Source organism: Gossypium raimondii, chromosome 10 (genome assembly GCF_025698545.1).
Source record: "Gossypium raimondii isolate GPD5lz chromosome 10, ASM2569854v1, whole genome shotgun sequence".
NCBI lineage: Eukaryota > Viridiplantae > Streptophyta > Magnoliopsida > Malvales > Malvaceae > Gossypium > Gossypium raimondii.
This window is the reverse complement of record NC_068574.1, coordinates 10,894,382-10,966,470: the sequence shown is the minus strand read 5'-3', so window position 1 is coordinate 10,966,470 and position 72,089 is coordinate 10,894,382. Positions and strand designations below refer to the sequence as shown.

The following is a 72,089-nucleotide window of genomic DNA, read 5'->3' as shown; positions in this document are numbered from 1 at the left end:
ATTAGCATAATAATACACACAACCCATAATTTTTTAAAAAAAATTAAAGAATTCAAGAACTTTAAAAATTAATATTTTTAAAAAAGTCATTCATGTTAGTAATAAAGTATGCGTAAACTGCACATATGCCGCCATATCAATGTCATTGAAATTTAAATTGTTCAATCAATTTTTCAGTCCAAAACAAAAGCAATTTGATTAAAATTTAAAAATTAAGGACCAAAGTGACAAAATGGATAAATATTAGAGCCTAAATTTATCTTTATGCCTTTTGAGTTATTTACATTTTCCTTTTAATTTTTATTAATAAATAATTTTTATATAAAATTACTAGATAAAACTAACACCATGTTTGGTTAGGTGTAATGGATTAGCCATTACACCCCGATTCGGTGGCCCCACTCAATACACCGTTTGGTTCGCTGTATTGCCCTAATATGGGCCTATTACGTTGCGGACGGATTCGGCATTTTCTCTGCTTCAGCACCGATTTCTAATCCCTTGCAAAAGCAAAGATTAGGTAATCGGTGTCTGTTTTACCCTTCCCTTGGCGAAATCGAGCTCCACCTGACCCTCTCCCTCCCAACATCAACAGAAGGTGCCTACGAACCAAACCTCCAGCCGCTCCCGATTTCATCTTTGCATCTTTCTCCGAATCGACGGTCTCAGATCTCCGGACGCTTTGAACCGGCAAGTGAGTAATCTCCGCCTGTGAGTAACCTCTATTTCTTTCCTCTCTGTATGCAATTTTAATGGGTGTTATTGCAATTTTTTTTATAAATATGAGTTTTTGGTGCGATTGTTTCAGTTCTTGGTAAATCGTCATTTCGTTTCTTGCTGGTTATGATTTTTTTTCATTATTTGTTTGGTTGTTGATCATTACAGGTTCTTTGTTCCAGCACTTCTTCATTGCTCTCTTCCCCGATTTGCTCATTATAGGTTAGTTTCCCCCGATTGCATATTTGTATTGCTGTAGCAGCTTTTGTTAGTGCAGTAGGGTTGCAATCTCCTCATTTAAAAATAGTTTTCCATAGGTATTTTCAATCTCCACCTATAATGTTTGCTCATTACAGCTTTTGCTAAAATCAAGTTTAGCATACACTGTTAGGATTCATTACCCTCCTGATTTAAAAATGGCAACTAGTTAGCATCAATTCATTTACACAAAATAGTTTCAACATGTGATTACTAGATCTATTTGAAGCTTGAGATCATTTGCTTGAGATATATTTGAAGTTGCTCTATTTCATGAAGATTATGATAAAATAAGGCTGTAGTATTTCCAATTTGGCCTTTGAACTTTTTTGTCCACATTAGTCTTGAAACTTAGCAATTTTTCCTAATTTGATCCTTGAACTTGGAATTTGTTAAGGTGAGATGACATGGCACCATGAGATTGTTGTTGGGTCTAATGCCCTTAATGTAGTTATTTTGTCACATATTGTAATACATACACGGATTGGGTGAAATTTATTAAAGTCAATTCAACCAAGCTGTCGATTTTCAAGTTTGGAAGATCAGTCGATTTGTGACAAATTTTTGGATGGGATCTAGACATTTTTGGGTTGTGTTGTCTGTATAGCGTTCAAAGAGCTATCTCTTAGCTTTGAATCACTTGATTTCGAGTCCAGTAACTCAAGTTATGACCATTTTACTGAAGACTAGGCAAATAGAATTTTTAGACAAGATTGTTATAGGAAATTAAGAGTTTCAAGGTTTAATTTGAGTTTAAATCATATTGGATTCGATTTTAATGCCTAATTTTGATTATATATGAGCCAAATATTGTATCTATTAGATTTTATTATTTATTTATTTTAAATTTTAAGATATTTTTAAGTATTTAAAGTTGTTTAGACTTTCTTACACTCATAGAAGAAAAATAATCAAACGATACAAGAATATCATGCTAATGTCAAGTTTATTTGTAAGACTCTAAATGCTTCTGGAAATATTGTGTTTGAGCAAGAGCAAATAAGTGTTATCCTAGTTTTATGAATTTGAGTCTGTTTTGGTTGTTGTTTTTACTAGCCGAGAGTCGTCGTCATTAGGATTGATTACCGAGATGTTGATAGAATGTGAGTCAAGACAAATGAATTTTGTTTCTGAATTTTTAGCTCATGTGAATTTGGTAAAAGGACAAGAATCAAGTGTTGTTGTTCAACATGATAAATTTCATTCAAGTCAGAGCCAAACTCACTATGACAATTATAAGTCAATAAGAGGTAGAGGAAGTTTTCAAAGTAGAGCTTGGAGGGATTTAATGCTTTTAATCATCCTTAATGTCAACTATATAGGAAAGTTGGACATCTTGTTCAAAAATGCTTTGATGGATTTGATTATTCTTTTTTAGGTTTTTCAGGTGAATTAAATCAAAGTTTTGAGGTTTCTATTATGATGCTTCTCAAGGAAACTTTAATCTTCATAGAGGTAATAGAGGTATGTTTGGTTACTCACGGTGTAGAGGTCATCCCATTATGAGTGCTAACCATGTCTATATGGGAGATACACGAGATTCATCAGAAACTACTTAACCAGGATATCATATTATGAGGGTTTCTAAATATTAGTTCAAGGGTCCTACTAGCTCTTACTTCCTAAATCCTCATTCATGTGATTCTCTAATGGCCCCTCTTAACGAGCTAAATTATTTTCAACAGGCTGCTGTAATGTCTATAGGTCATGTGGTTCAAATAACACCACATTTAATATTTGTCTTCCACCTCTAGCATCATTGATGGTTTAAAAGCCTTCATCGTTAGTACAACCATTGTCTAATATAGTCACAAATTTAACAAACATAACCGATACAACAGGGTATCTTGATTTTGAAAGTTTTCAAGAGAGCATTTAATAGAATTGTTCTGTCTTTTATTAACTAAACAACTGAATTTAAATAGAGAAAAGAATCATAACCTAATTGAGAAAATAATTCCCTTATTTTAATAAACTACTAAAAGATAAGGAAAATAATTCCCTTATTCTAATAAACTACTAAAAGATAAAATAAAATATTTCTAGAATATCTCAAATGATTTATTCTAAGATTTATATACCTAAATAAGATTTATCTACCTAAATAACTTTAAAATATATCCCAAAATATATGGGTTTCACCCTCCCTCAAGTTGGTGCATATATATCAATCATGCCAAACTTGCTTACAAGAAAATCAAAGGTTGTCTTAGAGAGCCCTTTGATGAGTATGTCAGCAATCTGTTGTTTTGAAGAAATAAGCGGCATGCACACTTGGCCTTCTTCAATCTTCTCATTGATAAAGTGTCTATCAATTTCAACATGTTTAGTTCTGTCATTCTGGACTGGGTTGTGAGCAATACTAATGGCAGTTTTGCTATCACAGTACAACTTCATTGGTGAAGTTATTGGTTTCCTCAGCTCTTCCATAATTCTTTTTAACCACATCATTTCACAAATTCCTTGAGCCATTGATCTAAACTCAGTCTCTGCACTACTGCTTGCTACAACATTTTGTTTTTTGCTTCGCCAAGTCACAAGGTTTCCCCATACAAATGTACAGTATCCTGATGTAGATTTTCTATCTATTATTGAGCCTGCCCAGTCTGCATCTGTATAAGCTTCAATTCCTCTTTGTTCGGATTTCTTGAAGAATAAGCCATTTCCAGATGAACTCTTCAAGTATCTTAGAATCCAAAACACTGCTTCTTCATGTTCCTCTATTGGGGAGTGCATAAATTGACTTACTAAGCTAACTGCAAAAGCTATGTCTGGCATTGTATGTGATAAGTAAATTAACTTACCGACTAATCTTTAGTACTGCTCTTTATCAACTAATCGACCTTCTTTATTTTCGAATTTGACAATTGGATTAATTGATGTGTCAGCTGGGCAGCAACCACTCTTCCCAGCCTCTTTTAAAAGATCAATCACATATTTTTCCTGAGAGACCACAAGACCCTTTGATCGAACAACTTTCATTTCAAGAAAATATTTCAAGGGACCCAAGTCTTTGACCTCAAACTCCAATGCTAGATGCTCCTTGAGACACCTTATTTCATCCACATCATCTCTTGTAAAAATGATATCATCGACATAAACTATAATAATTGCTATTCTACCTCTTTGTGAGTGTCGATAGAATATTGTGTGATCAGCTTGCCCTTGTGAGTAACCTTGTTTTTTAACAACTTGAGTGAACCGTTCAAACTAAGCTCGAGGAGAATACTTTAGACTATACAAAGATTTCCTGAGCTTACATACTCGAGTTCTAAATTTTTCTTCAAAACTTGAAGAATGATCCATGTAAACTTCTTCTTCAAGTTTCCTATTTAGGAAATCATTCTTCACATCTAGCTACTGTAAGGACCAATCAATATTAATAGCAATTGATAAAAGAACTCTAACAAAATTTAATTTGGCTACTAGAGCAAATGTTTCAAAATAATCTATCTCGTATGTTTGAGTGTACCCTTTAGCCACCAGCTAGGCTTTGTATCTATCTAAAGATCCATCTGGTTTGAATTTTGTTGTGAACACCCATTTACAACCCACAGTTTTTTTCCTACAGGTAATTCCACTGTTTTCCATGTACCTGTTTTTTCAAGAGCGCGCATTTCCTCTAAAATAGCCTCCTTTTACTCAGGAACTTGTAGAGCATCTTTCATATTTTTGGGTATTTTCACAGTATCGAGACATGAAAAAAGGTTGAGAATGTCGAAGACAAGGCTTTATAGGACACAAAGTTAGACATGGGATATTTGACAACATTTCTAACACATTTTCTCTTAGCAATTGGAATATCTAAATCAGAAAATTCGTTGGTTGGATTATGAGCTTTCTTGATCAGATTCTTAGTGATGAATCTGGTGAATTCCACTTTCTTGATTTTGATTTTTTCTTGAGTAAACAATTAACTCATTGTTTGTTCTTTATTTTCATGATCAGACTTTACACCTCCATACACCTTTTCATTAACAACATTAACATCATTAATTTCTGTGTTAATCATAAATTCAACTTCCCCATTATTAGAATCCCTATGTTGTATATTCCTAGTGTTTTCTTGATCAATTATAAAATTTTCCTTACTATAATTCCCTTATTGAAGATTAGAATCAAAGTAAGATTGTGTTTCAACAAATGTGACATCCATAGTAACAATAATCTTCCTATCAATTGGATCGTAACATTTGTAACCATTTTTATTAGAAGCATAGCCAACAAAGACGTATTTTTTCCTTTAGAATCTAGTTTACCTTGGTTGTGAAGATGAAAAAAAACACTACACCCAAAAACTCAGAGGGATAAATCTGTGATCAATTTGGAGTTAGGAAAGTTATCTTTAAATAGACTGAAATGAGTTTTATAGTTTAGAGTTTTACTAGGCATTCTATTAATAAGATATGTAGTTGTTAACAAGGCTTCGCCCCAAAGATAATGTGGTACCTGACTAGTAAACATCAAGCTCTAGTTACTTCCAAAAGATGTTGGTTTTTTCTTTCTGCAACCTCATTTTGTTGTGGTGTATTTGTACAAGAGCTTTGGTGGACTATACCATGTTTGGTTAAGAAAATACCTAATTGGTCACTAAAAATTTCCCCACCATTGTCACTCCGAAGTACTTTTATTCTCACACCAAATTGTGTTTTCACCATAGCATAAAAAGACTGAAACACATTTTTAACTTTAGACTTATCTTTTAATAAAAACACCCAACAAATATGAGTATGATCATCAATAAATGTGACAAACCAATGTTTTTCAGAAAAAGTTGAGACTCTCAAAGGTCCCCAAACATCACTATGAATTATTGAAAAAAGTTTAGAAGCTTTATATTTTTGAGGTGAGAAGAATGACCAATAATGTTTAGCCAATTCACAAAATTCACAGTGATATGAAAAAGGACTTTTATTTTTAAACAAATTAGGTAACAGAAAAAGTTGAGACTCTCGAAGGTCCCCAAACATCACTATGAATTAATGAAAAAAAGTTTAGAAGCTTTATATTTTTGAGGTGAGAAGAATGACCGATGATGTTTAGCCAATTCACAAAATTCACAGTGATATGAAGAAGGACTTTTATTTTTAAATAGATCGGGTAACAAATATCTTAAATAGTAAAAATTAGGATGTCCAAGCCTATAATGCCAAATCATAACCTTATCAAAATTAGAAGTAGAATTTAAACATAAAATAGTTGTTGGTTGACTTAGATGGTCGTCGTCAAGAAAGTAAATTCCACCAGATTCTTTAGCATTGCCAATCATCCTCTCAGAGACTATGTCCTGAAATTTACACATAGAGGAGTCAAATATAACATGACAATTCGAGGACTGGGATAATTTATTGACCGATATGAGATTATAAGCTAGATTTGACACATGTAAAACATCATGTAAAACCAAGGAAGGCGAAATTTTAACAGTGTCTTTCCCGGCTATTACCGAGAACAACCCATCTACTACTTTGATTTTTTGTTTCTTGCACAAGGTGAGTAAGTTGAAAAAAATAACTACTAGTTATGTGATAACTAGCTCCAAAATCAACGATCCACGTATTTGTTTTACAAGGCTTGGCATTGAAAAAATAGAAAAATCAGTACCTGATTGGGCAAAGGAGGAAAAAGGATTATTGGATGAGTTAGGAAGATAAAAATTCATCCGAAATTGTGGTGATTGAAAAAGCTTGTGTAGATACTCTAGTTGTTCCTTAGTGAATAGAGACCCTTTTAGAGAACTTTGGCCTTCATAATTTTCATTAGTTGTTTCAACGGTAAAACTTTTTTCCTCTATTTGATTGCTGGATCTCTTATCTCCAATGAAGGCTATTTTAACCATGATGCTACTAGAGATAACCTAGCTCAAATGCCATGAAAGTTTTCAAGAGAGCATTTAATAAAATTGTTATGTATTTTATTAACTAAACAACTTAATTTAAATAGAGAAAAGAGTCATAATCTAATTGGGAAAATAATTCCCTCATTCTAATAAACTACTAAAAGATAAGGAAAATAATTCCCTTATTCTAATAAACTACTAAAAGATAAAATAAAATATTCCTAGAATATCTCAAATGATTTCTTCTAAGATTTATCTACCTAAATAAGATTCATCTACCTAAATAACTTTAAAATATATCCCAAAATATATGGGTTTCACATATTTCAACAGATTTTGGGGCAATAAATCACATTACAAATGAATCGAATAGCATGGTGTCTAGTTTAGAATATACAATTATGGGCACTCTTCGAATGGGAAGTGGTTTCAATGCTAATATTGCTCATGTTAGACAAGCTAGCTTATTATCTAAGATACTGAAATTGAAAAATATGTTGCATGTACCTTTTATACGAAAAATACTACTCGTATCTCACTTTGTAAATTTATTCTTTGAGTTTCATCCTTTTCATCGTCTTGTTAAGGATATTTTGACTCAGAAGGTGTTGCTGGAAGGGGACACTTGTGATGGTCTATATCAACTTGATCTAGCTTCAGTTGTTTGTTGTAGAATTTACACTAGTGATTGTGGTATAGATTAGTATGTAGTTGTTCAAATAATGTCGAAGTCAACCTAGATAATATGGAGTCTAATTCTAGTTCTTTAATAGTTTGGCATAAACATTTGGGGCATTTATACTTACATTTAAAGTTGCTTTACACTATTGTAATATTCCTTTTGAAAATAATAAAACGATGTCTTTTTGTTCTGCTTGCTAAAGTGGGAAAGGTCATAAGCTTTATTTTCCTCAATAAACTATTGTTTATACCTTGTGAAAAATAGAACGTCGATAATGACAATGTATCTCAAAGAAAAGAGAAAGAAAAATAAAGAACACACAGATTTTTACGTGGAAAACTTTTTGGGAAAAAACCACGAGTAGAGGAGAAGATAATTCACTATGTCGAATTCGAATTAATACAATAGGAGTAGACTATGTCTATTTATAGGCTTGTAAAACCATATTATAATAGAATGAGTGTAGTAATATTGAAACCCCTTATTCTAATCAATGTCAAATAGATGAAGTTTAATAAAGTTTAAAAACCTTATTCTAAAATAAAATAAAAGAAGTGTAGTTCTATATGAATTTTACTTTTATTTTATTTTATCACTGTATTTTATTTTAATAAGGATTCGAGTCACTCAATTCTAACAATCTCCACCTTGACACGAATTCTCAAAGAACAAGTTCTTCAGCGCAAACTCTCAACAAACAAGTTCTCCACATCTTCTATAAAACCCTTTAAGGGTTTAACTTCAACAATGAACACCAACCAAGTCTAAGTAATGCTCAAACTTGGTTATAGGAAGTGATTTAGTCATCATATCTGCAGGATTTTCATGAGTACTAATTTTGCTCACAATAATATCACCATGAGAAATAATATCACGAAGAAAATGATACCGAACATCAATGTGCTTTGTTCTCTCATAAAATATTTGATCTTTTGTAAGGAAGATGACACTTTGACTGTTACAAAATACTGCACTGATTTGAAGGTCTTCATTAAGTTCATTTAAAAGTCCCTTCAACCAAATGACTTCTTTACAAGCCTCAGTAATCTTCATATCACCATGTACTTAGCTTCAGTGGTAGACAAAGTGACTGTAGTTTGCAAAGTGGCTTTTAAACTGATTGCACAAACTTCAACAATCAAGAAGTCCTCTTTTTCTCAATTCTGCCATGTCATTCTCACTCAGATGCCCTAGGCGCATATGCCAAAATTCTAGTAACATCATCACCTGACAAGGAAGAGGAAGCAACAACTGCATCACCGATAACAGTAGAACCCTGCAAAACATATAACTTGGCAGTCTTTCTCTGTCTTTTCATCACAACGAGGGAACCTTTAGAAATATTCAAAATCCCACTTTCAGCTGTGTATTTGTACCCTTTTGAATCAAGAGTACTCAACGGAATTAAATTTCTCTTCAATTCTAGAACATGTCGCACGTCACTATGTGTTTTGACAACTCCGTCAAACATCTTAACTTTAATTGTTCCAACACTCGCGATTTTACACGAAGCATTATTTCCCATCAAACCAACACTTTCAGACATTGTTCGTAAGTTGTAAACCAATCCTGATTGGGACTCATATGGAAGGTGCAGTCCAAATCAAGGATTCACTCATCCCTCACTTTAAAATTTTTGACAGAAGTGACTAGAAGTTTACCATCGCTGTAGTCTTCTACAACATCAGCTTTACTAGATTTTTCTGGTTGTTTTTCCTTTTGACTCGCAGCCTCCCTTTTGATATTGTTTTGCAGCTTATAGCACTCAGATTTAATGTGCCATTTTTTCTTGCAAAAGTTACAAGTTTTACCTCTATTTGAAGACCTCAATCTACCTTTAGTTTTATCGCGAGGATTCCATTCCTATGTCCTTCCATGATCATCATTAGCATTCCGATATTGTCTCCCATGAACAATGAGACCCTTTCTTTGAGAGTCGGGTTTAACCATAAGATGATTCATCTTATCATACGAGGTCAAAAAATCATAAACCTTATCAACTTTGAGAGACTCGCGACTATATAAAATCGTGTCTCTAAAGGTTAAATAAGACGGGGGCAACGAACAAAGTAGAACCAACCCTAGATATTCCTTATCATACTGAACCTCCATGGCCTCCAAGTTTGAGAGAATTTCTTTAAATACTGTTAAGTGTTCGTGCATAGACACACCTTCCTCCAAACGATGAGCATAAAGTCGCTGCTTCATATGCAACTTGCTGGTTAGATTTTTCGACATACATATTTGTTCTAGCCTCTTCTATAATGCAGCGGCGGTCTTTTCTTTCATCACATCCTGTAAAATTTTGTTAGGCAAATGCAAATGTAACTGTGTTAACGCCTTTCGATCCTTACACTTTTTCTCTTTCTACGTCAATTTCGAAGGCACCTTATCTATCCCTAGGAGGGCGTCCTCTAAGTCCATCTGCGCAAGAACTGCCTGCATCTTTATCTGCCACAACACGAATCTGGTACTGCGATCCAATAGTGGAATTTCATACTTCAAAGACGGCATTACCGTGATTGAAATGAACAACCCAAAAGCTCTGATACCGATTTGTGAAAAATAGAACATCGATAATGACAATGTATCGCAAAGAAAAAAAAGAACACATATTTTTACGTTGAAACCCTTTCGGGAAAAAACCACAGGTAGAGGAGAAGATAATTCACTATGTCAAATTCGAATTAATACAAAAGGAGTAGATTATGTCTATTTATAAGCTTGTAAAACCATATTATAATAGAATGAGTATAGTAAGATTGAAACACCTTATTCTAATCAATATCAAATAGATGAAGTTTAATAAGGTTTAAAAACCTTATTCTAAAATAAAATAAAAGACGTGTAGTTCTATATGGATTTTACTTTTATTTTATTTTATTACTGTATTTTATTTTAATAAGAATTCGGGTCACTCAATTCTAACATACCTCTCATTTCTAATTGGTTATGTCAGATATGTGGGGTCTAACACCTATTGCTTTAGAAGGTTATCGGTATGATGTATGCTTTGTTGACATGTTTAGTTGAAACACATAAGTCTATTTGTTGAAGAAAATGTCAAAGTTCGTGAGTTATTTTATCATCTTTATGAAAAATAATTGAGGTTTCGTTTAATTGTAAAATTAAAGAGTTTCAATTTGACTGGGGTGGTGAGTTTAGGCATTTCACCAAGTTTCTTTAAGAACATGGCATTAAGTAACGAGTTACATATTTGCATATCTCTGAGTAAAACGATGTTGCGAAAAGAAAGCATCGACATATATAACTGTATCCAACACACATATGTGATTTTTCTATTCAAAATATTGTTATTTTGTCTCCTATTGTCCAAGTAGAACTCTTATGATTTTTCCTATATATATAGGCTTTGGGCTAGGTCAAAACACATCATCATTAAGCATAGTTATTCTACTGAAATATAGAGAGATTAATTTCCTAAATAAATTCAATTTTGTGAGGACTTGAGTTAGGTTTATAACTTAGAGAATTAATTTTTCTCATTGAAAAACTAAAAAGTTTTCATTATTTGATTGGTTCATGTAATTAGAGTTCATTCTCTAAGCAAACAAGGGTTTGAGAATAGAGAAGAAAATTGTGTTGGTTAAAAGTCAGGAAATGACTAGACCACTCAGTTGAAAACACAAGTACTAAGTTTGGTAAAGTTTATTTTATAAATAACACAAAAGCTTGATTTTATAAAATTTTTAAACTTCCCTTGCGCAACAAACTCGTTTTCTAAACCAAAATTTTCCAACAATTGTGTAATGTCATCGCTTAAAAATACAAAAAAAAAGGCAAAAACAATAAAAAAGTTTTAAAAAAAATTTAGTCATGACATGTTACAATTTCAAAGTGCTCTATCATCTCACTTTAATTAAATCTAAATTTAGGAATCAAATTGAGAAAAAAAAACTATTAAATTTGAGATTAACATATCAAAGTTACCAAATTTAATACGGAAAAAAGTAGGATTTAGATGCTTTTAGTTTTTAGGGCAAATTACCAAAAAAACTCTATTTTTTTAAAATTTATCGAAATGAGCCTGATATTTTATTATTTACCGAAATGTGCCATTTTCTCCTAAATCGCATCTACGTCAGCGCGATGTCAGGGGACGTGTCAGAACATCGCGTCCACGTCAGTGCGCTTTGCTTACGTGGACACAAATCGCGTCTACGAGGACGCGATTTGCTGACGTGGATGAACAGTTTATGTTTTTTAGCTTGGAAAACTTTGAAAGGCTATAACTTTTGGCTCGGTTGTCCGATTGAGACGATTTTTTTTTGATTTCGAATAACTTTTCGAGATCTACGCGCTAACAAACCGCCTAAGGTGGTTTGCCAAATTTTTCATCGAAAAAGATCCTTTTTTGCCCCTAAATTTTGATTTTTTCGGTTTAAAATTGAATTTTGAAACATTCAAATCATTATTTTCCTTATTTATTTGAAGAAAACACCGGATTATTTTTACAGAATTGTTGTATTATTTTTTTGATTTGACACGTGTATGGAATAGGTCCGATAAATCGTTAGAACGTAAGTAATATAATTAAGATAATAATAGTATTTCTATAATATGTCAATTAATTAGTTTAGCTTAGTTGGTTAAGATGTTTGCTCTTTTCTCTTAGTACCTTGGTTCAAATCTTGTTGGTAACGGTTTTGAATTTTTTTTGTACTTGTTGCTATTGATGTAATATTGAAGAGTTAATTGATTAAAAAAATAAATACAAGTACAAAAATATTCAAAATTTATTTTTTCAAAATACCGAAAAAGCCCTATATTTTTAAAATTTATCGAAATGGGCCAGGTATTTTATTTTTTTGACCGTTGGGTACTGTTCACGCGCAGGCCGAAATTGCGTCCACATCAGCGCGAGATGCTGACGTGGACGGAAATCGCGCTCTCAAGGACGCGATTTCCTGACGCGTACCTTGACATCGCGCTGACGTGGACGCGATTTCCCAGAAAAAGGACCATTCCGGTAAATAATCAAAAAATGAGTCCATTTCGGTAATTTTTAAAAAAAAGGCTTTTAAAGGGCTTTTATTGATAAATTACCCTAGTTTTTACATTTGAAAATGAGATTATCAAAATATCTTTATTTATATCAATGGAGTCTCCTTGAATTTTTTACACCCAATTAAACCTTTAAATTAACAAAATTTATGTTAATTATTAGTATTTACCGATGAAGCTGATGTGATGCAGCCACATGAGCATGCCATGTCAGAAAAAAAAAAACTTCTTTTCTTTCTTTCTTTCTTTCTCGCTCTCCTATTATTATTATTATTATTATTATTTCTTTCTCCTCCTTCCTTTTTTTCTTCTTTTCCTTCCACAAACCTTATGCGCAACCATCCAGGTTCTCCATCGCCGGTCACATCCTCTCTAGCTACTAGCTCTCTAACCGTTCCTCGCCAATCAATGTGCACCACTAAACCCCTCACTGCAAAAGAAACAACTATCGTGAAAAATTAAATTTTTTGCCTCTTTAATTTTCAAATCGTTCTCTTTAATTTAATCTTGGAACGGATCTTGATTGGTTTATTAATTGCATTTTATTTTAATCAAAATTTTAGGCAATATTTTATCTCAGATGATTATCGTTACTAAATTTCAAAAAAGTTTGCTGAAAGCTTGCAGCTGATGAGAATAAATTGATTATTATTTTTTGGAGTGTTTACTGATTTTATCTTGTTGTCTGTGTTTTTGTTTACTTGAGAAGTTGAAATTACGATTATAAGATTGCTTTTTTTTTCATTTTTGTACTGTTTATTTCAGGGATGCCGATATGTGAAGCATTTGCTCAAATAGAGCAACAGCTTAACATTTGCGATGTTGTTATGTGAAGTATTATGATGAGGTTTGGCCTGTACTATTAAATGTACTGTTTCCTTAGTTTTTCGCGATTCAGTAGTTTGTTGAACTTTTCAGTACAAGGTGAATCTCTTTCACGTGGAATTCAGATATACAAAATTCTGCAGTCGGAGATGTTCGCAATGTATTACATGTATATATGTATTGGCTGGTAAAGTTGGCGTTTGGCGTTTGGCGTCTGCTTCTCTGCTTTTTTTACTATGTGGTCAGGATAAGTTTATATTCATACCAACCTTCAACATTATGTTTTTGTTGCGCAGGAGCCTCTTAAGCTTGATATTCTTATAAGCTTCCGGATCATGGTTTTCATCTGGGTTTGGACTCTTCGTCTCATGTCTTTTTTTTTTCAGTTCACATACATGTTTCGTTTTAATACTTTCTTATAGTTTCCTCCACATCATCTGTTTATGGTATTTTTTAAATTTATTTATTTTCTATATTTTAGATTCTCTATTAGAGACTATGCATTATCGAAATTTTCAGTGTCAAACGTCTTCATTAAGCCCTAAGTTTTATTTTCCTACGATATTTCATACATGCTTAGGTGATCAACCTTGTTCCTGCATTCAGGGGACCATCCACTCCAGCTATTTTTGTAGCTGTCTACTCTCTTTTGGCCCAACCTGTCCCGAAACTTATGATAAAGATATAGGTGTTAGTACCCTATTCTACCTGGTATGTACCTTGATTATATTTACATACTGCTGTGCTTTCTATTTCAGTGGTTCTAACTTTGTCTCCAATTGTGCAGTTTTTTTTTTTTTTGTGTTATTTTGCAGGGTCTTTCATTTGCTTTTCCTATTCCGATTTCCAAGTCAGCATACAGATTTCTGCCATGATGGAGAACGTTTTTTAGTTTTTTTAATTTTTTCTCCTTACATGGTCACTACTCATGCCTACTCTTAACTCTCAATAAGTTGATTTTTGCTCGTTTACTTGACAGCAGAATTGTCTTTGGAGTTTCCAGATGGTACCATTCCTGTTTCTTGCGTGTATCAATATATGATGGTTCTGCAGGTGCAAAGGTTGGTGTTGGGTCCTAAATGGACAAGGCTTCTGCTCCTCCGTTACCTGCTGGCAGCCTGTACATGGAATAAGTGCATGCCATGGTTTTGACTTCTATCTTCCTTGGTTCTGTTGTTAATACGAGTCAGTTGGTCATCTCATTTCTGCAGCTGAATGCTTCTTTACTTTTCTTCCTGTCTTTTTCGATTGTCTATTGAAATCCAGTGGTCTTTTTAGAAAAGGGATGAGTCATTTTGCTCTAGGTATATTCATTGGCCTGTTTGCTTCAGTGGGTTTTAGAGTACCACTGGTCTCTTGTTATAGAGGCAAATATTTGAATCTAACAAATTCCTATGTCCATGTTGCCAGCTTGGGGAAGAATTGTTCTTCACTGTTGGAGGCCAGCACATTCCTTTTGGTGCATCGCCTCAGGTAAATCTCAAATTGATTTGAAGAGATTTAACTTTATATTCTTTTCTCTTCTCTGCCGTTAACTGTTCTCTCTAGTCTCGTGGGGGGATATTACTAAGTTCTTGCTATTCCCTTTCATGCAGGATGTCTGGAGTGAATTAGGGCGTCCTTGTGGAATCCACCACATGCAGGTAGCAATGTTGCAAGGGGTTTTTATGCTCGTTATACACATTAGCTTTTACCTATGGTGTTTGTTGCATAGGATGATAAACCAAGTAGTTTGGCATGATACTTTATTTTTTTATTTGCAGTTGTTATGGGGTGAAAAGGATTTCTCTAGCAGCTTATGCCTTAATTTTTTGCATATTTCCCTCCCTCATGGCAAATTGATTTTGTCTACACATAGACCAAATGGTTATTCATTCTGCTTATGATCCTTGTCCTCGGACCACTCTTTGTGCTGATTATTTCTGCTATTATTGTACTCGTGGTTTTGGCATCTTATTTGATGGCCAGGTATTGAAAATAAATACTAATCCCAACACCCAAAATTAAAGACAAGGCAGCGTTATAACATATATGGTTAAGAAGGCATTTAGATATATCTTTGTACCTATTATTTCTGTTTTTTTCTAAAGTCATTTTACTATTAGAATTAGGATCTGTGGCCATAAATTCTTAGTCTGCTTTTGTAGTTCGCAGACTCATAAAGTCAAAAAGTTTGTTCTACACACGAACTATCCTTGTCATGTTGATTTCAGTTTGCAGATAAGTGCAATTACATCCTAGCTCCTTACACGATGTGAATTAACAATTAAAACAGAGTTACGCCAAGAACTAAATGCTTTTATGTGTTCAATATTTAGTTATTTTGCTAATATATTATAATTCAGGTATGATAGCGAGAGAGGATTGCTACTGAAGATATTTGCTATTAACAGGTTTTGAAGAATGGCTATATCGCAGCAGTAACACTTTTCCTCTCTTGGTGAACCATCGCTGGATATGCACAAGTTGTTGGTGCCAGGTATTGTTCGTAGATGATTGTACAGTATGTATTGATCTGTATAATTAATTTATTATATTCTTTATTTCACTTTCGCTCAATTTCCTTTTCATTTAGCCATCAAGGGACTGACGGGTCAGGAATCACGAAATGCAAAATGCTATGTTTCAATGAACGAAGGTGATGTTTTCTAGTAGTAACATGTTTCGGACATGTATGGTCGCTAAAATTGACCAATGGGCCTACTGAAAACAAGAGATAACAAGATTGAATAGTAAAACACAGAGGTGCTGAAAGCAGCTGATGAAGAATAATAAATTTTTTTTCCTGACCAAAAAAGTATTGTTTTTTTTTTCAACTAAAGTCTTAAGCAAAATGTTTCCACAACCTTTGTCATCTCAATAGTGGCACCTAACAGTTTTTCCTTCCTTTTGCGAAACACAGCAAGCAGCAATTAAAAGAGGTAAACAGCAAAAATATTTCGTTGCTGGGACTTCAACCCAGGCAAAAGTCAAATTGACAGAAAGTTATAAGTTAGGTTGAGTAGGGGTGAGCATTCGATCGAATCGAATCGAAAATTTTTGAGTTAATCGAGTTTTCGAATATCATTTTATCATCCTAACTTTATTTGAAGTTTTCTTGAATCGAATCGAGTCAAGTGAGATGGAATTCAAATCGAATCGAATCGAATATATTTGTTCGAGTTAAATTTTAAAAAATAATTTTGGGTCCTTGTAACCACTGTCACTCATCATAATAAAATTTGTCCACCTTAATCAAATTTTTTATTAACTTTCTTCACCTCATAATTTATTTATTAATTTTTATATATTGGTTAGCTTCTTTGCTTGCTTAGTTGTTTCAATTATCTTGATTCTTGTCACTATGTATTTTGGAATTAAAAATATATTAAATGTAAAATGTGATTTTTTAATAAAAGTTATTTTAAAAATAAAATGTGAAATTGATACCAATATAAAATTTTAACACGAATATTTTATGGCATAATTAATAATTCAATTTTAATATAAATATTCAATATGACTAAACAATTCAATAATATAAACAATATAAATAATATAAAATGTGAAATTTAATTTAATAATATAAATAGTAGATATAAATAAAATTATTACTATTTATGTTTAGTGATTTTTTTTTGGATAATTTTTGATTTTTTATTTGAGGGTAAAGGGTGAGAAGTAAAAGTTTAGGGGGGAAATAAAAAGTTTTGGAGAATAAAAGTTTGAGGGAAAGTAAATATGGGGAGTAAAATTTTGGAGGAAAAATATTAAAAAAAAATTGGAGGGGGGAGGGTTTAGGGTAGATTGGAGGTGGGATGGGAAGGGAATAAAAGTTTTAGGGGAAAAGTGGGAGAGAGTAAAAATTTTGGGAGAAAATAAAAGGTTTTGAGGGTTTTTGGGAGTAAAATTTTGAGAAAAAATAAATGGGAGAGTAAAATTTTGGTGGGAAATGGATTTTGGGTAGATTGGGGGGTTGGGAGGGGAGGGGAGGGGAGTAAAAGTTTTGGGGGGAAAGTGGGAAGGAGTAAAAGTTTTGAGGGAAAAGTAAAAGGTTTAGGAGTTTGGGGTAAAAATGTAAAATATTATAGTTTGATATTCGAATTATTCGAGTTATTCGAATTTGAAAACTCAACTCGATTCGAACTCGAAATTTGAAAAAAATTCGAGTTGATTCGAATAACTCGATTAACTCGATTCGTTTAACTTGAAATTCGAATTTTTTTTTGATTTTTTCGAATCGAATCGAGTTTTGCTCACCCCTAATGTTGAGGGTTTAAAAAGTTATTTACCTTTGACAATGTTGATTTTAGCATCAAAATTAAATAGAGAGATCAAAATTTTAAATAAAAAAGGTACAAGGCTTACGAAATTAAAATAAATTTTAAATTTCAAATGATAAAAAAAAAAACTCAAAAACAGCAAAAAAGTATTCCGTTGCCGGGACTTGAACCCGGGTCTCTCGGGTGAGAGCCGAGTATCCTAACCACCTAGACTACAACGGACAGTTGACTAGTTGGTGCAGTAAATATATTTGTAATTTTATTAAGAGCCACTGTCTGCTTCCCTGAAATTTATCTTTTCATGTATGACATTGACTTCAAATGCTCCCTGGATAACACTAATTTATGTTGCAAAGTTAGTTGCTTTCTAACTGTGGTTAATTGGTGAAGAATAGATAAAATTGCAGTATTTATTGGGATTTTAGCTAAAGTGCTGCTGCTGATGGGTTATTCTTCTAATTGGCGTTTTGATTGTACATTCTTAAAGTTGTTTTCTGAAGCTTCCCTGCTCATTGGGTGACGAGAAAAGGCAATGGAATGTTCTTTTTAGATGGTTTAATGGGGGTATGAATGAAAGAATTCATTTTAGGTTCAAGGCTGATGGGCTTCACAGTTTACTTTAACAGGGAATGTCGTGGCAAATAATGGGTAGTTGATTTTACCACCTCCAATTCACCGACATAAGTAGAATTCAAAATTTTCAGGAACAAACCTAATGAAAGAATTGTCTTACTCCATTCCGCAAGGTAGTATTACAGTAGCATTTGGCGTACAGTGTAAACTAACACAATTTTGGTACACTGATGATTGAAAGTAAAGGATCTTGGTGAACATTAACCATATGGACTTGTTTTACTGCCGTTGCAGGATCAGCCATCTTTCTTAGAATTAATATTCGGGATCCATACGAACAACAAGAGTGTCCATTTTGGCATCATAAACAAAACACATTAATGGCTTCCAGTGGGTAGATTATAAGATTTTTGAGGCTTCACCAATGAGGCTTCATATTCAAATCTATCATTTCAGATCCCATATTATGATGGCCATCAGCTTTAGCATCCTTCTCTTCAACAGGAAAATCCTTGTGATTTTGTTGCTTCTCTCCTGCTGTTGTTTTAGCTATCTGATTTTGGCCTCTTTTGGTGTCATTGGGACCCACCTGTTGTGAAGCTGGGTCCTCTACATTACCAGATTTTCCCCCTGGAAACTGCATAAAGGAAAAAAAAAGAAAAAAAAAAGCAATAAAATTCCAAGAGCAACATTTTAACTCAAATTATCTTCAAAAGATATTAAAAGTGACAAACCTCAACTCTCTGCCTTAATAAAAGATATCTTCCATGGGTTCTTTTACCTCCAACATGTATAGCCATATCACATTGCAAACAAAGGGAGCTTCCATCTATCTCACAGTAAAAGAAGCCTACATACACATTCCAATAAAACAATAGCTCTGTAATGAAAGAAGAAATAAAACACAAAAAGACACCTGAAATGCATACCAGGTGCGTTTTCACATATGTCACAGCCAGGACCATCACTTGAATTTTCCAGACCCACCCGGACATGTCGGCTGGCAAGCTTGTTGCACATGTGGACCTGCCATATCCATCAATAGTTCAAAGCAAGGTTTCAATTTTTCAGGACAATCTAGACCAATGAAACAATTCTAATTCTAAAAAAGGAAAAACAAGCCATTTGAAAAGCAAGCAACTACGGGGAAAATCGTGTCTCCTACAATGAACTACATGGGATCCAGTTAACAACTAAAGCACACCCCCAAAGTGCATAGTTTCATGAAGAAAAAGAAAAGGACCAACTTTTACATCACAGGCAGAGCAAAGAGCAGCCTCATCAGCCGCACAGAAGACAACAGCAGCAGCACTTTCACAACCATCACAAAGGGTTCGGATAATACAATAATATATACGTCCTAGAAACGAATGAAAAACAAGCTGTTTCTATAATCAAATGAAACTATAAGCAGACGTGATATTGATGATGACAAGGACTATGAGACTGGACTGGAGTAGAGTGGGGGAAAATGTGGGCACTTGAATAATCAGACAACAAAGACATGACAACTTTTGGTTTGGTTCATTTGGTATTTGCTCACTTGATGGAATGGACGTTACAAGCTTTTCACAGTACTGGGTTTTTTGAGTTGTGCGGTTGAGAACCTTTCTTGCTTTAACCTTTGTTCACCAGTCACATATCTGCCATGGGAGTTGGGACCCAGAGTTTTTAAATTTTTTTTTATAACTATTATTGTTATTTTGGGTCTGGTTTTCTTAATTCCTTTTTGCTGCTTTTGGAAATCTAGCTAGCATCCACATAAACATCTTCTCACCTTCATTGGTTCTGTAATCTCCTCCCTTAGTGACACAACTGGCTGAAAATATCTGACACAGGTTATATATATTTCTTTAGAATTTGTTAGCAACTTCAACTTTTTATTTGATTCAAACTATTCACTTACTGCAAGAACTAAATTTGGATTTAATAAAATATCATCTCTTTGATAGTAAACTTTTTCACATATGATTCTTTTGAGTATATGCCACCCACAACCTAATGAAACATTTAAGAGAAAATATATTGAAACTCCATATAAGAGGTAACAATATGTAAATGTATATAAACCAAATTATTGAAAATCCATATAAGAGGCAGACATCTTCACATAATGAAAATTGTTTTATAAAAAAATTTGACATTTCACAAATAACACTGGCAGGCAACTCTCTTAGTCTTTTACAGATCATTTCTTTTATCCTTTTGGTCTATAACAGAGGCCATATTTCAACTTTAACACAATCAGAAACCTTATCTATTCTTAAAAAGTATAGATATATATAATTATAAATAAATTCAGATTATAACTTCTTCATGAAATCATGGCACCAGACCATTACAAGACCTCTTAAACAAATGCAGCAAACAATGGCATCAAAAGGAAGTGAAAGTTGTTCACTCTTTTGGAAAATTTAAAATGAGATGTTCAATATATCCATGCTCAAGCTCTCCATCATCATATTTTCCATGAATCCACATTTAGTTGGTGCAGCCCTGTTGAAGCTGCTTAGCCTTGGTTTGAATGAACAAGAAGAGAGTGGAAGGATTGGGATGTTCTCACAGTTGCAGAGCTCAATCATGTATCCATCTGGGTCATGGAAGAACACCTGGTCAACCCTATTCCCTTCATCTTCAACCACTGCTGTTACATACTTCATCCCCATGTCTTCAAGCCTCCTCTTCACAAGCCCCACATCCCTACACTGTCATTACCAGCCAACAGTTTCAACACCAAACATTTTTCATAGTCAGTGATGTAAAAAAATTGAAGTTGCAGGCTTGCAGCCTGAGCTTTCTGAAAATTATACCTGGAATGATATGTGATTATCCTTGGGATTGATTGGCCGTGGTTCGACAATGGTGTCGAAATCATCAATGGATGGGTTCTCGATTAAGTGTATCCCAATGCCATAGTTATACAACCTGCATGAGATTCACGGCAGATGATGATGGAGTCATTTATTGTTGCTTCATTGAAAACTAAACATGGTAAGTAAGCTTACCAAGCTCCATTGAATTTGAAAGAAGAGGGGCGTTTGATGAGAACAAAGCCCAAGATTTCTTCATAGAACCTCATAGAATCCAAAACTGATCTACACAACAATGATACATGATTCAATGAGAGCAATGGCAATGCCTCATAATTGCTTACTTCCTCAATTTCCATCATCTTTCTTCTTCTTCTTCTTCCTTTCTCACTTGTTTGCACACATAGGTTACTGCCTTGTGGTCCTTTTTATAAAGTAAATTCAAGTAATTATCAGGAACTTTCCTAGCAAATGGTCTATACATTAGAGAAATTGCCTTGAAGAAACATTGAACAGTTGTTACATTTACTATTATTGAATATTACATTTTTTTTGGCCCCAAATTTAGGTTTAGATATATCAAAACAGCCAGAAAATGTCCAATATTAACTTGAAGATATCAAACAAGGTACAAACTTCTTAGCAAAAGTTGTATTTAAATAAAAAAGGGTTGTAGAGGATTCTGACTTTTATCAGCTATATATTCCAGTCTATTCAATTATAAATTCTCATTGGATATGTTACTCAAACTCTAGTGTCCGTGTCGGACATCCAATACAAATATTTAATATATATTTTGCTTTCTTTACCAAAAATTAAAAATTTACATTATAGTTTGGAGGAAGAAGATATTTCATAATTCACATAAATTTGTGGATTTCAATTCAAGCTAGTGACTGCTTCAGCACGCGTTTTCAGTACAGATCATCTCTACGAACTTGACTACGAATTTTTTCTTTCCATCAAGTTGCAAGAAATAAACAAAGGTGTGTGGTTTTTTAGCTTGTCGGCTAATGTTGATTATGGTTGATTTGTTTCCAAAAATGGTGATTTTGAAAGTTATAACCAAACAAACATGAGGAAAGAGCAAAGCCGTCTCCTAAACACTGACATGTACAAGGTTCCAAAAAGAGTGAGAAATTTCTTTGATGTTTCCCTATTACAATATCACATTTATCAAGTTTCGTTTCTATTGACCTTTGGCTGCATTTTGGTTAGGTAATAATTTCACCATGTCTCATAAATCACTGCTGAAAGTTGCTTTAGTATCTGTTCCCCATTCCAACCGGATTTCACTGTGGATTCAACATTACATCATTTGTGTGGCAGGCAGGCATGCCTGTTCCCGGACCATGATTGTTGGGTAATACAACTGCTGGCTGCCACTAGATGCAATCCCTGTTTCAACTACCAAATCAAAGAGGCCGATATCGAGTATAGTAACAAAAGATTGTTGGAACATTTTTAAATATTTATCGTGTTCTAATAATTATAAATGAAATTGTGTAAATAATCTTTTGATTATTGATAAAGAGTTATGATTATGTCTCTTAAATATAAAAAGTTATATCACTTGATTTTTAATAAAGAATTATAACTATTCAAGGAATATTACTTGAATAGTTATGTTTATTTAAGAGACGTTACTTGAATAGTTGTGTCTCTTACTTTAATAGTTATATTTATTTAAGAGATATTAGCTGAATAATTATGTTTATTTAAAGATATGATATTAAAAGTTGTGTTTTATGAAGAGATAATGATTCTTATAAATAGGAGTAGAATATACTTTACTCAGCTTAGTGAACTATTTTTATCAATACAATACCCAAATAATCACTGAGCTTCATTATATTCTCAAAATTCATTTGCATATCTAACATAAATACAGAGGAATAAAACTTTAAAAATAATGGTTTGATATAAGCCTTAAAACCATCTTCTACGTCGAATTTAACGTTGGTGAATGGCGAAACTCATCACATTAACCTGTCTCGTTTCTCAATGCCAAACACATTTTTCTCTTTAACCTTTATAAGGGGAAACTAATTACGGTATTTCCGTTTATAATTAACTATGATATTTATTATGAATGCTGGTTCTTAATTTATTCAGACGAAAAAGGAAATTTTAGCCTTCAAATATTTTTTATTGTTTTAATGGAGTAAACATGGTAGCTGGGGATACTCTTTTTAAAATTATTAATGATGGATAAAATATGCGGATTTTTAAAAAATAGAAAAATAATTAAATTTTAAAACCATCCATGAAAATAAAATATAACTAAAACGTAATTAAATTCTAAAAATCATCCAAGGCCATAATGTATGGTGCAAATTATTTTTTAAATTTTATTCCTTTAATAGCATAAAACATTATTTTGAGATGAAAAAATTTAGTATTTTCATATCTTTTTAAACGATAATAGATAAAGCAAGGGAAAGTGTTAATATTATCAAGGCCTTTGAGGATTTCAATTGAGCAGTTCTTTTTGGTAACAAAATAGGAACTTTATAAATAACTAAGCATACATGGTGCATGTTATAGACAGTTCATTGGCCACCACCAACAAAATAGAATTAAATAACATTAGCTTGAAAATTAACTAATCCATGTAGCAGCTCTCTCATTTGATGAAATGCAAAAGCAAAGGTATAGTTAGTGGGCTGGCAGGGGCCCTGGCCCCCCTAAAATAAAAAAAAAAATTATTTAGGCCATTTAAAAATTTCTAAAATTTTAAATTAGTAAAGGTGAAATTGTACTTTGGTCCCCCTAAAATTATAAAAATTCGATTTAATCCCTTAAAAATGATAAAGATAAGACTATAGAAAGTTAAAATTTCATTCGCCCCCCTAAAAAATTGTTCTGGCTTCGCCCCTGTGCAAAAAGGCAAGCCAACAAGTGTATGCCAAAAGTAAAACTCAAAAAGTGTAAGTCAAAAGTACAAGCTAAAAGTTCGAGCTAACAAATATGCAAGCTATCCAAGTGGATGTCAAAATGGTGGACAGTGTAAGCCATTTGGTTGATAGTCTAACAATGAGCTGTCCCGCTAAGTAGAACTGCAAGCTGCAAGCCGCGGATAACATGAGAATGTTTTTTTTATGCATGCTACAAGTAACAGCTGTGTGTTTGCTTTTTAGTGTGTTTAGAATAAAACCAAACCTTAGTTATTAAGATTGGTGACACATTTAGGTGTTGAATAACATGTTTAGTTAATTTATTTTGTGTACAAGCAATGCTTTTCAAGTTTCAAGATTGTTTTAGTGGGATTAGTTGAGTTTTTTTTGTGAGAAAAACTCTTATATATTGTATAATATGTATTTGAAAAAAAATGATGAAATATAGCAAGTTAAATTGGATTGCTATTTTGTCTCTGTTTTGCTCTCTTCCTTTGCTAAAAAACCCAACAATTGGTATCGAGAGCCATTGATATTTGAGTATCTACAAAAATGCCTTCAGCAAGTTTTTTACCTCCTCCACCGCCTATGTTCAATGGTGAAAACTATCATATTTGGGTAGTAAAGATGAAGACCTGCCTTCAAGCTTTTAACTTATGGGAGGTAGTGAATGCCGATATTGACCCACCAATGTTGAGGGAGAATCCAACCATAGTACAGATCAGACAACTTAGTAATGATCATGCTAAGAAGTACAAGGCAATGTTGTGCCTACAAAGTGGTGTTTTAGATGGCCTATGAGACTCCCAAAGAAGCTTGTGATAAGCTAAATGAGGAGTTTCAATGTTTGAATAATACCAGGTAGCAACAACTCATTAATATTAGAAGATATTTTGAGAATTTGAAGATAAAGGAGGCTGAGATAGTAAAGAAATATGCAAACAAGATAATGGTAGTGGTCAATAGCATCAGATTGCTAGGAGACTAATTCAGTGACAGCAGAATAGTTGAGAAGGTTATAACTACACTTCTTGAGAAGTATGAGTCAAAGGTTTCCTCTCTTGAAGACTCGAGGGACCTGTAAACAATCTCACTACAAGAGTTGATCAATGTGTTATATGCTCAAGAACAAAGGAGAGCATCAAGAGAAGAGAGGCACGTTGATGGAGCTTTTTAAGCGAGAAACAAGGAAGGCTCAAGCTCTTCAAACAACAAAGGAAAGAAAGCCTGGACAAACAAAACATAGTAGAGTTGGAAAGATGTTGGCAAGGGGAAATATCCACCATGCTGTCATTGCAAGAAGACAAATCACCTGGAAAGGTATTACTGGTTTAGGTCAGATATTCAGTGTAGAAGCTGAATATTAGAAGATATTTTGAGAATTTGAAGATAAAAGAGGCTGAGATAGTAAAGAAATATGCAAACAAGATAATGGTAGTGGTCAATAGCATCAGATTGCTAGGAGACTAATTCAGTGACAGCAGAATAGTTGAGAAGGTTATAACTACACTTCTTGAGAAGTATGAGTCAAAGGTTTCCTCTCTTGAAGACTCGAGGGACCTGTAAACAATCTCACTACAAGAGTTGATCAATGTGTTATATGCTCAAGAACAAAGGAGAGCATCAAGAGAAGAGAGGCACGTTGATGGAGCTTTTTAAGCGAGAAACAAGGAAGGCTCAAGCTCTTCAAACAACAAAGGAAAGAAAGCCTGGACAAACAAAACATAGTAGAGTTGGAAAGATGTTGGCAAGGGGAAATATCCACCATGCTGTCATTGCAAGAAGACAAATCACCTGGAAAGGTATTACTGGTTTAGGTCAGATATTCAGTGTAGAAGCTGTAAACAATTTGATCATATGGAAAAGTGTGCAAAAACCAAGGGTAGAAGCAACAACAACAACAGCAGCAACAAAACCATATTCAAGCTCAGGTTGCTGAAGAAAACCAAGCTTGGGAGGAGCATCTGTTTACTTCCTCTTGTTTTATTTCAAGCAGCAAAGGCAATAAGAGTTGGTTGATTGACACTGGCTGTACAAATCACATGACTTTAGATGAAAACATCTTCAAGCGAATTGACAGAAGCTGTATTTCAAATGTCAGAATTGGAAATGGTCAGGTTATTGAGGCTAAAGGAAAATGAGATGTGTTAATTAACACTCTAATAGGTACTAAAGTAATTAAATATGTGCTTTTAGTTCTTGAGTTAGACCATAATCTCCTAGGCATTGGTCTATTGATTGAGAATAAATACACTGTTGTTTTTAAAGATAAATGTCGCACTATATTTGATTCATTGGAACAAGAAGTTGTAACAATTTTAATGAATGATAGAAGCTTGTGTTGAATTGAAACTTTGTGGCCTTGAGAGCCTATACTAGTTCAGTGGACATGTAACACCCCATCTCCCAAAAACGGGCTGAGGCGTTACACTAAAAGTAGACTTATACTCAGTTGAATTCTTATTTAGCTTTCGATGTATATTAAATGAGCTAGGGCTTTAACCCAAAACTTTCAAATGATAAAACAATCAAAACATGCATATGCCATATAATATAAACATAACTGGTAAAGATCTTTTGGCAAAAACCTTAAATAAAACTAATAGATTTTGTAACAGCCCGTTTTTAGTAAAATTAGAAAAGTGGTTCCGGGACCACAAATACGAGTCTAAAAAAATTATTTTAATATTATTTTATGCTCTACATTATGATATAAATGTCGAATAAAAATTTCATAAAGAAATTTTACGGTTACATGTTTAATTTGATAAAGGACCAAGTTGCATAAAATGCAATAGTTGAATTCTAGTAGCTAAAAGGATCAAATAGTTATGGAATTCAAAATTAGAGGTCCTTATATGGCAAATAGACCAATTAGTTGAGTTAGTAGATAAGTATGATTAGTCATCATGGGAAAAATTAATAAAGAAAAGGACTAAATTGGAAAGAGAAATAATAAAAGATGATAAATTAATTAAATAAGAAAATATCATCATTTTATATCATCTTTCCCAAAAATAAGACATGGAAACCCTAGCCATGGTTATGGAGTTCAAGCAAGCTTATTTTTCTTAATTAGATGAGTATCATTGTCCTATTTTTAATGATTTTTATGTTTTCGAGATCGTAATAGCTTAATCTAGCTATCTCGGGGATTAATTTGTAAAACTATTAAAGTGTTAGGGTTTTTTCATGGATGAGTATAGTTGAATTATGAAATTTTATGGTAGAAAATGAAAGGTTGTTGATAGAAAACAATTTTTGTGAAGGGAATTTTGATGAAATTATAATTTACGGACTAAATTGAAAAGATGTAAAATTTATGGAAAATTTTGAATTTTGTGAAATACATGGGATGCTATTGTTACATGTAAAAATTGGCTAGGCTTGGAATAAGGATTAAGTTGCATGAATTTCATTTTCCGAGCCTAGGAACAAAATCGTAATTAAACAAAAGTATAGGGGTAAAATAGTAATTTTGAAAAAGATATGTATTGGATTGAATTGAGTATGAATTGTATTAAATTGGTCTTAAATTCATTCGTATATTTCTTGATAGATCAAATATGAATTTAAATCGAGGAAAAGAGAAAGTAACAAATTAGTAGCTCTTGTGTACATGAACACTTGTCGAGGTAAGTTCGTGTAACTAAATTGTATATTTATATGTTAAATTGAATGAATTGTATGCATGTGATTGTATTATTGCCATGTATATGAAATTAATCACATATCCGATGAAGACCGATAAGTATTAAGTCCCATTATTAGCTCTTATGAGCATCCTGATATTGGCTCATTGAGCTTCCTGATATTTGGCTATCCGGAGCTTCCCGATACATAGCTCTTATAAGCATCTTCATTGGATGTGATCTTGCATGTGTTGAGAATACACTACAACTCTTATGAGCATCCCAATATATGGCTCTCCAGAGCTTCCCGATATACGGCTCACACGAGCTTCTTGATTAACGACTCTTTGGAGCTTCTCGAATAGGGATCTTATGAGCTTTCCGTTACATGGCTCGAAAGAGCTTTCCGTTTATGTGCTCGATTGAGCATTCTCGAAAATGGATTGACGGATATTATAAGAATTGATGAATTACATTTTGTACACTTCGTGTGTACTACCTGTGTATCCATCGATATTTTAAATGGTCCAAGGGACAAAGTTCTGAGATGAGATAATTTGAATTTAAAATGAATTATACCAGTATATATCTGAAATACATGGAAGTGATGTTACTTGGTTTATTGGGGCGTGAACTAGAGATTATACGAATGTGGAATTTACTTGATGATTCTGTTCATCCATGATTATAGATTATACATGTGATTACTTGGCTAATGTGATATGGATATGTGTTTAGGCTATAGCCAAATTGATTGGAAATTTCTTGTATACTTACCTTATGTATGAAATAATGGTAAGTTAATTTGCTGTTATACGAACTTACTAAGCTTGAAAGCTCACTCTGCTTTATTTTCCCCTATCTTGTAGTACTCGAAAGCTCGTAAAGGTTGAAAGCTGGTCGGAGCTACATCACACTATCCATCAGCTCATTTCGGTATAAATAGTAAATTAATTTTGGTTATAATGACATGTATAGGTTAATTAGCCAATGTTGACATATAAATGTTTTGGTTGTAACTAGCCATTGGAATGACTTATGATGGATATGTTTTAATGTATATATAAGTAGATTTATCATGTTTGAAGTATGAGTTTAATTATGCATATATGCATTTGGTACTTAGGTAAGTATGAATATTAGATTGACATGATAATAAATTGTCATTTGAGGTGCCTAAGGGCACATTAGTTATATATAGTAATATGTCATGTTTAAGACATGATTTTGGCTTGTTTTGAATGCTTTGATATGGTTTGTGAATGTGCAAATTGTTGTGTTAGGTTGATGCCAAATTTGGGTGAGAAAAGTGGCTTGGAAATGACCTATTTTTGTCTACATGGACAGAGACACGGGCATGTATCTCAGCCGTGTGTGACACATGGCCTAGCACATGGGTGTGTAGTTTGGCCGTGTGTCCCCTACATCTTTAAAATTTCAAAATAGAATGCTAAAAATATCCATATGGCCTGGCACACGGGCTTATGGCTTGGCCGTATGACCCTTGCATCTTATTAATGCCCGTGTGCTAGACCGTGTGACCTAAGTCAGTAAGCTCACAAGTTTGGACACGGGCTGAGACATGACCGTGTGTCCCTATTTCGAATGCCCACACGGCCTGAGACACGGGTGTGTCTCTCGACTGTGTGAGACACACGGCCTGGCCACACGGGCGTGTGTCCCTTGGACCTTTGAAAAATTTGAATATTTTTAAAAAAATTTTTTGAGTACCCGATTTAGTCTTGACTTATTTCTAACATGTATTTTGGGCTTCGAAGGCTCATATAGGGGACATTATGATTGAATTCTGATATAAATGCTATATGGTATGATTTGTCTATTATATGTTCAGTAAATTTCGGTAATATTTTGTAACCCTATTCTAAAGATAGATATAGGTTAGGGGTGTTACATTTATTGGTATCAGAGCCAAGATTAGTCTATTCTTAGACTAACGTGGTATACACGAGTCTAGCTATACATGCCATTATATAACCATGGTTATATAATAACCTGTGATAGTGTGATATCTCCTAACCATTTTAAAGCATGTTTTTCATATAGTAATGTCATCCAACCGAGCTAATTCTGAAGAATCTGAGAGTAATGCTTAAGCCTCTGTGTAAAGAGTAGCCTCAAGTAGTAAATGGCCTGTATCTGAGGGTCGAGGAGGAGAGGCTAAAGAAGCCTTCTTCCAAATGATGAACGAATAGTTTACTCAATTTGTAAGAACAAATTCGACTATACAACAATCTCCAACCCTCCTGTTTCTTAATCGGTTCCCGAAATGCCTCAAGGTACATAACTTATTAGAACTAGTAAGCCTTCTGTTGATAAAATCTGTAAATATGGGGCAGAAGAATTCAGAACAACAGCCGAAGATGATCCCGAAAGAGCTGAATTCTAGTTGGAAAACACTATCAGAGTTTTGGATGAACTATCTTGTACATCGGCTGAATGTCTTAAATGTCTGGTGTCTTTGTTAAAAGATTTGGCTTACCAATGGTGGAACACATTAATTTCAGTTGTACCGAAGGAAAGGGTCACTTGGGAATTTTTCCAAACTGAGTTTAAAAAGAAATATATCAGCCAGACATTTCTTGGTTAGAAACGTAAAGAATTCTTAGAGCTTAAACAGAGGCATATGACAGTTTCTGAGTATGAATGAGAATTTGTCTAACTGAGTAAATATGCCAGATAATGTATCCCGACTGAAATCGCAATGTGTAAGCGGTTTGAAGAGGGTTTAAATGAAGACATAAAATTTTTAGTTAGGATTCTTGAATTAAAAGAATTTTTTGTACTGGTTGATTGAGCTCATAAAGTTGAAGAGTTGAGTAAAGAAAAGAGACAAGCTGAGATGGAAGCCAGAATTTCAAGTAAAAGATTTACTGAAAAGTCATATCAGTCGGTATCAAAGAAATCAAAGAAATATGATGACCATTTCACTACCTCTACGGGATATTCAGGTAGAGATAGAGGTATTCAACGCTCTAGTCTAAGATCTCAGGCTACATCTGTAGCAAGTACGGGTAGTGTTAGAAATACTAAACCTAGATACAACAACTGTAATACACTACATTTTGGAGAGTGCCGCATGAAAAGCGGAGCTTGTTTTAGATATGGTTCATTTGACCACTATTTCAAAGACTGCTCGAAAAAGCCTGAAAAAGATACCGTTCAAACTTCAAGGTCGAGCAACCCCGCTACAAGATGTAGACCACCTCGTAATCCTAGCAATGTGAGTGGTAACCAGGGTATGACAAAAGATTCAAATGTCAGATCTGAAGCACGAGCACCGACTAGAACTTATGCTATTCGTGCATTAGATGTTATTACTGGTACTTTTTCATTTATTGATACTGATGTAACTACTTTAATTGATCTTGGTTCAATACATTCATACATTTTCACAAAATTAGTTTCTTGTAAAAATTTGCCTGTCGAGTCCACTAAATTTGTGGTTAAAATATCAAACCCCCTAGGCTAGTATGTGATGGTGGATAAAATTTGCAAGAATTGTCCATTAACAGTATGGGGTTATTGTTTCCCGACTGATTTGATGTTATTACCATTTGATGAATTTGGTGTGATTCTGGGTATGGTTTTGTTAACTCAGCATGATGCCGTGATGAATTGTAAACAAAAGCATATTGTATTAAATGTCCGAATGGTGAAATGCTCTAGATGGGTTGTCGAATGTGAGATCAGCCATGTCAGCACAGAAATATGTTAGAAAAGGTTATGATGCTTATCTTGCTTATGTGTTGGACACTAAAGTATCTGAGTCGAAGATTAAATCAGTGTTAGTAGTCTGTGAGTATCCTGATGTGTTTCCAGAAGAGTTACCCGGATTACCGTCGGTTAGAGAAGTTGAATTTTCTATAGATCTTGTTCTTGGGATAGCACCAATATCTATAGCACCATACCGAATGAGCCCTACAGAATTAAAAGAGTTAAATGCACAGTTGCAAGAACTGACTGAAAGGTTTTTGCTCGACCTAGTTTTTCACCTTGGGGTGCATTGGTTCAGTTTGTTAAGAAAAAGGATGGATCCTTGAACTGTTGAAAGATTATGATTTGGTAATCGATTATCATCAGAGAAAAGTAAATGTGGTTGTAGATGCTTTGAGTAGAAAGTCTTTGTTTGCTTTACGAGCATTGAATACTCGATTGTCATTGTCTGATGATGGCTCAATCTTAGTTGAGTTAAAAGCTAAACCAATGTTTCTACAACAGATCTGTGAAGCTCAGAAAAATGATATTAAGTTGCAAGCTAAACGGGTACAATATGAAACGACTTTTGATTCAGAATTTCAAATAGGACCCGATGATTGTCTGTTATTCAGAGGTAGAATTTGTGTACAAAAGAATTTAGAGCTTGTACAGAAAATTTTGCTTGAAGCTCATAATGGTAATATGTCTGTACATCCAAGGAGTAATAAAATGTAAAATGATTTGAAACAGATGTACTGGTGGCCGAGAATGAAACGTGATATTTTTTAATTTTTATCTAGATGTTTGATATGTCAGCAAGTTAAAGCTGAACATCAGGTACCTTCAAGATTGTTACAGCTAGTTACGATACTGGAATGGAAATGGGATAGAGTTATAATGGATTTTGTATCAGGCTTACCTCTATCTCTGAAAAAGAAAGATACCGTTTGGGTAATAGTCGACTGGTTGACAAAGTCTATGCATTTCATTCCGATACATATGGATTTCTCCTTGGACAGATTAGCGAAATTATATATTTTAAAAATTGTTAGACTATAAGGAGTACCAGTCTCTATTATTTCAGACAGAGATCCACGGTTCACAACCCGATTCTGGAACAAGTTGTAAGAGGCTCTAGGTACGCAATTACATTTCAGTACCGCATTTCATCCTCAAACCGTTGGTCAGTTAGAACATATGATTTAGATTCTTGAAGATATGCTTCGGTGCTGTGTATTAGAATTTAAAAACAATTGGGAAAAATATTTACCGTTAGTTGAATTCGCATATAATATTAGTTATCAGACAAGCATAAAAATGGCACCGTATGAAGCTTTATATGGTCGTAAATGTTGAACTCCGTTGTATTGGACCGAGCTCAGTGAGAAAAAGATATATGGAGTTGATTTGATCCGTGAAACTAAAAAAAAGTGAAAGTGATCCGAGATATTTTGAAAGTAGCTTCTGATCGTCAGAAATCATACTGGAATCTAAAACGTAAAGAAATAGAATTCCAAATTGGTGATAAAATATTTTTGAAAGTTTTACCTTGTAAGAAAGTTCTTCGGTTTGATCGTAAAGGCAAATTGAGTCCATGATTTATCGGGCTGTATGAGATTACTGAGAGAATCGGACATGTTGTGTACCGATTAGCTTTGCCGTTAGAATTAGAAAGGATTCACAATGTCTTTTAAGTGTCTATGTTATGATGGTATCGGTCAGATCCTTCACATGTTATTTCTCCAACGGATGTTGAGATTCAGCCTGACATGACTTATAGTGAAGAAGAAATCAAAAGTCTGGCACGAGAGATGGAAGAATTAAAAAATAAAAAGGTAGCTTTAGTAAATGTTCTCTGGCAACGACACGATATAGAAAAAGATACCTGGGAACCTGAGGCAACAATGAGAAAGCAATATCTAAACCTCTTTACTGGTAAGATTTTTGAGGACGAAAATTCTTTAAGGGGGGAGAGTTGTAACAACCTGTTTTCAATGAAATCGGAACAGTGGTTTTGGGACCACAAATTTGAGTATGGAAGAAAAATTATTTTAATATTATTTTATGGTCCGCATTCTGATAGAAATGTCGTATAAAAATTTCGTAAAAAAATTTTACTGATTACTTGTTTAATTTGATAAAAAAGATCCAAGTTGCATAAAATGCAATAGTTGAATTCTAGTAGCTAAAGGGATCATAGCTACGAATTTAAAATTGGGAGTCCTTATATGGAAAATAGACCAATTAGTGGAGTTAGTAGATAAGTATGATTAGTCATCATTGAAAAATTTAATAAAGAAAAGGACTAAATTGGAAAGAGAAATAATAAAAGATGATAAATTAATTTAATAAGAAAATATCATCATTTTATATCATCTTTCCCAAAAATAAGACATGAAATCTCTAAACATGGTTATGGAGTTGAAGCAAGCTTATTTTGCTTAATTAGGTGAGTATCTTTCTCCGCTTTTAATGATTTTTATGTTTACGAGATCGTAATAGCTTAATCTAGCTATCTCGGGATTAATTTGTAAAAATATTAAAGTATTAGGGTTTTTCATGGATGAGTATAGTTGAATTATGAAATTTTATGGTAGAAAATGAAAGGTTGTTGATAGATAAACAACTTTTGTAAAAGGAATTTTGATGAAAGTATGATTTAGGGACTAAATTGAAAAGATGTAAAATTTATGGAAAATTTTTGAATTTTGTGAAATACATGGGCTGCTATTGTTACATGTAAAAATAGGATAGGCTTGGAATAAGGATTAAATTGCATGAATTTTATTTTCCAAGCCTAGGGACGAAATTGTAATTAAACAAAAGTATTGAGGCAAAATAGTAATTTGACCAAAGATGTGTATTGGATTGAATTGAGTATGAATTGTATTAAATTGGTGTTAAATTCATTCGTATAGATCCGGATAGATCAAATACGGAGTTAAATCAAGGAAAAGAGAAAGTAACAGATTAATAGCTGTTGTGAACATAAACACTTGTCGAGGTAAGTTCATGTAACTAAATTGTATATTTATATGTTAAGTTGAATGAATTGTATGTATGTGATTGTATTATTTTCATGTATAGTAAATTAATCAAATATCCGATGAAGATCGATAAGTATTAAATCCCATTATTAGCTCTCTTGAGCATGTCGATATTGACTCTCTTGAGCTTCCTGATATTTGGCTATTCGGAGCTTCCTGATACATAGCTCTTATGATCATCCCGATTGGTTGTGATTTTGCATGTGCTGCAGATACATTACAACTCTTATGAGCGTCCCAATATATGGCTCTCCGAAGTTTCCCGATATATGGCTCGTACGAGCTTCCTGATTAATGGCTCTTCGGAGCTTCCCGATATTAGCTTGCATGAGCTTCCCGTATAGGGCTCTTATGAGCTTCCCGTTACATGGCTCACATGAGCTTCCCGTTATATGGCTCGGAAGAGCTTCCCGTTTCGATTGAGCATTCTGAAAAATGAATTGATGGATATTATAAGAATTGGCGAATTACAGTTTTGTACACTTCGTGTGTACTACTTGTGTATCCATCGATATTTTAAATGGTTCAAAGGAAAAAGTTCTAACATGAGATAACGTGAATTTAAAATGAATTATACCAATATATATCTGAAATACATGGAAGTGATGTTACTTGATTTATTGAGGCGTGAACTAGAGATTATACGAATGTGGAATTTACTTGATGACTCTGTTCATCCATGATTATTTATTATACATGTGATTACTTGGCTAATGTGATATGGATATGTGTTTAGGCTATAGCCAAATTGATTGGAAATTTCTTGTATACTTACCTTATGTATGAAATAATGCTAAGTTAATTTGCTGTTATACGAACTTACTAAGCTTTAAAGTTTACCCTGTTTTATTTTCCCTTGTCTTATAGCACTCGGAAGCTCGTAGAGGTTGGAAGCTGGTCAGAGCTACATCACCCTATCCATCAGCTCATTTCGGTATAAATAGTAAATTAATTTTGGTTATAATGACGTGTATAGGTTAATTAGCCAATGTTGGCATATAAATGTTTTGGTTGTAACTAGCCATTGGAATGACTTATGATGGATATGTTTTGATGTATATATAAGTAGATTTATCATGTTTGAAGTATGATTTTGATTATGCATATATGCATTAGGTACTTAGGTAAGTATGAATATTAGGTTGACATGATAGTAAATTGTCATTTGAGGTGCCTAAGGGCACATTGGTTGTATGTAGTAGTATGTCATGTTTAAGACATGATTTTGGCTTGTTTTGAATGCTTTGAGATGGTTTGTGAACTTGCAAATTGTTGTGTTAGGTTAATGCCAAATTTGGGTGAGAAATGTGGCTTGGAAATGACCTATTTTCTTCCACACGGGAAAAGTCTCGAGCATGTGTCTCAGCCGTGTGTGACACATGATCTAGCACATAGGCATGTAGTTTGGCCGTATGTTCTCTGCATCTTTATATTTTCAAAATAGAATGCTAAAAATATCCACATGGCCTGGCAAATGGGCGTGTGGCTTGACCGTGTGACCCTTGCACCTTATTAATGCAGGTCAGTATGCTCACACGGCCTTGCACATGGGTGTGTGGCTTGGCCGTGTGACCCAAGTCAGTAAGCTTAGAAGTTTGGACACGGGCTGGGATACGGCCGTGTGTCCCTATTTCGAATGTCTACATAGCCTGAGACACATGTGTGTCTCTTGACCGTGTGAGACACACGGCCTGACCACACGGGCGTGTGTCCCCTGCACATTTAAAAATTTTGAATGTGGTCCAAAAAATTTTCTGAGTACCTGGTTTAGTCTCAACTTATTTCTAACATGTATTTTGGGCCTCGAAGGCTCATATAAGAGACATTATGATTGAATTCTGATATAGATGCTAGATGATATGATTTGTCTATTATATGTTCTGTAAATGCCGATAATGCTCCGTAACCCTATTCTAACGACATATACTGGTTAGGGGTGTTACATGTTTTCATAAATATAAGGTGAGTTAGCTTCTTTCACAAAATCCCAAAGACAACATTGGCAGTAAATATCGTTTAAATCAGTTTGGTGTATATGATTAAATGATAACTTCATAAAAACTTAACTAATCCTTAAGGATAACATTATTTTAAAGCAGTGATTTAGTAAATAACTAATTTATTACAAATCTTAGTTACAAGGAAAAACTACACGCTAGCCCCAAAATATATAAATGTTATAAAATAAATGAAATCGAAGCTCACAACAAAGGCCGTTCTTTTTGGCAGAGTCGCTTTTACAAGCCTTATGTTGAAGTACCACCTGAAAAAGGAAAAGAACGGGAGTAAGTTCAAAAGAACTTAGTGAGCTCCAGAATTAGAAATGTTTGACCCTTTCCAAAGAAAAATACAGGAACAAAGACAATATAACATAAATATATATACATACACATAATTTACTAAGTTGACACTCTATACGCAGATACATTTGGGCGTATACCTTCAACATAGATCAATGGCGGATATCTATCCTTGGCGGATAGTATCCCTAGGTGGACTCTAATACCGGACAAATACCTTTCTTCTTTACTTTCTTAGAGAACACTTTTCCTATTAGAAGGGATACGTTCCTTCGGAAACACGATCTATACCAACACTTACCTTCACATCTCAGACATATAGTTAGACTAATTCTTACACGCCAACTGAACTCATTTTCACTAGGGCAGATGCTATACGCCAAGCACAACCATTTAACGAATAAAATATGTATACAACACAACCACAGGATGAAGATTTACCACTTAACATGTAATATTATCGAACATTCCTATTCAACGTCTCTCTCCTATCTGCAGATATACTTAACATGCAACATATCTAGAATTCACATTACCCTTTTTATTGACCTTCCTTGTGCTAACCTTGGATTCCATGTTCACATATTGAAATAGGCATCACAATCATTATTGTTTTGAACACATACGTGTTTCCATGAGTTCAAGGTTCTTTTCCATTGTTAACAACTAACATGTCCTGCCGAAGGTAACACCATATTTCCAGACTGGTTAGCAACTAACATGTTCTTCCAGAAACCCAACACTCACGCCAATTTGGTTAGCATTTAACATGCCCTACCAATGGCCCATCTTAACTGGATATCGAGTTTATGCACCAAGGAAATCATGTCTGTTTCCTATCACTTACATGCACAAGTAGATGATTACATGCAACCGCTTACTATATTTCATGAAGACGGTTTCACCTGAATTCTTAACTATGGAAACTAGAATTTAGTAATATACCAAAGCAATGAGGAAACTCAGAGAATATTAATACAGATTGGATACTTACAGAAAAACTTCAACGAAATTGGTTATACCAAGACTTTCACTACACTTCACAACCTTTTCCAATGAAGAACTCCTTATTAGACGAGGTACCAGAGTAAAGTAAGGTAAAAGAAAAGAAAAGAAGAACGCTTACTATAATAGCCTCATTGATATTTATAGTTCACATAGCTCTCACAATAACTTACACGTAGCTATCCATTCAAAGCTGACTCATCACTCTATTGTGGCCAACATACTAATTTCTAGGCAAATCCCACCTTAAATATCCATTGCACTCTAGTCAATTTCTAACTAGATCTTGACAAGAAACTAACTAAAATAGTACAATATACCTACGCTCATATAGAAACCTATACTTTGCCAAAGGACAAATCCTTCATCCGAGTCATTACAGACTTACCTGATTAGCTAAAAAGTTTGCAACTCTTTCACTTGATGAGATGCAAAAGAGAAAGCCAACAAGTGTAAGCCAAAAAGTGCAAGCCAAAAGTACAAGCAAATAAGTGCAAGCGGAAAAATAAGCAAGCTATCCAAGTGGAAGCCAAAATGGCGGGCAATGCAAGCCATCTGGCAGATACTCCAACTCTGGCGAACAGTCTAACAACGAGCTGTCCCGCAATAAGTAAAATCGCAAGCTGTAAGCCGCAGATAACATGAGAATGTTTTTTATGCACGCTACTAGTAAAGAGCACATTTTTGTTTTTTAGTGTATTTTGGATAAAACCAAATATTAGTTGTTAAAACTGGTGATATATTTAGGTGCTGAATGACATGTTTAGTTAATTTATTCTGTGTACAAGCAATGTTTTTTAAGTTTCAAGACTATTTTAGTGGGATTTGTTGAGTTTTTTGGTGAGAAAAACTCGTATATATTGTATAATCTGTATTTGAAAGAGATGATGAAATATAACAAGTCAAATTTGATTTCTAATTTTTCTCTATTTTGCTCTCTTCCTTTGCTAAAAAACCCAACAAGAACACTAGTTGCCTTCCTTGAAGGTATGCTTAATCTCAACAGTCTGGATAGTAATCAAGAACATCCTACAATAATCTATTAAAATTGAAAGCAAAACATTAGAATTTGAAGCATTGGCAATCAAACTAATAACATCTATAGCATTCATCTCAATCTCAAAGTTAATAACACAAGAAGTTGAAGGCCATAACCTGAAAGCTTATTGCGAAGGGAATGTGGCTATAACTGTAACACCCCTAACCCTTATCCGTTGCCGGAACAGGTTTACAAAGTATTACCGGGATTTTTAGATCAAATCTAAACATTTCATAACATTTAATATACATTTCAAAAACCAATCATAAATCACTCATATTTTCCTGTGTATGAGCCCTCGAGACCCAAAATACGCATTAGAAATAAATTGGGACTAAGTAGAAATCTCAGAGAATTTTTCCCAAAATTTTAAAGTTTTTCTTAGGTGCAGGGGACACACGCCCGTGTCTCAGCCCATGTCTATGCCCGTGTAACTCTCTAACTTGGGTCGGTCACATGGCCAAGCCACATTCCCGTGTGCTAGGCCGTGTGTTATGAAATTAAGGTGTAGGGGTCACACGGCCAAGCCACACGCCCGTGTGCTAGGCCGTGTGCAAAAACATGAGCATTCAGTTTCTCAATTTTAAGGATGCAGGGGACACACAGCCAGACCATAGGCCTACGGTTGAGACACACGCCTGTGTCTCTACCCGTGTGGACAAAATTAAGCCATTTTAAGGCCATATTTCTCACCCATCCTTGATTTCATCCTAAACACTTCAAATTTCATACTTTTTAGGCCATAACAAGACCTTTAATTCAACCAAATCTAAGTTCTAAAAATGTCATATTATCACATCTATCCTAACATTCTAATCTACCACATTAATAAATTTACATATTTGAATTACTTATATCAACCATATTTTACCAACACATTCACCAACATACCTATAACTTATTCATCAATTATTCACACCCAAACCTATATCAAGCAAGATAAGACTACACATACATATATAAGTTGATTAGAAATATAAAAAAATATAATTCATAATATTTACACAACCAACTTTACTCAAAACTATTTCAACCCTATACATGCCATATAAACCATAGTATATGTTGCAAAATCTACTGGTTTAAGTTGGATAGTGTGACTTGATGTGTTGATCTGCAAGAACATTAAACAACACAAGTAAGCTTAATGAAGCTTAGTAAGTTCGGTAACACATCAATGAATATGTAAATTCATTCAATGTAAATTCCCTGTCAACCAAAACTTCAATCGATGAATATGCTTGTTTCAGACTAATACTAATAATAAAAATAAATATTCCAATTTTAATTACATAAGTCACTTACCAAATCTTAACAAATCGAAGAACGACTTACGGATATGAGTACATCATTTTCAGAAGTCCGTAGGCTGAATAGAAGTACGTAAGTGCTAAACAGAAACCCTTATGGGTTGAACGGAAGCTCATAAGAGCTGAACGAAAACTCATAAGAGTTAAACAGAAGCTCAAAAGAGCTGAATGGAAACCCATTAGGGCTGAACGAAAACTCATATGAGTTAAACAGAAGCTCGTGAGAGCTAAGCGGAAAGTAAACACGAAAGTTCACAACAAATGCTGAACCTTGGTTTACTTGGGTAATTTGCCATAAATTCTTCCTTTGCTGTCTTTTGTCACACAACTATTGTACTCAATCCTGCGTTCTATTTAAACTGGATATTCACTACAAATGTATAATAATTTAACAATATTCCACTTTTCAACAATATACTAAATGCATAATGTCGAAACCATTTTTTGTAAAAGGGGTCGACTTTTTATTTAAGAACGAAAATGGAGTCGCCACCAATCTTTTTTTATTTAGGTGTGATTGGATCACCTCATAATTTAATCATTTTAATAAAAGTTTAAATTTACTAAAATAATAATTTTTGGTCTGCAAAATCTGGAAAACAGGTTCGAGAGTCGGTTACGCACGAGGAAGGATTAGCATACTTGATACGCCCAAAATTGGTACCTAGTTGATTACTTGATGTTTTAATGTCAAAAGTTTTGAAAAGATTTTAAAGTACGATCCCTTTTTTATTAATATTAATTTTAAAAAACACTTGAATTAAATTGAAATGAGTAACAAAGGCCCACTCGTCCCGCAGTAACATTATGCCACATCCCGTAAGTTAGGATGCGACATTTGAACCCTCGAGAATAAGCTCGCATTTAATTTTTATTTAAACTTAGGTGTCTTAAATTTAGAAGGATGTTTGGCTTTTAGATTTAATGAGAAAATCGAAACCCCGTAAGTTAGGGTACGACTTCTCAAATTTCCAAAAAAAACGAAGCATTGCCTTATTTTTAAATTTTTTTTGAATAATAGCGATTACAAGACCTAAACGATGCGTGCTATTTAGTTGAAATATAATAAAATGGCCCATTATGGATAAAGGAACAAATTAAACGCGACCTTTGAAGTGATTTTCATGAAATGTGATGGAATAATAATATACAACATGGAGTCATAATTTACGAATAAAATGTTACACTAATGAATCACAATAACATGAAAATACGAATAAACGAATTATAAAACACATAATGGCAATAATCACACAACACATGTCACTTTAATATCAACATTAACAATCAAAGAAAACGAAACAAAATAATATGTAGAACAATTTGAAGTAAATAGTATAAAACAATTTAAAGTAAATAATATGTAAAACAAATTAAAATAAATAATATACAAAGCAATTTAAAATAAATAGCAAATAAGACAATTTAAAATAATATATAAAAAGTTTAATATAAGTAATATGTAAAAAGAAGTTTAAAATAATAATATACAAAACAGTTTAAAAAATAAATGATATATATAAAACAATTCAAAATAAATAATATATATGATGGTTTAAAATAAATAATATATAACAAAATTAAAATGGATAATAGTTTGAAATAATTTAAAATACATGATATGTGGAAAACTTGAAATAAATAATAAAAGAATTTAAAATAAATGATATATGAGAAAAGGTTTAAAATAAATAAATGAATAACGAATTTGCAAAAATAAATTGAAATCAAACATATTTGAGACTAAATCAGGACAAAAACAAAATTAAAGGTAAAAATTATAATAAAATAAACAAAGAAGGACCAAAATGATAGCGCGCGGGGTAAAAAAACCCATCCCTGGACATATGTCCATTTTCCAGCGCGTCAGTGGGTCGAGGACCCGATTGAAAACCAAACAAAATTCTGTGGTGAAATTAAAATAAAAATAAAAATAAAAATAATAAAAAAAATCGAAGGGACTAAATAAAAAGGAACAGAAATGTGGAAGGGCCAACGGTGTAAATATCCCATTGAACGAAAACACGCGGAACCCCCTGGAGCGGGTCAGGTCGCGCGTGGGTCAAGGTTAAACGATGTCGTTTTGGTGCTAGTGACCCTGGTTCAAAACGGCACCGTTTCGTGCCTTTATTTAAATCAAAAAAATTTTTTGAACTCATTCAGCCATTTAAAAAGAAATTCCAAAGCTGTCCCCTTCTCTCTCAATCCTCTCCTTGGCTAGTCATGGGCATCGGCGCCCGTCCACTGCACCGCCGCCGTGGCTGGTGGCCGGTGATGGACAAAATTGGTTTTTTAGCCCCGCTTTCAATGATTTGAAGTCCAAGCCTTCTAAACCAAGAAAAAAACTAAAAGAAAAGACCCTCACCCCCCTTTTAGGGCCGATTTCGTCGACGGAGAGAGGACCTCCGACGACGTGGCCGCAGGACGTTTCAGGTGAGCCTTTCATTTTCCTTTTATTTTTGCACGTAGAAATAAAAATAAATAAACAAAAAACAAACTCAAGAACAAAATAAATAGAAATAAAATGAAAATCACCTTTCTCCTTTTTAAAGACTTTGTATTCAATTTCTTTTGCTTTTGTATTCGAACTTGTCCGGAAAAAATACAAAGATACTATTTGTGGACTTTATAGCCAAACTACAAGGCTATTTGTTTCTATTTTTTTTGTCTTTTTCTCTATTGTTTTTACTGCTTGTTGGCTTCTGTTGCGTGTTGCCTTTGTTTTGAAGGTGTCAGACGCGTAGAGGATGGCGTGCGGCGGTGGTGTGCGAGGAGGCCTTGTTGACGTGCAGCTCGCCTTAGGGTTTCTGCCTATCCTTTTTGCTGAAAATGTTTAGGTTGTAGGCCTGTTGGGCTAGGGGTTTTTTTTCTCTTGTTGGGTCGTTTGGGCCATTATAATTTGGGCTTATTGTTTTGTAATTTGGACTGTTTTATATGGACTACTAAGATTTGGGTTTTATTTTTATTGGGCCGGGCAGAATTGGCCTGCTACACATAATACCATACGAACTTACCTGGGTTAAATTGTAGATTTGTACTAGTTCAGAGACTATTCTGCTAATTTTCCTTTTTCACGATTGTCTACGGGCTCTTGATCTAAAATATAAAATTTTTCATTCATTAACATATATTTTAGTTTCAATACACTTTACAATTAATACCCCTCAATATTCAAAATTACACAATTACCCCAACTTTAACAACTTTTGCAAGTTAGTCCCTTATTAATTAGTCTATCAAATGAACTAATTTTTCTCAATTGACAATTTGTCTAAATATTATTAGCTATCATAAAGCTCTTGATAAACAAAATTTAATACCAAACCCTAATAGTAAGTCTTTTCACAGTTTACTCCTAAAATCAATATCTATCAAAATCACTTTATAAAATCATCATACAATAAAATTAAAGCTCTAAATCCAAGTTATTTCATAAAAAAATCTAGTATTCATCAATGGTAACTTCCAAAATTTCCAATACAATCAAAAACTAATGAAATAGCTTGTTGGACCTAATTGTAAAAGTCTTAAAAACACGAGAATTACAAGAAAAATGCAAGAATTAAACTTACATGAAGATAAAATATGAAAACCATCTTTAATAGCTCTTCAATGGTGTTTTTGGACAGAAAATTGGAGAAGAAATGGACTATAAACTCTTAAAATCTCATTTTAACTATTTTAATTTTATTTTATTTCCAATTTTACCCTTAAATCACCTAATTTCATTGTTTTTTTTCTGCTTATGCCGCCTCAGCTACTTCACTTAGGCTAGTTTACTCTTTAAGTCCTCCCTATTTACCATTTAGGCCATTTAATCACTATTTTCTTAGTTAGCAAGTTTTGCACCTTTTTTAATTTAGTCATTTTTAATTAATTAACTATCAAAACGTTAAAATTTTCTAACGAAACATTAATACTACCTTAGTGATACTCCTTAAATATTTATAAAAATATTTACAGCTCGGTTTATAAAATTGAGGTCTCGATGCCTCATTTTCTAAACCACTTAACCTAATAAATCCTTATAAAACACAAATTACTAATTCAAAATTCTTTTTAAAAACACATTTGACTTGTAAATACTAAATATTAAAATTTACGAGCTTACTCGTCGGATTTGGTGGTCTCGAACCACTATTTTCGACACCATTGAAAATCTGGCTGTTACAACTCTCCCCACTTTTAGGAAATTTCGTCCTCGAAATTTGTTACCTAGGAATAGGTTTGAATATTGTGATCTCATTGATTCTTCTATTTCTCAGGTAGCCTCCTCTGTACCATGATGATGCCACAATACTTTTACTAACGGTACTCGTTTATTCTACAATTCTTTAACCTCTCGAGTTAAAATTCTCACTGGTTCTTTCGAATACGTCATATTTCGCTCTAGCTAAATCTCACTATGAGGAATCGCGTGTGAAGGATCAGATCTGTACCGTCTCAGTATCGATATGTGGAACGCATTTTGAATTTTGTCAAGTTCAGGAAAAAAGGCTAATCAATAAGCCACAGGTCCAATTCTTTCAACAATTTCATACGGTCCGATAAATCTTGGGCTCAGTTTTCCTTTCTTACAGAATCGTAACACCTTCTTCCATGGAGAGACTTTTAGGAATACTTTATCACCAACCGCAAGTTCTATATCTCTTCTTTTTAAAATTTGCATACGATTTCTGACGGTCAGAAGCAGCTTTCAAACTATCCCGGATAATCTGAACTTTATTTTCAGTTTCTCGGATCAAGTCGACTCCTACTAGTTTGGATTCACTCAATTTAGACCAATACAATGGTGTCTTACATTTCCTCTCGTAAAGAGCTTCAAAAGGTGCCATTTTTATATTGGATTGATAACTGTTGTTATATGTGAATTTAGCCAACAGTAAATCCCTTTCCCAGCTACCTCTAAATTCGAGTATACAACATCTCAACATATCTTCCAGAATCTAAACCACTCGCTCTGATTGCTTGTCAGTTTGGGGATCAAACGCTGTACTGAAATTTAGCTTAGTACCTAGAGCCTCTTACAATTTACTCCAAAATCTCGATGTAAATCTCGGATCTCGATCTGAAATAATGGATGTTGGAACCCCGTGTAACCTCACAATCTCAGATATATATAATTTCACCAATTTCTCAAGCGAAAAGTCTATTTTGATTGGAATAAAATGTGTCGATTTAGTTGATCTATCAACAATCACCCAAATTGAATATTTTTTTCTCGGAGTTACAGGCAAACTGGATACAAAATCCATCGTGACATGCTCCTACTTCTATTTAGGAATCATGACTGGTTGTAACAAACTTGTATGTACCTGATGTTCCGCTTTCACTTGCTGACAAATCAAACACTTAGCTACGAACTCTCAAATTTCTCGTTTCATACCCGACCACCAATAAATCCGTTTCAAATCACTATACATCTTCGTACTACCCGGATGAATGGAGTACATACTACTATAAGCTTATCATTTTTCAAATCTGAATTATTCGGAACACAAATTCTATTGCGATAACATAACATACCACTATCATCGGTGCTATACTCTGAACTCAAATTGTCCTGAACCATCTGTTGTTTCAACACCGATTTCGGATCATCATCTTGTAATTCCGAATTCGTTGAAGAAACAAAGGTTTCGTTCTCAATTCTGCTAATACAGAACCATCTTCATTAAGAGATAAACGAGCGTTCGACGCTCGAAGTGCAAACAATGACGACTTTCGACTAAGTGCATCCACAACCACATTAGCCTTTCCTGGATTGTAGTCAATAACCAGATCATAATCTTTCAATAATTCTATCCACCATCTCTATCTCAAATTCAGCTCTTTTTGAGTTATCAAATACTTCTAACTTTTATGACCCGTAAACACATAACATTTCTCGACGTATAAATAATGTCTCCAAATCTTGCAAGCAAATACAATTGCAGCCAACTCAAGATCATGTGTAGGATAATTCTTCTCATGCGGCTTTAATTATCGAGAAGTATAGGTCACTACTTTTCCTGACGGCACCAGTACACAACCCAAACCATTTAGAGACGCATCACTATAAACAACATACGGTACACCAGATTCTGGCTGAGTCAACACTGGAGCTTCTGCCAACATTGTCTTCAATTGATCAAAGCTCAGCTGACACTCATCAGACCAAACAAATTCAACATTTTTATGTAATAATTGGGTTAACGACGAAGCAATCATCGAAAAAGTTTTGACAAAACGTTGGTAGTACCCTGCTAAACCCAGAAAACTTTGCACTTCTGAAACATTCTTCGGAGTTTTCCAATTTACCACTGCAGATACTTTGCTCGGATCAACTCGAATCCCATCGGCTGATACAATGTGACCTAAAAATCCAACTTCGTGAAACCAGAATTCACATTTATTAAACTTTTCATACAACTGCTTTTCTCTCAAAGTCTGTAGCACAATCCTCAAATGTTGTGCATGCTCAGATTTTGTCTTGGAATAGATTAGTATATCGTCAATAAACACAACCACAAATCTATCCAAATAAGGTTAAAAAATCTGATTCATTAAATCTATGAAAGTAGCAGGAGCATTTGTCAAGCCAAATGGCATTACCAAAAATTCATAATGACAGTACCGAGTTCTGAAAAAAGTCTTTGGCACATCACACTCTTTGACTTTCAGCTTCGATTTAGAATTTTGAGTATCAAGAATGTAAGCTAGAAATGCCTCATTACCTTTTTGCATCAATCTCTGAACAGAAAAGGCTGAAATGATTCAAACAATATCCTTCGGATTTTCAGCCTCAACTGAAATCATCTCTCCTGTCTGACATTTTAGATCAATTTGTTTCTCTCTACAGTTTACTACAACATCATGTAAAGACAACCAATCCATTTCCATAATAAGATCAAATTCCCGAATGGGTAGCAACATTAAATTAGGAGGGAATTCACAGCCTTTCACTTTCAGTGGACAATTATGCACTAAATTAACTATTACACTTTGTCCTAATAGATTAGTAATTTAAATATCATAATCGATAGATTCAACAAGTAATTTCTTTTCCGTTACTAATGCAGTGCAAATATAAGAATGCGTGGACCCAGGGTGTATTAATACATATACAGTAACACCAAAGAGATAAAATGTACCAGTAATCACATCTGGAGTCGTAGCTTCTTCTCTTACTCGGATGGCATAAGTACGTGTAGGTGATCTAGCCTCTGACCGAGTAGCAGTATCTTTCATACCCAAACGAGCAATCCCAGTGGCACTATTTTGGCCCGAACGTCTACTTCTCTGTGAAGTAGCCAATTACTTTTCTTTCTGTTCTTCTTCTTCTTTTTGCAGTTGAGAACAATTTCGAATAAAATGATCAGTTTCTCTGCACTTATAACAATCCCCTACTTTACTCCTACACACACCAGGGTGGAACTTCCCACAATACTTGCATTTAGGCTTAGGAGCATTTTGCACATTACCCACACTAACAACGGGTCTAGTAGATATCTTGTAATCTTGTTGAATCGTCTTACTTTTATTTGAATGATTAGGCATTGAGGTGGCACGACTGAAATCATCTTTAGACTTTTTCGCAGGTAATGTTGAAAATGATTTAGAGGAAATTCTTTTGTAAGACTCTTTATTCCGTCTATCTCGGTGCATTTTTCTGTTGTACACCTCTTCCATCTTTTATTTCAGGATTTCAGTGCCCCCAATCATCATTAAAATTTCATCATTCAACCTTCTTCAAACTGAATGCACAGTTCTTCTTCGGTTGGTACAATTTTCTGGGCATATTTACTAAGGTACACAAATTCCCTTTCATACTGAACTACTGATCTGTTCTCTTGGTGTAACTCAATGAATTCCCTCTTTTTCTTGTCTAGATACCTTTTGTCGACATATTTCTTCTTAAATTCAGTCTAGAAGAATTCCTAAGAAATTTTCTCTTTTGGCACTACAGCCACTATTGTCGACCACCAGTTGTATGCTTCTTCTTTCAGTAATGAAACAATACAACTCAGATAATTATCGGGGGAACAAGCCATTTCTTCAAAAACTCTTATTGTATTTTGAAGCCAATATTCAAATTTGACTGGATCATCATCTAACCTACCTCGAAATTCTTCGGCTCTGCATTTTCTGAGTTTCTCAATTGGAGTACGTTTACTAGATTCAGTCACTAGAGGGGGTGGTAGTGCAACTGATGGCACTACAGGTGGTACAGTAGGAAGATAAGGTTGCTAAGCCAAGTTTCTTTCTTGTATGAATTCACTAAACCACTGATTCATATATCTGAATAACATATTTTTAACTTCTTATTCTTGAGCCGGAGGAATTGGGACATTACTACTTGTCCCATGTTCAGGAGTTGGTGCTCTACTATTGGCCTCATCGTGGTTAGCATGTTCAGATCTATCTGACATCTTTACAATCTATAAGAAAACAAAGGTTAGATCGGATCATACACATCACACTAAATGTAACACCCCTAACCCTTATCCGTCGCTGAAACAAAGTTACGGAGCATTACTAGACTTTTCAGATCAAATACGAATATTTCATAACATTTAATACACATTTCAGAAACCAATCATAAATCACTAATATTGTCCATTGTATGAGCCCTAGAGGCCTAAAATACGCATTAGAAATAAATCTGGACTAAATAGGAAACTCAGAGAATTTTTTCAAAAATTTCAAAATTCTTCTTAGGTGCAGGGGACACACGCTCGTGTGGCCAAGCCGTGTGGATTGCAAGGGTCACACGGCCGTGTGTTTAGGCCGTGTGCCTCACACGACTGAGACACACGCCTATGTCTCAGGCTGTGTAACAATTAAAATAGAGACACACGACCGTCTCCCAACTTGTGTCCTTATCCGCGTAACTCTCTGAGTTGGGTCATACGGCCAAGCCACACGCCCGTGTTCCAAACCGTGTAACTCTTGAAATAACCACACAAGCTCGTATGCCGGGCCGTGTGCTAGGCCGTGTAACAACTTGACTTGCATGCATTAAAACCTACAAGGGACACACGACTGAGTCATATGGTCGTGTCTCAGGCTGTGTGGACATGAATTTACCCAAAAACAAGTCATTTCCATCTCCAATTCAAGCAATCGTCTAAAGACCTTTTGAACACCTAATCAAAGCATCAAAACATGACCAAAACCAACATGAAGTAACCAATCCAATAGTCCAAATTCATTCAACCAATATGGCATACAAGGCACCTCAAATGCAAACATACAAACTCACCTAAACATATATACTTTACCACATTTCAAACATACACACATAGTTCAATACCATTTCCAAAACATACCATATCTTGACCATATTTAATTTAACTCATCACATACCATTTTGGCCATTTAAATATGCATCAAATCATTTCCACATTAAAACATACTAATAAGGCACCAAAAGTACCAAAAGTATACCAACCAAAACAACTTATACATGCCAAACTTATCAACTAACTTTCATCTAATTGTCATAACAAGTCCACCTATACATGCCATTATAACCTTAGCCAAAACATCAAAAACTACCAAAATTTATGCTGGATAGTGTGATAGGTCTCCGACGAGCTTCCAAACCAATCAAGCTTCCGATTATCTATAAAATATAGGAAAGAAAACTAAATAAGCACATAATGCTTAGTAAGTTCGTAAAACATGAACATAACTTACCATTTATTTACATAACATTAAGGTTAAGTATAATATAATTCAACCACAAGCTTGGCACAAGCCTAAGCACCATCAACAACACATGTTAGTGCATTCAAACATAATTGACATGAATTTAACATAAGGTAAGCCATTATACATGAACATACTTAATTTGAATTCATCATTTTCATTAACTTAAGCATACTTCTATTGAAGCTTACCATTTCAACCATTTTCATAATTACATGATATAGTTCATTTCCTTTTCATGCCCATTTAACCATTTAGAATATCATCGAAAACTCGGGAAAGCTTACACGAAATGTGCTTAACATATAACCATAAGCTTTCCTTTATATCGTTGCTCACACGAGCTGTGGGTCGAAATGTAAGCTACATGATGCTGCCCACACGGGCTATGGAGTATTTGCAACAAATGCAGGACCTCAGCCATCAGTAGGACATTCAAGATCAGCACTTGAAACATGAAATCCCTAATGACATGTCATTTGTATCCTACGAATTCCTAAGGTTCAACCGGGACTGATAACCATCATGACATTGTTGGATATTTATCATTCAATTACATAACAAAATTTTAACTTATAATTGAAATTATCATTAAAATGATACTTATTCATACGAACTTAACTCAAAGACAAGGGTGTAGAAACAAGATCAACTAATCCGAGGCTTTAACTTTTCTTCGATCTAGATCCGTACGTGGTCTATCTTGATCTAAATAGACAAATTAAATCCATTTAATACTTCTATTATTCAATTCAACCCATATTTCATATTTTTGAAAAATTATAATTTTTCCCCTAACATTTTAACTTTTCACAATTTAATCCTTAAACTCATAAACTGAAATCTAAGAATTTTCATCCTTTTTTCAAGCTAGCCAATTTCTCTAGGGACCTATATCAAACCATAAAAATCATAATTTTATAAATTTACCATGAATTTTTACCATTTTTACACATAAGTCACTAAATGACATTTTCATCAAAACTCACTTTACAAAACTTGTTTATTTAACAACAAGAACTCATAATCTTCCATTAAACATCAAGAATCATGCAATAAAATTCATGGAAAAACCATAAATCTTTAAAAATTTTACAAATTGATCACCGGGCTAGCTAGGTTAAGCTACAACGATCTCGAAAACATAAAAATCATTAAAAACGAGCTCAAGAATCACTTACATGCAATGGATGTTCTTAGCCAAATCAATGAACCCTAAAATGGTGTTTTTCTCCTTTGAAAATCGGTGGAAGAAGACGAATGCATAGGAAATGAAATTTTGTTTTATTTAATTTTAACCTTTATTTACCTAATTACCAAAATAACCTTTAAAAACTTTAATAATTTTAACAAAACTTTGCCATGAATAGCCAATCACTATAAGAATAGTCTAATTACCATATAAGCCCATTCATTTTAAAGTTCCATAGCCTTTAGACCCCTTTAACTAATAGAACTCTACTTTTATACTTTTTACGATTTAGTCCTTTTCACGTAATTAAGCATGCAAAAATCAAAATTTCTTAACAAAATTTTTTAAATACAACCTTACTAACATCACATAGGCATTAAAATAATAATATATTAATTTACTCATCAAATTTGTGGTCCCGAAACCATTGCTCCGATTTCACTCAAAACGGTTGTTACAACATTTCTACTTTACAAAATTGTAACACTCCTAACCCGTATCCATCTCCAGAATAGGGTTATAGAGCATTACCGGAGTTTACAAATTAATTTACAGACATTTCATTTCATCAAGCATTCATATTTAAAATTAATCAAAATCAAAACATTAATGGGATAACGTTGGCCAATTTAACTCATACATGTCATTATAACCAGAATCAAAATATCCAAAATTACCGATAGAATTAACGGATAGTGTGATAAACATTCATACATTCATTCAATGCATTATTCCCTTTTTATCAAATATATCAATGTTTCATCAATTTTCATATAATGAACATTCAAATCATATTCACATCAATAATATACATTTCAAGCATTTAAGAATATAATTCAAGTTACACGAACTTACCGGACTAAATTGCATAAATACCAAAAATTCGGGACATTTTGGTAATTTTTATTTTCCTAGAATTTCCACCCAATCATGATCTAAATTAATATTTCATTTAATTTATTAATTTAAATAATAAAATAATTCATTTCATGCAATTTGGTCACTTTTTGACATTTTACCAATTTACCCTTAAAATATTACTTTTATTCAATTTAGTCCTTGAACCTAAAACATACAAATTGGCCATTTTAATGAAAACTCATGCTAGTTGAATAATCATTTATTTTCCTCCTCCTCCTCTCCATTCCACATCTTTAATGTATAATATGCTTATATGTAACATTATCTATAATTCCATCATTTATTTATATATTAATTCAATGTTGTCCACTTGAGTCATAGTTGCTAAATTATTTATATCTTGAGCTACGAAACTTTGAATTAAGATATGATAAATTCCTATGAAACTAGGCTCACATATCTTCTTACCATAAAATTTTAGAATTTTGGTTGCCAATAAGTACGATTTATTCTTTAAAGTTTTCCTGTTTCACTTGTTTGAAAGTTCCACCCTCTTCACTAAAAATTAATTATCTCTTTGTAAAGAATTTGGATTATGTTTCTGTTTGTTTGTATTGAAAATAAAATCATTCAGGATTTTAAAATATAAATTTAAGCCTCTAATTATTTTTATTCAATTTTTTATGATTTTCCAAATTCAGAATAGGGGAACCCAAATTCATTCTGACCTTGTCTCACAAAATTTATTATATCTCATGATTTAAAATACAATTACTTACACCGTTTATTCTATGAGAAACTAGACTTAATAAGATTTAATTCCATATTTTATTCATCCTCTAATCCGATTTCCACAATTTATGGTGATTTTTCAAATTTAACCTACTGCTGCTGTCCAAAACTATTTTAGTGCAAGATGTTGATTACTAAATTGATAACTCCCTTTTTCCCTTTCTCTATAATATTTCCCATCATTTTCACTTATTTCCCTTCACTAATATATCAAGAATATAAGACTTTATTTAAGAAAACTCTACTATAACATCATTTCCATACTTTTCAACAATAACAAACTTAAAAATATATTGAAATCTTGATGTTCTTACCTTATGCTATTGATTTCAATCTTTAACTTGATTTTCTCTCTCATCCAGCTTCTATTTCTTGAATCTAACTTGACATTCTAGCTCCCCATTGTCTCCTTATTATTTTTCTCTCTTGGAAGCTATGAAAATTCTTTTGATTTCTAGGTGAAAATAATGAATTTTTGGTGAAAGGACCAACTTGTAAACAAAGCAAAACTTTCTTTCTTCTCTTCTCTTCTAACGTTGGTTGCATGGAAAGATGATGATTTTTCATCATCTTTCCTCCCTTTTATATTAATAATTTAATAATAAAATAATACTAAAAATCTTAATAAAATATTAATTAAATAACATTTATCTAATTAATTAATTAAAAATATCATAAACATCATCATTACCTTCTAGAATTATCTCTCTCTATTTGACCATTTTGCCCTTATTATCTTTTGAAATTTCATCTTTGAATCATCACTTAATTTGGTAAAATTGTAATTTAGTCTCTCAAAATTCTTCACCTTTTCAATTTGGTCCTAATGCATCCATTTTCCTTAGTTTCTAGATTATTCCACCATTAAATATTTACACTATTGGTCCTTCAACTTTTCATATTTACACTTTAACCCCTTAAATTTTGAGTATTTACTCTTGGGCAACAAAACTTTTCTCACTTTTTCAATTTAATCCTTTCTTGAATTAATATGTCATAATATACTTCCCAATGTTGACATAACTCAATATTACCCTTTTATCACTTTATTTCCTTATTTTACTATATCAAGGATATTATCTTACTTTCTTCTTGTAGTAATTTTCGGGTATTACAAACATCATGTCTAATATGTTCATTTTATTTCTCAAAAGTACATTTCGACAACAATATTAAGGACTTAAATTTTAAACTAAACTTTTCCTAAATATTTTTATAACACTTCTAAAAGCAATGAAAAACTAGTCTTAAAATCATCGTAGGCACACTAACGTTGGCACCATGCAAACAAATATTTATGAAATTCATTAAAAAAAATTAAAAACACGCATAAAGGAATTTAAGAAAAATAAAAGTTGAAATAGATGAGATGTAGGGGAAGAAGGGTATGAAAGAGAGAGAAGAGTTGTATTTGAAATTTTGAACTAACATGCACATCTCTCTCATTTTCTCTCATCTCATCAATCTAGTTTGAAAGGATTGATTTTTATGTATTAGGATCGAAAATGATCATCTCTTCCATTTTTTTTCCTCTTACGTTTCTTTCTAACCAGGCACACTCCAAATTTATTTTCTTTTCACTTTTCCACTCCCTCTTTACATCCCTCCACTTTTTCGACCAAGCAAGCATATCAAAGTGAAAGAAAAAGAAGGATTGGAAAAAGATTTTTCTTTTTCTTTTCATTAAGATATGTTATTTTTTTATTATTTAAAAAAAAAGTAAACCAGTAAACTAAAATCGTGACGTAATGAGAAATTAATGAACTCGACCCTAAACACTCCTACCCTTCTTATATAATAATTCAGGGTGCACTTAAATTCCAACAGATGGTGGGTTCCATGTACAAGGAAGAGCCAAAAAATAACTATGGGTTCATCAATCAACCTCTCTGCATCTCTCAAAATCATTTAAATATGGCACACTAAAATTATCGATTCTGTCAGCAATCCAAGGTTGCAGTTTGAACTTTGTTTTGTTCCTATTGTATAAAATCCACCACACAACAGTACACCACAATCTAACAGCTTCCAACTCCATCACATTGTACATGTTGGTGAAACATTGAAAAAAAGTCCCCTCCAATTTCAAGACTTTACAATTGAACATATTTAGGTCCCATTCCTTATGTGCCTCATTGTAGTCTTTTAACAGATGAAGGATAGTCTTACAGGTCCTCCCACAAAGACAACAAAAATCATCAACAATTATGTATCTCATCCTCAAGGTGCTGCTCGTAGTTAAAATGGTGTATATTCTAGGCATGTTAGTTTCTAATTCCATAAGCGACTCAGTGTAACACCCCATACTCAACTCGATCGTCAGGTCCATGCTATAAGATGCTACGATCATCGATTTAATAAATTTAAAACATCATGCAACATATCATCATTTAAATACATAAATAATTAACATTTAAATAAATAATGTTGAGAAATGTTCCCATATTATAGTAAACATGTAATTGTTTTCTATGTATTTAAACAAAGAATAAATAAATAAATTTAATTTCACGTTTTATTATTATGCCTTTTGTGTTTTTATCTTTCATGTTTTGCATGCATAGCGTGTAACACCCCATACCCGGTCCAGTCGTTAAACCCGAGCTATGGAATGCCAAATTAGCCACCTAAGCGACTCTCCATTTGAAACCAACCTATCCTCCAACACACCACAAGTTAAAAGATAAAACATGCTTAAATTACCAATATGCGGTGGAATATCATATAAGTACTTTCTTCAAAACACTTAAACTAGCTTCTTTTTAGGCGGTATTCTAAGATTAAGTAAACAGTTATCTCATTAGTTGTATGATACACAAATCATCATCAGGGTTCGCTCCTAGCGTAGCTCGTACATTCTAAGTCTCCACAGAGTAAGTCTCTTTAAATAGGGTAGGTTTCGCGAACAACCCTTATGTATTTAGATACTGCGAACACGTTTCGCAGGGTTTTTGCTATTCCGAATATAAAAAATTATTAAAGGTTCGTAGGTAGCAATTCGCCAATTGTTAGGGTTCGTACATTGCACAGTTCGACAACCCTATCACTTTGCAGCAACCTTAGCGAACTCTATAAGTTAGTTAATTTTGATTATATCATGTTTTTTCTTATGATGAAAACTCTATTTGAAATTAATTACTTAAGTATGAACTTATAGATTAAGAAAACATCAAACTGCACTTGGACTATAATTATATACTTGAAATTCAGGTTTGTATTTATATAATTTTATCAATTTGCAATAGGTATTTAAAAACATAAAGAAATAAAATATCTCTAAGCCCAAGCAGAATCCCATATTGCTTTTATGTCCAGAGTTCACTTGTACCACCTTTCCAGTGTTTATGCTTCTCCTGTATCACTCACCTCACTACTACACCCCGTGCGATCTAACTATTTGCAGTGTTTAAAAAGGAGTGTACGAGCTTTTGCGAACTCAGTGAATATATAAGATAATCACTCCTTCCCATGGATTATTGTCCCAACGAATAATTAATTGTAGGGGTGAAATCTTGATAGAATTCGAAAAAGCGAGGAGTAAGTCCCAAGCCATAAAATAAGAAAAAAAAAATACAAAATTCTCATGCTTATAGGATTAAACAAAGGGATTCGCAAATAAGAGTGCCAATGCTACAACCAGCCCATAAATTGTTAAAGCTTCCATAAAAGCCAAACTAAGCAATAAAGTACCTCGTATTTTTCCCTCCGCCTCGAGTTGTCTCGCGATACCTTCTACAGCTTGGCCCGCAGCAGTACCTTGACCAACTCCAGTCCAATAGAAGCAAGCCCGACACCAACCCAAAGAAAGAATAGCGAAGCGGCGTAAATCGATGGATTCATGATAAGTTCCTCGCACCAAAATAAAGAAATGGTTAATGATACAATCATCCAATGAATTTTGACTTAATTATATTATTCCATCGCTAAGATTCAACTGCCAAGTAACTAAGAACTCCGAATGGAAGTGAGAAGATTATTGAACCGTCGAACTATTTCGACATCTTTTTTAGGTCCTATCCGCTAGATTTTTTGAATCGCACATACTTTGTTCTTCCCTTTCTTTTTCCAACCCATTCTTTGCTTTGAATTCTTCGTTTTGTCTTTATTTTATTTATCTCTTTATTCGTTCAATTCGAGTCAAAGACGAAACAGAGGAACTTCTATTCTTCTACTGGAATACCTATCTAAATCCACAATAGTAGGTTGGATTAGATATATTTTGAGTTGGTATATAACTAGTCAATATCTAATATCCCATATACATGTGTTTCTTACATAACGTAAACCAACACATGTACAAAAACACAAGTTAAACAAGAGTTTTAACAAATTTATTGTTTGTCATATTTACACTGTAGCACCCCTAACCCGACTTCGTCATCAGATTAGAGTTACAGAGTATTACGATACATATCAAAATAATTAAAATCATTAAACCATTCATTTATTAATTTAAATAACAACATTCGAATCTAAGTTTCATTCATAGCATAATTACATTTACGGACCTTAAAGCGAGCTTATGAAACCTTAAAAATAGTTTGGAAACAATCAAGGACTAATTTGAATCAAAACAGAAAAAAATGTAAAAACTTAAAAAATTTGGAAATAGGGTCTCGAAATTCTCCCCTCTCCTAGGCGACTCGTGATTAAACAAGATTCATTACAGGCGAAGATGTCGTAAGCTTCCCTGTAATTTACGGTGTACCAATGCACCACATATTTGGAAGCTACGTATAGGAATCGAGGGTGAAATGAGGTAGTTTCAGATTGTGAGGGAGGAGTGGATCCGTACATTTCGAACGGTCCAGCTTGGTAGTACTTGATGTGGCTTCGACCCGTGGCGACGATGTGGGATCTAACGACTTTCAACAAGCAGAGGGCTCCGGTGACCACGACATCAGCAATGTAATCGAGGATTTCAAAAGAGACGATGACGTGAGATTGTGCCATTGTAAACCTCGTCAAGTCAGATGGTGTCGATCCAGCAACGAAGAAAAGAAGCATCAGAGAGGTCAGCGTAATGGAACTTCATCCGAGCCTCGTGGGCGTTGTGGGGGTCGATGTAGATGTGGTTGATACACTGCGTATTGAAATTAGAAGAATGGCTAATCAAGTCGTGGACCTCATATCCTTTGTTAAATAGGAACTTGGTGAGGTATGAACCATCTTGACCGGTGATGCCAGTGATCAACGTAATCTTACACTTAGGGATGATGTTGCCACTAATGGCAGGAGATCCGGCCTTGTAACTTTCAATATTGGCTACCATTGGAATGTGAAGGAAGTGTGGGAGTTTTGAGAGGAAAAATGAAGACGACGAGGGTTCTGTCAATGATTTTATTTTATAAAGAGTGAGCGGAGTTTAGGAGGGGAGATCAAAAAGGATAAAATGGTCAATTAATAAATTATAAATACCCTTGCCCTAATGAGGTCAAATATAATTTGTTTTATTTTACTAAGGTAAAAATTTAGGGAAGTCACTGTATTTAGGGGTAGATAGCATTTCGATCTTTCTAATAAAAATATGAGTAAATTAATCTTTATATACTTCAAGATGTGCAAATTAGTTTTTTTAATTTTATCTATTAAGAATGTTAAATTTATGTTGAAAACTATTTTTATGGGTAAATTATAAAATGGTTACCCAACAATGCCTTTCGCTCTATTTTAGTCACTCAACTATTATTATTTTTATTTAGTCACTAAAATTTTCGAAATTAAATATTTTAATCAACTAATGTGAGTTTTTTTTTATTGGTCTAGTAACAAAATTAACTCGCTAATGCTTACACATTCTATCAATTTTTGGCCTTTTATAACTCGGTTAACCCATGTGACATATTGAAATAAGGAAAAGTATATCCTCTTTCAAGCCACTTGCAATAATTTCTTTTACTATAATTTATGATTCACAATGGACCAAACCAATTGATTTAGAACCTATTTGGAATAATTGGTTGCATTACTACCCAAACAAATATTGTTTTTAATGCTTTTATTTTCTTTTGGATCTTAAATTTTTTTATGTTTTATCCCAACATTTTAGAGTTCTTTTGCAAATGACTTGAAAGAGGATACTCTTTTTGTTATTTGAATATCTCATATAGGGTAGCCGATGGATTATGAAGGGCTAAAATGATTATTTTTTAAATAATTTTAAAAGTTTTAGAGTTAGGTCCAAATTGACATATTTTGTAAATGTCGAGGCCAAATTTATTGAAGTTTTTAGAATTAGAACTAAAATGACAAATTTTTTCAACATTGAGGGCTAAATTTGTTAATTTTTTTATATTTAGGATCAGTTTGATAGAATGTGTAAATATTAGATGGCTAATTTTATTACTAGACCAATAAAAAAGCCCACATCAGCTCAAAGTACTGAAACATTAAATTTTGAAAAGTTTAGTAATTAAATCAAAAAATTAATAGTTGGGTGACCAAAATAGAACGAGAGGCATAGTTGGGTAACTATTTTTATAGTTTACCCATAAAAAATAATTTTCAGCATAGATTTAATGTTCCACACCATCTCTTAAGAGATAAAATTTAACAAATGGGCTAATTTGGACGTTTTAAAATGTATAAGGGCTAATTTTTTCAGTAGAAAGCCCAAAATGCAATCCGCCCCTAAGAAAAGGGGCTTCTTTGGTACTTTTACCTCCATCCAACACGCTTTTAATTTGGTCATCCTAACATACTGAAGTTGGAGAGGAAACTTGTTTTTACTAATTACTAGCTTCTTTTTTGTGTGTATGGAATATGAATTAGTTTTGTTGTTTATTTGTTATTCAAGTTAGTTACATGTTAAAAGGGAAAATGAAAGAGAAAAGCAAAACTAGTAGAATGTTGGGAAGGAGACGAGGATGAAAGGAAAGGATCGGCACATCACACAAATCATGAATGGTTCATTGTAGATGCTGGGGGTGCTTTATCTGGTCTTTCGATCAATGCCAATAAATCTGAGCCGGTATCAAACCCTGCTGCCAAGCGTAATACCAATCATGTTTGGTTGCTACACTTTTTTTCTCAATTAGACCCATAGTGAGGATTCTCGATGGTCAATATGGAAATATCTGAATGCAAAATTATTTCCCAATGCTGTTACTGTAGCAATACACTATGCTAACTGGATATTCCAAACATTCCAGAATCCCGGATCAAACCATGTCTACTACTTCTCAAGCACAGCATCTAGACTTTAATTATTTCTCCTTTTACCGATAGCAATTTGCATCTTTCAGGGGGAGCAGCTATAGCTCATGATGTGAATGGGAATCAATTGATAATATTACGAACCTCGAACGGAGATACAAAGTTGCATTGTGGACTACTTCTATGTGCTAAGAATGGCTCGGCTGTATTTGCAAAAGTATGGACACAAAGTGGAGGGCAATACTACAGAACCAAATATCAGTAAATTGGAAGCTACATTCACAGTTTACACAAAGGAGGTTGCAAGCAGATAATAGAAAACAGGTTATAGATATTCAAATCCTACATCTAGATACTACTTGATGAATACATGAATCAATTGGATTAAATCCTAAATTCGTTCATCATTTGCTTCCACATCCATGGCTCGTAATTATTAAAACATAGAATCGGATGAGAGATAAATTATAACCAAAACCTTTTATTATAAACAAGCAAATAATCTCAAATCACAACCAAAATGGTTCGGAAATTAAATGCCCTCGCCAAACAACTTATACCAAGCATTTAAAATGTCATTGCCAAAGTGTAAAATATCACTCAAATTGACCATAGGCAGTATCGACATTAATTTCAGAACATTCTTGAATACAGTTATCCAACACACCGAACTAATTGCCAACATATCCAGGTATTATCACCAATAATCAACCTGTTCTCATAATGATGTGAACTCCGCTATCAGTATCCACGATGTCACTTATCTCACCAATCTTAAGGCTATATGTTGCATCCTCAAATGGCTTTTGCATCTGGCCTCGACCAAAAGGACCTGCAAAAAGAGTTTGTATAAGATTTTGTTTGGATTATGGCTTGTAATGCTAGTACAAAAAAAACACAAGATCATGGCTAATGAACAATAATCAGAACTGGGGCAAGATAATTGTGGGATATGCATAAAGAAAATTATAATTCTATTAGCTGGAAAAGAAAAGAAAAAATATTACAATAGCAAAATATCAATAAATTGGCAGTACGGAAGAATCAGGGCCTGTTCCTTATGGTTGTTCAATTTTCAACCGGACTATGGAACATTGTCATCCTTGTGATACATGGATCAATGACTATTGTGATCTTATTAAGGTAAGGTGGGTGGTAGAAATTAGAGGCCGATTTTAGAGAGGGCAACCACTGAGCAAATCTTGCCCAAGTGAAAGATACTGGGGTTATTCATCTTCAAAGTTCTCCTGCAAGTTTGATGTCCTTGCTGCAAGCTGACACTTGCGGCCAAGGTGCCACTAGGCCGTAATTTTTTTCTCATGATCTTATGTACCAAGGAAAAACAATGACATCAAACAATATAAAAGGAAAATAGTTGCAAAATGTCCGTGCATTCAGTAATAGGTCAGGTTCCTACGTGGAACAACTAATTTGCCTTAGAACCTTAGGATGAACTCCTAAAGTTAAAACTCCATATGTATATGCATAAATATAGATATTATATAGATTTCCATCTTTATTTTGTTTTCAGAGACAGAAGATACCGAAAAACACAACAAAAAGGCTTTAACCTAACGTGAAAATTGCTGAAATATTATTACCCTTGAGAAGGAATATGAAAGCAGATAATAGATCAAAAAGAATATATATATATATATATAAGGGCTTCTGGCGAATTCTAAGCTTCTAAAATGCCAAAATCTTAATTTCCAAAACAGATCAGTTCTGCAAAATGCTAAAAAAAATCAGGTAATTTGATTTGCCAGTTTAAAGTGATTTGCATAGCAAAACACAGCCATTGAAACCGATAAGACTTTAAGCCTTCAAAGCAACACACTTATTACACAGAAGCAAACCTATCAACAGAACTAGTGTTATTAACATTTTTGATATCTCTTAAGATGACGAATGATTCAGCAGAAGCATGTTGACTAAATCAAGTAGATTATTACATCACCGATTGATTGTAGGGAATCCCAAAATTCTAATATCATTAAGACTGCAGTTCAGAACTCTGTCTTTTAACGTATTTCAAACCCTAGTAGTGTTATCCCTAACTATATGACTCAATTGTGATTATATTTTCACTCGTTGTGTTAACTCAAAGCTTTTCCATTTCCTCCCATAACTCAGCTTCTGAAAAGTTACTAAGCAACCAAAAGCAAGTAAAATCTAATAAATAACAACTAGGGTTCCAAATCAGAGCAATCCATTCTCATATCTAAAACTAAATCAGCAAAATCTTCCAAAAGCTTCCAAAAGCAATCAAGTGAAAAAAAAAGCCTACCGAGATCCCCGCCGCGTTTAGCGGAACTGCAATCGGAGTGGCGAGAGGCAACCTCACCGAACTTAGCGTTGCCAGAAGCGATGTCGTCACGGAGGGCTTTGAGCTGTGAGACGGCGGCATCTCGGGTAGTGTTGGAGATTACGCGACCTTCAGGATCCTTCCAAGAGGCCTTACGGCGGGAGCCTTGGTGCTTGATGAGGATGTGAGAAGCCCTCACTTGATTGGCGGGCGATGAAGAAGACATCTTGCTCTTCTTTTTGTGGTGGTGGTGGTTGGTGGAGGAAGTGGGAGCTTTATCTTTATGTTGATCGCCCCCCTTCGCCGCCGTTCGATCTGCGGATGAGATCGAAGATTTCTTCCTCTTACGATCCGAATCTATCTTCGCGGCTTTTGAGACACCACTATAGAAGCAAATAAATGATAGAAATAGAAATAAAATGAAAGAGAAATATCGTAGAGAAAGTGAAGCCGCGGGGGTGCCCTCAAGTTTTTTATACAAACACAAAACTCTTTTATCCTCTCACCTGGCCTACTTTCATTCCTTGTAGCCCATTATAAATATACCTAATTCATCCTATTTCTACTTTTCTTGTCATCAACTATTCCTCTAATGAAAATTAATCAGTTTATCTGAATTTTAGAAAATTAATTCTCAATACTTACACATTGTTCAGTGTGATTCTAATTTTAAAGAAAGAATGTTGTTGGTCACAATTATATTGTGTAATTTAGAAATTAAAAAAGGCATTTTGCTCGCCACACATTCACATGGCAGTGCAAACATGGTATCATAAATATATCTATCCACACAATAATTTTGTTAATTTTTTATCTAGAAGAAATTTCTGTAGCAAAAAAGTTTACTCTATGCATAATATTTATTGATATACATAGTTATGCATATAACAAACATGAAAGAAGGAAAGAAAATACAATAATAGGTTGAAACAATACATTTTGCTTTAAATGGGTAATAACATTATTCAAACATTAGTTGAATTAGGCATTGTCCTCATTTGAGAGAGCTTTCTCAAATAAATAAAATTTGTTTCGTTGACTTTAATCACTCTTTAAAAACATTGGAATGAAATGATTTTTTTTAAATGCACCTTGGAAAATGATACTTTTAAAGAGACACTTAAACTATAAATAGATCACAAGTATGGAGATTCCATCTAAATTGTGAGTAAAAATTTTCACTAGAAAAATATTTCCTTGTTTCTCATGAATATATATATAACACTTGAGATTGGGATTATTTGTTTATTCAAATCATGATATTAATATCTTATATTTGAATGTTATTCACAATATATTATTTAAATGTATTAATTGATAAATAATACATTAAATCAAAATTTATCAAATATGTAAACATATTATGTGAATTGTCTTGTTAGATTTAAAATAGCCATAAGCTAAATGAGCTTATATGTGATTGTACATTTTTAATCTATATTCTAAGTGTTGTATTAAAAGTGGTTTTGACTAGAAACGAACATAAGTCATGTGCAATTTGCATGGTTAATTTTTTTAGTCAAGGTAGAATAGCGGAAAGCATTGGCTCATATAATAGGATCCGTGTTCTAGTATGAAAATATCTTCTAATGAGAATGTGTAACATGATAATTATATATTTGAAATCGAGACGGTAATGTGCATGTTTATAACGGTGCACATAATTTTTATGTTTTTATGTCATGGATATGATCTATAATCTCATGTTCTATAAAATTTTGAGATATAGTATAATTTGAAATATATTCTAAAACCATAAAGAAAAGATCTTGTGAATATGAAAATAGCAATATAAAATTATTCAACCCATTTAAGTGATGGACAAGGTTTTGATTACAGTCACAAATGAGTGATAATGTCTATGATATAGGGTGTATAAATGTGTGATATTATAGTCAAATGATTGGATAGTTGATGTCCTCTAATATGACTATGTTATAAAAATATATGAAACACCCTTAATTTGTTGAGAAAAGTGAAGTTATTTGAGTATACATACATAATAAAATTTTAAAGTCATATATTGATCATGATAAGAAGCTAGGAAAAGTAGCAAAATATCATCTTGTTGCACTAAAGGATTTGCATCTTATTTACAACAACTTACTTGGTGAAAATGACAAATTATGTATGGTTTCATACATTTGGTGATTGAGAAATTAATTTCTAGGATATCAAGAAATAAATAAATTAGACAAATATGAAATTGTTATGGTAATAAAAGATAAAGTGATCACTGTAAATTGATAATTATACAAAGGATATCTTTGGTAGCATTTTTTTTTTTTGAGAAAGAATGAGTAATTGAATATACTAAGAGTTTTGGCGTAACACCCATAACCCATACCCATCGTCGGATTAGGGTTACAACATATTACTATACAATCCATAACAATCAATAACATATAGCATCAAGTTGCCTATTGAATTAATAGAATTTCATAATAATTCGAATCAAAGTAATACGTACATTTATGGGCCTTAAAACGAGCCTACGAGGCCTTAAAATTAGTTTAGGAACAATTAGGGACCAATTTGAAACAAATCAAAAAGTCTAGGGAATTGAAAATTTTCAAAACAAAGGTGACATGGCCGTGTGGCCATGCCGTATGACACGACCCAGATCGTGATGGCCAACCATGTGACGGATCGTGTACCTTTCGAAATAATTTCACACAGCCATGTCGCAGACCGTGTGCTAGCCCGTGTAGCATTCGAAATACCCTCACACGGCTGTATGCTAAACAGTGTTCAATTCGATGTTGGGTCACACAGTAATGTCGCAGGCTGTGTGCCAATCCGTGTGGAAACTGCACCTAACAAGTTCAGGGTACACGCCTATGTAGGTTGCCCGTGTGTGACACACGACTGTGTGACAACTCGTGTCTCAGGCCGTGTGTACTAAAAAATGACCAAAATCATGCTATCTTTTTTTTTTTTTTGCAATTGCGTAAGAATCCAGACCAAGTCATACCAATCCAACACATATCTAGAAACATTTCATATATTCATTTACCCTATTACATGCTATATAAGCTAGGATGTTTACAAAATCTACCATAAAGAGTCCTCAGGATAGTGTGATTCTTCGAGTTGATCCGATCTCCCAACTACAAAATGCAATCTATAAAAAAAACGCAAAATAGGAGTAAGCTTACTTGAAGCTTAGTAAGTTCGTTAAATCAAACGATAATCTTACTAAATTTAAACATAACAGATCAAATTATAAGATTAAATAACTAAGTTCATGTCAATCATAGCTCACAGCAAGTGAGTATTGTACAGTACATTAGTTTAATTCATATTCCACGTCGTCGTTTAGTAAGATCTCAAGTCAACAATATCCAATATGAATCATTACACAGGCACGAAGCTTGCTAGGCATCAAGCCCGATAAACATCGGCATAAAGCCTATTACGCTCAAAGCCTGATAAGTCATCGGCATGAAGCCTGCTAGGCTCAAAGCCTGATAAGTCACCGGCACGAAGCCTATTAGGCTCAAGGCCCGATACAATACATCGGCATAAAGCCTACTAGGCCCAAGACTCGATATAATACACCTCTATAACAACTCAATTCTATTATATATTCTCGGCAATCAACATTCAACTTTATAATACTAAAGTTAAAAGAGTAAATCCAATAAAAAAGAATAAAATATAACCATATATATAATACGAACATCGAACTTACAGAACCAATTTGCAATAACAACTTAAGTACAGGGACTATCCATCAGTAGGATATCCAAAATCAACACCCGAAACTGTATAACCCCTAATGACCTGTACTTTATGTCCCAAGTATTTACGAGGTTCATACTGGTCATATACCATGTCCATTTCAATTAACTTTCTTTACATTATACCATTACGAGCACACATCCATATAGTTCTTATTTATTAGACATAATACCAAATTAACTAATAATACAATTTAGTCCAATTTAATAATTGTCGTATATCAATCAATTTAATTCATTCGTAATGTAAATAATAACTATCATATCATATAATCATTTAAGCATTTCTTTGTAATATGAATTCAATTATATTCTTTCCTCACTTCCAATCATGAACATCAATTATAATTTCATTTCAATTTGATTCAATTCCACAATTTAATATTTATTATACAAGAAAATTTAAATACAATATATTTAAATTATTCAATAATTCACAGAACAACAACTAAACTAATTACTTTATTGTGCGAACTTACAGGACTGATTTGTAGTAATGGTTCAGAGTATCTCAATCAGTGATCGACGTGGTATCAATTCATTATTTCAATTTTCATTTACACACATCAATATAATCCAACATTATGTAATTAAATTCATATAATATCTTTAAAAATGTGCTAAAATTAAACTAAACGAACTTAATTACAAGACTAACTGCAGCAATAATAAAAGTTCAAGGACTATTTAGTAATTTTCTCTTTTCATCGATTATCAGCTCTTCCTTGATCTAAATAATAATTTTATTCAATTGTCAATTTCCAGCAACATAATTAAATATTTTAGGCAATTAAGTCCTTTTGACATTTTTATAAAATTACCCTTGACATTTTACTTCTATACAATTTAGTCCCTAAGCTCAAAACTTGCAATTTAACCAATTTTAATCAAATTTAAGTTCAACCCAACTATATACTACCTCATTTCAGCTCATACTTGCTGTTATTCACATCAAGTCCTTACAATTTAATCACTTTAACATTTTAGTCATTTAACCTTTAAAAGAGAATTCCAAGAATGTTCATAACTCATCTATGGAATAATCCAAAACATTTGAAAATTTTACAAATTAGTCCTCATGCTAGTTAAATCGAGCTAAAACAAGTTTAGAAATATAAAAAAAATACTAAAAACGGGCAATATTTACCTTTCAAATGAGGAACCCTAAGCTTGTTCGAAAGCTCTCTCCTCTCCTCCCATGTTTATTCGGTTTTTGAAGGAATAAAATTAAAAATATGATAGTTATTTTAGCTTTTATTTCATTTACATTATGTTTAATTATTAAGTTACCATTTTACCCTTTTAATTTCCATTCAATTTTAACAATTTCAAGCCCATTACCGTCTACAATCATCACCTATGGTATATTTACCATTCAAGGAAGGTTTAATTGCACAATTGGTCCTTCAATTATTTTAATTTATTAGTTAATTAAACTTTATTTCAATTTAACCCTAAACTAATTAGGACTAAATGAATAAATAACCCAAAATTTAGTGGATTAATCATATCCACCATCGCTTGGACTTTTTGACCATGGTTAAATTACCATTTTGGTCCATTTACTATTTTAAATCTATAGCAATTAACTTTTACCTCTTTTACAATTTAATCCTTTCACCGTAATTAAGCAATAAATCCTGAAAATTACTGGACCAAACTTCAATTTACATGTAATACGACTCTATAAATATTTAATAAAAATATTTACGACCTTAAATTACGGAAACGAGGTCCTAATACCTTGTTTTCAATAACCACTTGACTTTTGAACCAAACCACTTATACTAACTTTTAATTCAGTGAGTTAAAATTCCTTAAATCAAAATTCAACATAAAAATTATTATTGACTCGTATAATTTAAATAATAATTACATAAACTCACTCGTCAAATTTGTGGTCTCGAAACCACTGTTTTCGACACCATTGAAAAACGGACTGTTATATTTGGTCTTGTAAACTTCAAGATAATAAATATAAAGTTTTCACCATTATCTGAAAAATTAACATATCTATGCTTAAGCATTATAGTTACAAGAACACTCTTGATAGGATCTACTTATGTGAGTGAAAGTATAATCATTTCTAAGAGCTCAAGGGATTGGCTCTAACAGCACTTGTGAAAGGGGTTATAGACACATGGCCATAATAGTATCCCTAGATGCTATGCATTGACTAGTGGTGAAATCCTTGTGTGAAATGTGTTTGATTAATCAAATGGAACAACCAATCCAAATTATAGTCTACCTTGCAAATTCAATTAACTTTAGCATGTTTTTACTAAGTAAATGTTCAATCGTAAGACATTTTCATTTATGCAATTGATTTTTAATATTCTCAAAATTTAAAATATTTTGAAAATGTGGGATTGTTGGAACATTTTCAAAATAGATAATATGTTCTAATAGTTGCAAATGAAAAGTTATAAGTAAACAATAGTTATATTACTTGGTTATTAATCAAGAGTTGTCACTTTTCATGGTGATAAGTTATGTATTTTAAACACCAAAGGTAATGTCACTTGATTAAATAGTTATGTCTCTATGAAGAGTCATGAGAAGTCCTATAAATAGGAGTAGAATTTTATTTTCATGGCATACCAAAAAGATTTAGAAAATAAATTCTTTGTGTTCTTCCTCCACATACTAACATTCCTAAATGATTCTATAGAGAATTACTGAAGAAGTCCTTTATAGAATTTGATATCCTTACTATACTCCACTCAATGCTTAGTGGATTGTTTTCGTGAATGTAAAACACATGTCACTAAGCTTCATTATATCCCCGAGGTTTATTTGCTTGTAACTCTTGTGCACCAAAATATAAGGGGGTGAATAGAACCTTAAAGCCTGTTGGATCTGTAACCCTAAGTGTGATATTTTTGTCTATGTACACTTGTAATTTTTTCGAACAGAGTGGTTAATAAAATCATTCATGAATTACATTAATACTCTTTTATATATTTTCCTCACATGGTTTCTGCATATAAAGCAAAATAGAAGCAAATCACCTCATTAGATATCTAATGTTTAAACTAATATTAAGTGGTATTACGTGGTCGATTCGTAATAGGAAAGACAATTTATATTAGCAGACAAACCTAAACATGTCCTTAGTGTAATCGAAAATAAGCAAACCAATTGAAAGACTAATATGTCGTTTATCAAGTTCAATTAGGGAGATACCTTGTCTTGGGTATCAGAGCAAATGACTCTTAGAAGATAGAGACATAGATGTGATTGACTAAACTGACAGTACATTAGACTAAACCTAAGAAGAATTTATCCTAAATCCGTTTATGGATTTATTCACTATTGACGTTCAAAGTGTGGCATAGCTTCATCTTAAGTGGATGATGAACTATGTATGCGTGACTTGTATACTTTGATACAAGTAAAAGCCTGAGTTCAAATAGATAAGGAACCGAAAACTGTTACATTAGGTATATGACTTCTGCAGTATGTAGCATCATTTACAATAATAAAATTCATAGCCCGAGATATGGGTAAATGATGTCCTTTCATCGGCATTACAAGATAGACAAAAAGTAAACATGGTCACGAGTTGTTCGTCTTTATGATGAATGATTTGATTACTATTTTGATAGTAATTGACTTTTCATGAAAGAAGATGTAATGGTTACAATGAGATAAAAAAGGATCATATTGGGAGAACGGATTTATCCCAAAGGGATTAAGGATATCCTATGAGGGTAACACACTTATAACAATGTCATTGGATAAACACTCATCGAGTTACTTTTGTAACGGTATTTCATTAAGGAGAGCTCAATCACGACACTATAATGGAAAGACTTTGTGACTAAATGAGTTTACAATTAATAGGCGAAAAGCTAAAACTTAATTATAAATCATTTGAGCCCTAATTATATATGTCTAATCAGTCTCTTCACTATCTCATTGAAACTAACAATGAATTGCATGTTGAACCAAATGAACATAATAGATATAAATGGTAAAGTTAGAGAAATGGGAAACATTCGAAATGAATGTGATTTTTCTAAATTGAAATGACCTAAAAATTAATTTATAATTTGTCGAATTATTAATTAATTAATTTAAGTTCAAAATGAATTAAATTAATTGGTCATAGTGAAACCATTGAATGTAGAAATATTAAATATATTTTCTCATAAATTCTTTTACGATAAAGTTGCAATGATTTTAACAAAATTAGAATCGGGTTGAAAAAATTATTTAATTGGGAAATTTATTTATTTAAATTAATTTATGATGTTTATTTTGGGAAATAGAATAACAAGTATTGGATTGAATTGAATTATAAAGCACAGGGTTAGAAGTCTAGAAATTACTTATAATTGGACCCAATACGGGAGAGGCTCGAAAGACCTTCATGCATGCTAAACACATGGGACGAAAAACCCTAGTATATTTAACTAGGGTTGTCGCCGCTCTCTCATCTAGTTAGACTAGGATTTTGTTTTTCTATTGAAATAGACTTCTACTAATTTAACAAAGGGTTCACTTCTTGTCCTTATAAATAGATGCACTGGTAGGGCTAAAAATACGACTTTGGGATATTGTTATTCTGCCCGAAAATAGTGATAATTTATTTTCTAAAGTATAAATTATATTTTTCGAAATAACAATTCTACCGATTTTTATTAAAGAGAGACTTGTTTTCCCACTGAAAGAAAAGTAAATAATTTATGGTTTCGTGTTTGATTCGAACTCATTCCAGCCCACGCTCAAAGTAGTCCGTGGTACAAGAATAGTAGAGAAAATCATTCAGTTGAAATCTGAGAATGACAAGGATCTGTCCAGCAGAAAACATAGGTGCGATTTCGATCAAGGGTTTATTACTATAAATATTACACACTGGTTCGGCTTTTAAAATTTTAATTTTCCACTGTGCAAGAAAATCATTTTCAAACTACAACTCCACTATTGTGAGTGAAGCAAAACATCGTGCATAAGTCATGTACCCAACATACCAACTTTCAACTCACTTCATTGAGAGCATAGGTTTTCAATATATTCAAGTACATGAGTCATGCACACATGATCATTCACTTACTTACGACTTATGTAAGTTACACTATGAATGCCACATGTAAACCAATCAATAAATAAGTCTAGAACTATTCCAATTTGGGTGATACCCAATGTGTTGTCAGCCCAGACAATCACATTTATGTCTCTATTTTTGAGAGTCAATCTTGCTCAAATCATCAAGGCAAGTTATCTGCCCGATTAGACTTATAGACAACATAATTGTCCTAACATAAGTCATTTACTCAATCTAACCCATGAATTTAGATTACCTTTTAATACAAATTATCTTCTTGCATTACAATTCGACTATGTGATGTAACTTAATATTAATTAAACTTCAAGTAATCAATGAGCAATTATTTGTTATACATTTTGCTTTACTTGTAAAAACCATTGAGAAGACAATTATCAAATGAAATATTAAAAATGTTATATTGAACGAGATAACTATACCTCTAACACTATTAAGTCCCCGTTTGAGAATGCATTTGGGGTTGGAAAAAATACTTTTCCACCCCAAAAACAATGTCAAACACTTGGCTTTGGGGGTTGAAAGTGCGGTAGAAAAGTATTTTTCCGCCCAAACGCAAAAGTTAGGGTTTAAGTACTTTTGGCTTTTGCATTTGGAAGTGTAAATTATTAAAATACCCTTATTTGTATTAACTATTTAAAGTGTATTTAAAATTTCGGATAAATTTAAATATTATATATCATTATATTAAATCATTTAAATATTTAATGTACCATTGTATTAACTTATTTAAATTTGTTTACAAATATCATTATGTTAAATTATTTAGATAATATATATTATTATATTTAAAATTTTAAAATATTTCATGTATAATTAAATTTACAAATAATTTATTAATTATTAAAAGTATTTAAAATATATATTATGTATAATTATATTAAATCATTTAAATATTATCTAATTCAATTTATTTTTAATTTTCAATATTATGTCTAAAATGAACATTTTAATGTCCCACCACAATTATTGACAGCAATGCCAAACACCTTAAATTAACAAACCACACTTTTTCACAACATTTTCTCACGAAACTTTCCAAAAGCACTAATTCCAATCCAAGTTTTTCAAAAACACTTCTCAACCGTAACATCAATGTCAAATTGACCCTAAACAATCCTCCTTTTCATGAATTGAATTATTTCAATTTATTTGATTTAATTTTATCAATTTATTCGATTTAGGTAATTTTTATGTTGATTTTTTATTTTAAATATACTAGCTGATCAAACATTAAACCCAACCTAATATTCAAATACACAATAACCAATTAGGCATATAAACCAACATAAATACAAAATAACTAAATACAATTAAGTAATTAATTAATTAATTTCAATAA

General features: G+C 33.1%; 3 protein-coding genes, 1 non-coding gene and 1 pseudogene across 4 annotated transcripts; all 5 read right to left on the bottom strand.

The window, feature by feature from the left end:
* Positions 1-17,757: 17,757 nt before the first annotated feature.
* Positions 17,758-17,830, bottom strand: TRNAE-CUC (transfer RNA glutamic acid (anticodon CUC)). Its single transcript has one exon. It is a non-coding gene; the product is annotated as a tRNA-Glu (tRNA).
* A 494-nt stretch (positions 17,831-18,324) lies between these two features.
* On the bottom strand, positions 18,325-19,964 carry LOC105775260 (B-box zinc finger protein 18). The gene is made up of 5 exons (XM_012597788.2): positions 19,959-19,964; positions 19,429-19,569; positions 19,111-19,207; positions 18,916-19,031; positions 18,325-18,818 (listed from the first exon to the last, which is right to left on the bottom strand). Exons 1-5 carry the CDS (start codon positions 19,962-19,964, stop codon positions 18,600-18,602), a joined length of 579 nt encoding a protein of 192 aa, XP_012453242.1. The 3' UTR covers positions 18,325-18,599.
* A 322-nt stretch (positions 19,965-20,286) lies between these two features.
* Positions 20,287-21,406, bottom strand: LOC105778277 (glyoxylase I 4). Its single transcript, XM_012601957.2, has 3 exons — positions 21,187-21,406; positions 20,992-21,106; positions 20,287-20,886 (listed from the first exon to the last, which is right to left on the bottom strand). Exons 1-3 carry the CDS (start codon positions 21,351-21,353, stop codon positions 20,596-20,598), a joined length of 573 nt encoding a protein of 190 aa, XP_012457411.1. The 5' UTR covers positions 21,354-21,406; the 3' UTR covers positions 20,287-20,595.
* A 26,835-nt stretch (positions 21,407-48,241) lies between these two features.
* Positions 48,242-57,748, bottom strand: LOC105777137 (GDP-mannose 4,6 dehydratase 2-like; annotated as a pseudogene).
* A 2,344-nt stretch (positions 57,749-60,092) lies between these two features.
* On the bottom strand, positions 60,093-62,424 carry LOC105775259 (peptidyl-prolyl cis-trans isomerase Pin1). Its single transcript, XM_012597787.2, has 2 exons — positions 61,919-62,424; positions 60,093-60,463 (listed from the first exon to the last, which is right to left on the bottom strand). Exons 1-2 carry the CDS (start codon positions 62,160-62,162, stop codon positions 60,339-60,341), a joined length of 369 nt encoding a protein of 122 aa, XP_012453241.2. The 5' UTR covers positions 62,163-62,424; the 3' UTR covers positions 60,093-60,338.
* Between the last annotated feature and the right edge of the window lie 9,665 nt (positions 62,425-72,089).

Coding starts and splice junctions, on each gene's coding strand:
- LOC105775260 (XM_012597788.2), bottom strand. Junction 19,208..19,428: donor GCTCTGCCTGTGATGTAAAA/GTTGGTCCTTTT, acceptor TGGATATGGCAG/GTCCACATGTGCAACAAGCT. Junction 19,032..19,110: donor CATATGTGAAAACGCACCTG/GTATGCATTTCA, acceptor ATGTGTATGTAG/GCTTCTTTTACTGTGAGATA.
- LOC105778277 (XM_012601957.2), bottom strand. CDS start 21,353: ATGATGGAAATTGAGGAAGTAAGCAATTATGAGGCATTGCCATTGCTC. Junction 21,107..21,186: donor TTCAAATTCAATGGAGCTTG/GTAAGCTTACTT, acceptor AATCTCATGCAG/GTTGTATAACTATGGCATTG. Junction 20,887..20,991: donor ATAATCACATATCATTCCAG/GTATAATTTTCA, acceptor TGGTAATGACAG/TGTAGGGATGTGGGGCTTGT.
- LOC105775259 (XM_012597787.2), bottom strand. CDS start 62,162: ATGTCTTCTTCATCGCCCGCCAATCAAGTGAGGGCTTCTCACATCCTC. Junction 60,464..61,918: donor TAAACGCGGCGGGGATCTCG/GTAGGCTTTTTT, acceptor CTCTTTTTGCAG/GTCCTTTTGGTCGAGGCCAG.